The following is a 72,089-nucleotide window of genomic DNA, read 5'->3' on the forward strand; positions in this document are numbered from 1 at the left end:
TCACTATGTTTTCATAATGGATGACTTCGTAAAAACAAAATTAACATAGTTAATTACTTTCATGTAACAATTTACATCAGTTCAATGTATTCGTAAGGCGTAGCAAAAAATGTTGTTTTCACGGTATTCCTTAACTGCCATTATGATTTGCCTCTCAACCACCCTTTGTTTTCGTGTTTTTTATGACTATATCTTTTCGGTATGATTTTATGTCAGAAAATGATACAGTCGAAGCTCGTTGGCTCGAACTCGCTTGACTCGAATTCCTCGTTGGCTCGAACTCGCTTGACTCGAATTCCTCGTTGGCTCGATCTGGATTTTAAAGGACCGATTTATTTATAATGAATGAAAGCAATTCCGCTTGGCTCGAATTTTTCGAGGCTCGAAGTATTTTCGCCGGTCCCTGGGAGTTCGAGCCAACGAGTTTCGACTGTATCGAGAAACTAATATTAAACAAAAAATATCTTTAGAATATATACTCGACGTATTTTAAAAAAAAAACAGGCTTGGCTTGGCCATGATGATATTGTCAAGATTGGTTTTGAATATTCCATAGACACGACAGAAGTATTTCAATAAAGCTCTAATTTTTAAATTTGGTTTTAACTTTTAACGTTCACGAAAATAAACTTCGAGGCGCGACAAAGTATCATGGACCTACTCTGAGCATGAACTATTAAACACAATTACAATAAAATATTATTTCCCATAAATTGCTCTCGTTTGTTAAAGTGACACTTTTATTTAATATCAATACATATACACACGCATAACAAACATGACTTTTGAGTGATAGACCGTTAAATACTTACTAAATAATGCAATTATGGAACATATAAATTACTTATAACAAGGTTGTAACTGAGTATTTAATAGCTGAAAACGCAAAAATATTAAGTAATTGGTGAGTGTTTAAATATTTACTGTGATCTGCTATCGTCTCAAAAGGTAGAAATACCGTGTATTCTGCACCTTTCTTTCAAATTAATCTCGGTATCCTTCCAAAGAACCATTGTTTTGGACATGTATTCATTCTATTTGGAATATTAAACAATTGTATTAATTTTGGCAAATCTTATTTGGGAGTAAGAATGCATCTTAAAACCGTACAAACACTTACCACGTTGCACTTTTACTAATATTCTAATTTCAAGTTATATCAAACCCAAAACTTGATGTTGTTGTTGTTGTTGGTATTGTTGTGAAATCTTTTGCAATGTAAAGAATACACGAAGTGGAAATGTTGTCTATTAGTTTCTTATGGTAGCATTTTACTGCCGTAAGATAACCTGATAGCGTTCGCGAAGTGTTTCGTGTTAACCACTTAATTTTCGAAAAATAATCTAGCTATCTAGTTAATATTTGCGATACTTTTTTGGTTAGATAAATATCGTAAGACTAAAAACAGACTTGAAAGTGCCCAACACTACCACCATAGCTACAGCTCCCTTAAATCACTAGACTTTATCACTTTGATCGTGCAAAACCTACGAACAATCAACATATGCGTCCTAAAGGCTCACAACGGTTGAGGTCATTATTCAAATACAGTTTTCATTGGTTAGATTAGACTGCGAGAAAGAAAGCGTGCTTCGACGGAGTGCGCCGTTTCAATTCCGATCTACCTTCCCTATGTTTCGGACAGTGACACCAGAAACGAACAAATATTTTATATCGGCCTTATAGGGGAAAGCTTTAAGTCTTACATGAAAATAAAACATTCTCAATATGTTTTAGCATGGACTGTTTGTGTCTGCTTTGGGATTTATTTTGAAACTATTTCAAGGAAAGTTACAAGCAATTGCAACAGGCAGAAACAGCAACTTGAGGTTCGATATATCTTTACTCGAAAATAGACTTACTAGTTATCACTGCTAAAATTATAATAGGGTTATTAGTACTGTGTTTATACTACGGGGGATGTATTTAAATTTCTTCAAATTACGGAATTCGAGTGAAATCAAAGTCTGCAAATACACGAGAGTCGATCCGCGAAAAGTCCATTCCAGATCAAAATACAGTACATTTTACCCTTTTTTCATATACACTACTGGTTTTAATAAAAAAACATTGTTGTTACATAATAAATAATACTTTAATGTCGAAATGTTTCGTTTTATGACGTCAGATTGGAACACTGCCGTATAGAATTGGAGAGGAGTGGAATACGCACTTCTGTATATGTGTGTGGAATTAAGATGTGGTAATGATAAATGTATATGTATATATATATATATATATAGCTTCTGTCAATATTTCGGAATTAAAAAGCATCTTCAAACCTCAAGTTGAACTCAGAGAAATTCAAACCATCACTCATAACCGCTCAATTGCATGTACGTTTAATGGTTGTTTGAAGTTATCTCAACAAACAGCATTCGGTATGTCATGCTGAAACGAATTTGGACATTCGACATTAAAAAATGAATGACTTGCTTGACAATCGACATTAAAAGCATTCGAAAAAACAAGGGACATTTTAAACACTGAAAATTTGAATGTCTTGCTAGGACGAAATTTGAACATTGGACATTCATAAAATGAAAAAAAATGAATGTCTTGCTGGAATTGGATTGGCAAAACATTGGATATTCGACATTTAATATTATCTTTACTTCGTGCGAAATTCGATATCGAACATGCAAAAAATGAAAAACTTGAATGTCCTAATAGGACATTGAAAGCACAGTGCGGTGTTGTTATGGCATGACATTGATCATTTTTTGAATGACCGATATCACTAGTCGTACGTTAAGCCAGCCTCACACATCTGTTTAAATGATACCAGTTTACGTGAAAAGCGTAGAAATGATTGCATTTTCGATGATTACGAGATCCCGAACAATCATGATATAAGCGATTTTACTTTTACTCCCAATTAAGATTTACCACACTTTGTAAGTTTTTTTTAATCTATCGAAAAGGATGAATATATATCGACATCAATGGTTCTTATGAAGGATACCGTGTTAAATTTGAAAGAAAGGTGTAGACAACACGGTATTTCTACCTATTGAGACAATAGCTGATCACTGTAAATATTTTAGGACTCACCAGTCATTTAATATTTGTGCGTTTTCAGCTATTATATACACGGTTACAATCTTGTTATCAGTAATTCATATTTTTCATAACTGCATTATTTAGTAAAGAGTTAAAGATTTATCATTCAAAATTTATGTTTGTTATACAGGTGTATGTATTGATTTTAAATAAAAGTGCGCGCAGGTAGTCTTAAGACCGCAAACTCCAAAGAACTACTTCCATTCATGTCGTTTTAACCCATTTTTTGTCTCAATGCGCTCTATGTTTAGCAGAATGACGTCGAAACCATACACATAGATTGGTTGTATTGCACTCCGAGTATGAGTTTTTGCTTGTTCGGCTATTTCCGCGCTGAAATTCTGTATCCCGGCGTTTTATTTTTAGCAGGATATAACTATTTTTAGATCGCTATATTTATCAGATTAATGTGGGTCAAAATAGTGGAGGCACTTGTAGGAAGGTGACATACATAATGATATTCAATCTGAGTTTAGCCCATGATGTTCCAGAAATAATTACCGACCGCAAGTGTCCCATCGCTTGCTGGGTTTGTTATTATAACCAGACGTGACCCTGAAGCACGCTTATTTGTAATGGTGCATTTATATTTGACTTTTATGAGATAAGAAATGCTATAATATACCTGCTACACAATAACAAGATATTATTCATTCTATGATTTTAGGCGTTTATATATCTAATAAGATGTTTTCATTTTTTTTTTGCATAAAAGCTTCGTTCCGGTGTATTCTTGGCATAGTTTTAGAGATTAGGCTTTCAATTTATATAAGCACACATGCCCTAATACGACAGTGAGTCATGCATACGTTTGGTGAAGCAAAGTAGTTCGGATTAAACCTGTAAAACATCCAAAGAGTACGAAGCATTTATAACAGCACTAGTACTATTTCTATATAGCGACTTACATAAAACATAAACAAATTAAATTTATCAATACACTTTTAAAAGCACAATCATATTCTCATTCATAGAACAGACAAGTTCCGATACTCTAAAAATAGTTTCAACTTCATTAACTGACCGATATTCTAAACATAGTTTCTACATACATTAACTGACCACATGTTTGTCCTCACCGCGGGAAAACGACCATCTGATGAGCACTGCATTTTGAAAGTTGTTCGTAAAATAAAATCATTCCTTAAACAATTTAAACGTGTATGTTCCTAAAACTTGCCTGAGATTGTGTTTTGGGCAACCGAGAGTTATTATCATTGTTTACTTTTTATTTATTTTTTTATTGCTTTTGACAGGCACGTACATCATAATTGTATTCACTTCTAAGTCAAAGCGGCAAAGTCGAGCGCGCTGTCTAAAGACAGCTCTTGTTAAAGTTCTCGTGGTCTAGTGGATAAGGAGTTGGTTAACAGATTTTTTTCTTGTTTAACATGTGTTTGGTTGCACCCTAATGAACCAAAAACGTTTTGTATACTATAACTGTATTTTGTCTGTAATTTCGATGTCATAAATTAAAATAATAAACAAATCGCTGTTTTCAATGAGGGTTAAAACAACAAAAAGGTTACGAGAAGTCATTTGGATATACATACAAAATATAAATTTACATCACTAAAACAAAATGGAACTCTAACAGCTTTTTCAACCCAAAATGTACTTATGGTGTATATTTAATGCAATAATAATACTATGAACTCGGGTTGTTAACAATATAACGGGCCTTTTAAATGTTAACGTCCTCAAAAGGTGTAATTACCCTTTACAAATACATGCCCCGATTTCTCGAAACTTCTTAAGCGAAACAGGCTTAAGTCGCTTATTTCAATTAGCCAAAATACATACTGAAAATAGATTTTGATAAATGAAAAATGGTTTATTCTCATTGCGGAAAATGGTTGAATATGCGGGAATGTACTGACACCCGTACACCCAACGTGTACGGTAAGTGTACGGAATGTTGAATATACGGGTGTGTTCGGACCCGTATATTCATAAAACTCGCATATCTTGAGTATGCGGGATTCGATGTACGGGCGTGTACTAACCCGTACATCAGTGTTATAATAAAAGAAGAATTCTGTTATCAATTTAGGTTTTTGGGTGTTTAATTTGATAGCATACTTGATATGAACGACATTTATATCATTGACTTAAAAAATCAAAGTTACGTAAAAAAAGGATGGTGTCAGTAAAAATCACCTTTGTAGAAAATTGAATGCTTTAATGGGTTTCGACAGCTTTTGATGAAATTAAAAAGGGTCTGATTGATAACAAATAAATACTAGTAAATTGGACAATACTGAGTTGATTGACTAACGACTAGTACTTAAAGTATTTTGATGGATGTACGGCACCTTACATCTCCGTATATCTTGAGTGTACGGGCATGTACGGTCTCCGTACATGTTGAAAATACGGGAAATTATGTTCTACCGTATATTTATCGTGTACGGTATTATACCATTCCCGTACACGATGAATATACGGGCGTGTCCAATTCCCGTATATTATGGATGTATAATGGACGGAAATATATCAGTTCCCGTACACGCTGAGTGTACGGAAAAGTAACAATTACCGTACACTATGGATATACGGAAATGTACTGTTTCCCGTACATCCTTGTTATAAAATAGTTTTGAATTTTGTAATCAAGTAAGGTAATTTGGTGTTATTGAGAGCATATATGATATGAACAACATTTAAACCATTGACTTGTATACATTTTTCCGTGTAAAGTAGATAAACAGCAATGTGTTAGCAAGGTATGGCTTTTATGGTTTTAACAGCCTTTGATGAATTCAAAGCTACATGTTAATGATAAAAAATGAGATTCGGCAATGCTGGTAGGGTTGATTTACGGCTAGTACTAAAAATATTTTGATGAATGTACGGCACCGTACATCTCCGTATATCTTGAGCGGACGGACATGTATGGTCTCCGTACATGTTGAGTGTACGGGCATTCATGCTCTTCCGTACACTTTTGAGAGTACGAGATTATTCCATCCCCGTACACGATGGATATACGGGATTTTACATTTCCCGTATATTATGGATGTACGGAAATATACAAGTTCCCGTACACGCTGAGTGTACGGAAAAGTAACAATTCCCGTACACTATAGATATACGGAAATGTACTGTTTCACGTACACCCATGCTTTAAAATATTTTTTTAATGTTGTGATAACAATTAAAAAAGATGCTTTGATAACAGTACCACGTACAATATTTTACACTGCGATTCTTTAGAAATATGGTACTCTAAATGTGCTGAGGATCTACGTCTTCATTTCCTGATTATATATATGCCTTCAGTGCTGTAAAAAATATGGACTGGCGAAAGTGAAACACACGTTTCGAAATAAAATGTTACAGAATTAGAATAAAAACTTTATGATCAATCAAATTTGTTCTTCACTTTATAATACGCACATTAATCAAGTACAACAGACGTAAGAGTTATGAAACTTCAGTGTTCCAGATTAGCGTCTGACAATCCGTTATGCAAATCGATTTTGAAATGATTACGATTAATAATGTCGTAATATTTTTGGTATTTAACTTGACTTAATCAGAGCGTTTCAATAGATATCGTATACAAAGATCGTAAATTTCCAGGCATATTTTTGTTACTGCGTTTCAATAAAAATATCGTCAAGGTTTTATCGGATAGGTTTTGCCATTAACTTTACGTGTGTCCCCGGAAAATCATAAGAAGCGTACTGTACGACTAAGAAATACTATAAAATACAGGCTCTGCAGAATTCCTACGTAAAGGCACAAAGGTTATGGAACAACAGACACCAAACAAGAGACAAAAATACACAGCGCTACAACACGACCCACATTAAACAAAATACATTGCGCTACAACACGACCCACATTAAACAAAATACACTGCGCTATAAGACAACACACATGAAACAAAATACACTGCGCTACAAGACAACACACATTAAACAAAATACACTGCGCTACAAGACAACACACATGAAACAAAATACACTGCGCTACAAGACAACACACATTAAACAAAATACACTGCGCTACAAGACAACACACATTAAACAAAATACACTGCGCTACAAGACAACACACATTAAACAAAATACACTGCGCTACAAGACAACACACATTAAACAAAATACACTGCGCTACAAGACAACACACATTAAACAAAATACACTGCGCTACAAGACAACACACATTAAACAAAATACACTGCGCTACAAGACAACACACATTAAACAAAATACACTGCGCTACAAGACAACACACATTAAACAAAATACACTGCGCTACAAGACAACACACATTAAACAAAATACACTGCGCTATAAGACAACACACATTAAACAAAATACACTGCGCTACAAGACAACACACATTAAACAAAATACACTGCGCTACAAGACAACACACATTAAACAAAATACACTGCGCTACAAGACAACACACATTAAACAAAATACACTGCGCTACAAGACAACACACATTAAACAAATTACACTGCGCTACAAGACAACACACATTAAACAAAATACACTGCGCTACAACACGACCCACATTGAACAAAATACACTGCGCTATAAGACAACACACATGAAACAAAATACACTGCGCTACAAGACAACACACATTAAACAAAATACACTGCGCTACAAGACAACACACATTAAACAAAATACACTGCGCTACAAGACAACACACATTAAACAAATTACACTGCGCTACAAGACAACACACATTAAACAAATTACACTGCGGAACAAGACAACACACATTAAACAAAATACACTGCGCTACAAGACAACACACATTAAACAAAATACACTGCGCTACAAGACAACACACATTAAACAAAATACACTGCGCTACAAGACAACACACATTAAACAAATTACACTGCGCTACAAGACAACACACATTAAACAAAATACACTGCGCTACAAGACAACACACATTAAACAAAAAACACTGCGCTACAAGACAACACACATTAAACAAAATACACTGCGCTACAAGACAACACACATTAAACAAAATACACTGCGCTACAAGACAACACACATTAAACAAATTACACTGCGCTACAAGACAACACACATTAAACAAAATACACTGCGCTACAAGACAACACACATTAAACAAATTACACTGCGCTACAAGACAACACACATTAAACAAAATACACTGCGCTACAAGACAACACACATTAAACAAAATACTTTTCTCTACAAGACAGAAGCCATTAAACAAACAACACAGCGCTACAAGACAACACACGTTAAATAAAATACACTGTGCTACAAGACAACACACGTTAAATAAAATACACTGTGCTACAAAACAACACACGTTAAACAAAATGAACTGCGCTACAAGACGACCCACATTAAACGAAATACACAGCGCTACAAGACAACCCACATTAAACAAGAGATACAGCGCTGCAAGTCAATACACATGCAAAAAAATACACAGCGCTACAAGACAAATTACATTAAACAAGAGATAAAGCGCTGCAAGACAACCCACATTAAACAAGAGGCACAGCGCTACAAGACAACCCACATTAAACAAGAGACACAGCGCTACAAGACGACCCACATTAAACAAGAAACACAGCGCTACAACACGACTGATATTAAACAAGAAACACAGCGCTACAAGACAAAACACAGTTAAACAAGAAACCCAGCGCTACAAGACAACCCACATTAAACAAGAAACACAGCGCTGCAACACGACCCACATTAAACAAGAAACACAGCGCTACAACACGACCCACATTAAACAAGAAACACAGCGCTACAAGACAACCCACATTAAACAAGAAACACAGCGCTACAACACGACCCACATTAAACAAGAAACACAGCGCTACAAGACAACCCACATTAAACAAGAAACACAGCGCTACAAGACAACCCACATTAAACAAGAAACACAGCGCTACAAGACAACCCACATTAAACAAGAAACACAGCGCTACAAGACAAAACACAGTTAAACAAGAAACACAGCGCTACAAGACAACCCACATTAAACAAGGAACACAGCGCTACAAGACGACCCACAAGAAACACTGTAGCAGACAACCCACATTAAAAAAAATACACAGCACAACAAGACGACCCACATTAAACAAGAAACACAGCGCTACAAGACAACCCACATTAAACAAGAGACACAGCGCTACAAGACGACCCACATTAAACAATAGACACAGCGCTACAAGACAACCCACATTAAACAAGAGACAAAGCGCTACAAGACGACCCACTTAAAAAAAGAGACACAGCGCTTCAAGACGACCCACATTAAACAAGAAACACAGCGCTACAAGACAACCCACATTAAACAAGAAACACAGCGCTACAAGACATCCCACATTAAACAAGAAACACAGCGCTACAAGACATCCCACATTAAACAAGAAACACAGCGCTACAAGACGACCCATATTAAACAAGAAACACAGCGCTACAAGACATCCCACATTAAACAAGAAACACAGCGCTACAAGACAACCCACATTAAACAAGAAACACACCGCTACAAGACGACCCACATTAAACAAGAGACACAGCGCTACAAGACGACCCACATTAAACAAGAGTTTATATTTAAATTGTCTGGTTCCCTGCATAATTTACACCGGTTTAAACGTCGGCTACCGTTGTATGAGTTAAACGTTTGAAATATACAAGCCGATAATATAATTGTGATAGCTCTTCCCAGACCAACCAAACCTTAGAGAAAAAGCGCATCCACAATTGCGGGGTCGTCATTCGGGTAAAATAAGTAAGATTTCAAAGTCCATTCGAAGACAATGATGGATTAAGGGAATTTAAATAAAATGTTGACGTATGAAACTTGAAAACGACGTATTTACGTAAGAGAAACCACAGTATAACACATGAAAACAAATGAAAACCGCGATGCAGTGTTTGTTTTTTTGCACAATTGATTACGATTATTCATCACCATGTTTTCATAATGGATGACTTCGTAAAAACAAAATTAACATAGTTAATTACTTTCATGTAACAATTTACATCAGTTTAATGTATTCGTAAGGCGTAGCAAAAATTGTTGTTTTCACGGTATTCCTTAACTGCCATTATGATTTGCCTCTCAACCACCCTTTGTTTTTGTGTTTTTTATCACTATATCTTTTCGGTAAGATTTTATGTCAGAAAATGATACAGTCGAAGCTCGTTGGCTCGAACTCGCTTGACTCGAATTCCTCGTTGGCTCGAACTCGCTTGACTCGAATTCCTCGTTGGCTCGAACTCGCTTGACTCGAATTCCTCGTTGGCTCGATCTGGATTTTAAAGGACCGATTTATTTATAATGAATGAAAGCAATTCCGAGTTTCGACTGTATCGAGAAACTAATACTAAACAAAAAATATCTTTAGAATATATACTCGACGTATTTAAAAAAAAAAAAAAAACAAGCTTGGCTTGGCCATGATGATATTGTCAAGATTGGTTTTGAATATTCCATAGACACGACAGAAGTATTTCAAGAAAGCTCTAATTTTTAAATTTGGTTTTAACTTTTAACGTTCACGAAAATAAACTTCGAGGCGCGACAAAGTATCATGGACCTACTCTGAGCATGAACTATTAAACACAATTACAATAAAATATTATTTCCCATAAATTGCTCTCGTTTGTTAAAGTGACACTTTTATTTAATATCAATACATATACACACGCATAACAAACATGACTTTTGAGTGATAGACTGTTAAATACTTACTAAATAATGCAATTATGGAACATATAAATTACTTATAACAAGGTTGTAACTGAGTATTTAATAGCTGAAAACGCAAAAATATTAAGTGATTGGTGAGTGTTTAAAGATTTACTGTGATCTGCTATCGTCTCAAAAGGTAGAAATACCGTGTATTCTGCACCTTTCTTTCAAATAAATCTCGGTATCCTTCCAAAGAACCATTGTTTTGGACATGTATTCATTCTATTTGGAATATTAAACAATTGTATTAATTGTGGCAAATCTTATTTGGGAGTAAGAATGCATCTTTAAACCGTACAAACACTTACCACGTTGCACATTTACTAATATTATAATTTCAAGTTATATCAAACCCAAAACTTGATGTTGTTGTTGTTGTTGGTATTGTTGTGAAATCTTTTGCAATGTAAAGAATACACGAAGGGGAAATGTTGTCTATTAGTTTCTTATGGTAGCATATTACTGCCGTAACATAACCTGATAGCGTTCGCGAATTGTTTCGTGTTAACCACTTAATTTTCGAAAAATAATCTAGCTATCTAGTTAATATTTGCAATACTTTTTTTGGTTAGATAAATATCGTAATACTAAAAACAGACTTGAAAGTGCCCAACACTACCACCATAGCTACAGCTCCCTTAAATCACTAGACTTTATCACTTTGATCGTACAAAACCTACGAACAATCAACATATGCGTCCTAAAGGCTCACAACGGTTGAGGTCATTATTCAAATACAGTTTTCATTGGTTAGATTAGACTGCGAGAAAGAAAGCGTGCTTCGACGGAGTGCGCCGTTTCAATTCCGATCTACCTTCCCTATGTTTCGGACAGTGACACCAGAAACGAACAAATATTTTATATCGGCCTTATAGGGGAAAGCTCTAAGTTCTTACATGAAAATAAAACATTCTCAATATGTTTTAGCATGGACTGTTTGTGTCTGCTTTGGGATTTATTTTGAAACTATTTCAAGGAAAGTTACAAGCAATTGCAACAGGCAGAAACAGCAACTTGAGGTTCGATATATCTTTACTCGAAAATAGACTTACTAGTTATCACTGCTAAAATTATAATAGGGTTATAAGTACTGTGTTTAAATTGGGGAATGTATTTAAATTTCTTCAAATTACGGAATTCGAGTGAAATCAAAGTCTGCAAATACACGAGAGTCGATCCGCGAAAAGTCCATTCCAGATCAAAATACAGTAAATATTACCCTTTTTATATACACTACTGGTTTTAATAAAAAAAAACATTGTTATAACATAATAAATAATACTTTAATGTCGAAATGTTTCGTTTTATGACGTCAGATTGGAACACTGCCGTATAGAATTGGAGAGGAGTGGAATACGCACTTCTGTATATGCGTGTGGAATTAAGATGTGGTAATGATAAATGTAAATGTATATATATAGTTTCTGTTAATATTTCGGAATTAAAAAGCATCTTCAAACCTCAAGTTGAACTCAGAGAAATTCAAACCATCACTCATAACCGCTCAATTGCATGTACGTTTAATGGTTGTTTGAAGTTATCTCAACAAACAGCATTCGGTATGTCATGCTGAAACGAATTTGGACATTCGACATTAAAAAATGAATGACTTGCTTGACAATCGACATTAAAAGCATTCGAAAAAACAAGGGACATTTTAAATACTGAAAATTTGAATGTCTTGCTAGGACGAAATTTGAACATTGGACATTCATAAAATGAAAAAAATGAATGTCTTGCTGGAATTGGATTGGCAAAACATTGGATATTCGACATTTAATATTATCTTTACTTCGTGCGAAATTCGATATCGAACATGCAAAAAATGAAAAACTTGAATGTCCTAATAGGACATTAAAAGCACAGTACGGTGTTGTTATGGCATGACATTGATCATTTTTTGAATGACCGATATCACTAGTCGTACGTTAAGCCAGCCTCACACATCTGTTTAAATGATACCAGTTTACGTGAAAAGCGTAGAAATGGTTGCATTTTCGATGATTACGAGATCCCGAACAATCATGATATAAGCGATTAAATAATAGATTGCTTAAAGATACACTTTTACTCCCAATTAAGATTTACCACACTTTGTACGTTTTTTTAATCAATCGAAAAGGATGAATATATATCGACATCAATGGTTCTTATGAAGGATACCGTGTAAAATTTGAAAGAAAGGTGCAGACAACACGGTATTTCTACCTATTGAGACAATAGCTGATCACTGTAAATATTTTAGGACTCACCAGTCATTTAAAATTTGTGCGTTTTCAGCTATTATATACACGGTTACAATCTTGTTATCAGTAATTCATATTTTTCATAAATGCATTATTTAGTAAAGAGTTAAAGATTTATCATTCAAAATTTATGTTTGTTATACATGTGTATGTATTGATTTTAAATAAGAGTGCCATTTTTAGACTATCTACGCATGCGCGCAGGTAGTCTTAAGACCGCAAACTCCAAAGAACTACTTCTATTCATGTCGTTTTAACCCATTTTTTTGTCTCAATGCGCTCTATGTTTAGCAGAATGACGTCGAAACCATAAACATAGATTGGTTGTATTGCACTCCGAGTATGAGTTTTTGCTTGTTCGGCTATTTCCGCGCTGAAATTCTGTATCCCGGCGTTTTATTTTTAGCAGGATATAACTATTTTTAGATCGCTATATTTATCAGATTAATGTGGGTCAAAATAGTGGAGGTTCTGGTAGGAAGGTGACATACATAATGATATTCACTCTGAGTTTAGCCCATGATGTTCCAGAAATTATTACCGACCGCAAGTGTCCCATCGCCTGCTGGGTTTGTTATTATAACCAGACGTGACCCTGAAGCACGCTTATTTGTAATGGTGCATTTATATTTGACTTTTATGAGATAAGAAAAAAATAATAATTGTCTGAGTGTCAAAATAGTTGTATCTCAGGTTTCGCGTTGCTAATGCTTCAAATGCTATAATATACCTGCTACACCATAACAAGATATTATTCATTCTATGATTTTAGGCGTTTATATTTATAATGAGATGTTTTCATTTTTTTTTTTGCATAAAAGCTTCGTTCCGGTGTATTCTTGGCATAGTTTTAGACATTATGCTTTCAATTTATATAAGCACACATGCCCTAATACGACAGTGAGTCATGCACACGTTTGGTGAAGCAAAGTAGTTCGGATTAAACCTGTAAAACATCCAAAGAGTACGAAGCATTTATAACAGCACTAGTACTATTTCTATATAGGTACTTACATAAAACATAAACAACATTAAATTTATCAATAAACTTTTAAAAGCACAATCATATTCTCATTCATAGAACCGACAAGTTCCGATAATCTAAAAATAGTTTCAACTACATTAACTAATCGATATTCTAAACATAGTTTCTACATACATTAACTGACCACATGTTTGTCCTCACCGCGGGAAAACGACCATCTGATGAGCTCTGCATTTTGAAAGTTGTTCGTAAAATAAAATCATTCCTTAAACAATTAAAACGTGTATGTTCCTAAAACTTGCCTGAGATTGTGTTTTGGGCAACCGAGAGTTATTGTCATTGTTTACTTTTTATTTATTTTTTATTGCTTTTGACAGGCACATACATCATAATTATATTCACTTCTAAGTCAAAGCGGCAAAGTCGAGCGCGCTGTCTAAAGACAGCTCTTGTTAAAGTTCTCGTGGTCTAGTGGATTAGGTGTTGGTTAACGGATTTTTTCCTGTTTAACATGTGTTTGGTTGCACCCTAATGAACCAAAAACATATTGTATACTATAACTGTATTTTGTCTGTAATTTCGATGTCATAAATTAAAATAATAAACAAATCACTGTTTTCAGTGAGGGTTAAAACAACAAAAAGGTTACGAGAAATAATTTGGATATAAATACAAAAGATAAATTTACATCACTAAAACATAATGGGACTTTAACAGCTTTTTCAACCCAAAATGTACTTATGGTGTATATTTAATGCAATAATAATATTATGAACTCGGGCTGTTAACAATATAACGGGCCTTTTAAATGTTAACGTCCTCAAAAGGTGTATTTACCCTATACAAATACAGGCCCCGATTTCTCGAAACTTCCTAAGAGTAACAGGCTTAAGTCGCTTATTTCAATTAGCCAAAATACATACTGAAAATAGATTTTGATAAATGAAAAATGGTTAATTCTCACTGCGGAAAATGGTTGAATATACGGGAATGTACTGAAACCCGTACACCCAATGTGTACGGTAAGTGTACGGAATGTTGAATATACGGGTGTGTTCGGACCCGTATATTCATAAAACTCGCATATCTTGAGTATACGGGATTCGATGTACGGGCGTGTACTAACCCGTACATCAGTGTTATAATAAAACAATGAATTCTGTAATCAATTTAGGTTTTTGGGTGTTTAATTTGATAGCATACATGATATGAACGACATTTATATCATTGACTTAAAAAATCACAGTTACGTAAAAAAAGGATGGTGTCAGTAAAAATCACCTTTGTAGAAAATTGAATGCTTTAATGGGTTTCGACAGCTTTTGATGAAATTAAAAAGGGTCTGAATGATAACAAATAAATACTAGTAAATTGGACAATACTGAGTTGATTGACTAACGACTAGTACTTAAAGTATTTTGATGGATGTACGGCACCTTACATCTCTGTATATCTTGAGTGTACGGGCATGTACGGTCTCCGTACATGTTGAAAATACGGGAAATTATGTTCTTCCGTATATTCATCGTGTACGGGATTATACCATTCCCGTACACGATGAATATACGGGCGTGTCCAATTCCCGTATATTATGGATGTATAATGGACGGAAATATATCAGTTCCCGTACACGCTGAGTGTACGGAAAAGTAACAATTCCCGTACACTATGGATATACGGAAATGTACTGTTTCCCGTACATCCTTGTTATAAAATAGTTTTGAATTTTGTAATCAAGTAAGGTAATTTGGTGTTTTTGAGAGCATATATGATATGAACAACATTTAAACCATTGACTTGTATACATTTTTCCGTGTAAGTAGATAAACAGCAATGTGTTAGCAAGGTATGGCTTTTATGGTTTTAACAGCCTTTGATGAAATCAAAGCTACATGTTAATGATAAAAAATGAGATTCGGCAATGCTGGTAGGGTTGATTTACGGCTAGTACTAAAAATATTTTGATGAATGTACGGCACCGTACATCTCCGTATATCTTGAGCGGACGGACATGTATGGTCTCCGTACATGTTGAGTGTACGGGAATTCATGCTCTTCCGTACACTTTTGAGAGTACGAGATTATTCCACCCCCGTACACGATGGATATACGGGATTTTACATTTCCCGTATATTATGGATGTACGGAAATATACAAGTTCCCGTACACGCTGAGGGTACGGAAAAGTAACAATTCCCGTACACTATAGATATACGGAAAAGGCACAAAGGTTATGGAACAACAGACACCAAACAAGAGACAAAAATACACAGCGCTACAACACGACCCACATTAAACAAAAAACACTGCGCTACAACACGACCCACATTAAACAAAATACACTGCGCTATAAGACAACACACATTAAACAAATTACACTGCGCTACAAGACAACACACATTAAACAAGAAACACTGCGCTACAAGACAACACACATTAAACAAAATACACTGCGCTACAAGACAACACACATTAAACAAAATACACTGCGCTATAAGACAACACACATTAAACAAAATACACTGCGCTATAAGACAACACACATTAAACAAATTACACTGCGCTACAAGACAACACACATTAAACAAAATACACTGCGCTACAAGACAACACACATTAAACAAAATACACTGCGCTACAAGACAACACACATTAAACAAAATACACTGCGCTACAAGACAACACACATTAAACAAAATACACAGCGCTACAAGACAACACACGTTAAATAAAATACACTGTGCTACAAGACAACACACGTTAAATAAAATACACTGTGCTACAAAACAACACACGTTAAACAAAATGAACTGCGCTACAAGACGACCCACATTAAACAAAATACATAGCGCTACAAGACAAAATACATTAAACAAGAGATACAGCGCTGCAAGTCAATACACATGCAAAAAAATACACAGCGCTACAAGACAAATTACATTAAACAAGAGATAAAGCGCTGCAAGACAATACACATGCAAAAAAACCACTGCGTTACAAGACAAATTACATTAAACAAGTGATACAGAGCTGCAAGTCAACCCACATTAAACAAGAAACACAGCGCTACAAGACAACCCACATTAAACAAGAAACACACCACTACAAGACAACCCACATTAAACAAGAAACACAGCGCTACAAGACAACCCACATTAAACAAGAAACACAGCGCTACAAGACAACCCACATTAAACAAGAAACACAGCGCTACAAGACAACCCACATTAAACAAGAAACACAGCGCTACAAGACAACCACATTAAACAACCCACATTAAACAAGAAACACAGCGCTACAAGACAACCCACATTAAACAAGAAACACAGCGCTACAAGACAACCCACATTAAACAAGAAACACAGCGCTACAAGACAACCCACATTAAACAAGAAACACAGCGCTACAAGACGACCCACATTAAACAAGAAACACAGCGCTACAAGACGACCCACATTAAACAAGAAACACAGCGCTACAAGACGACCCACATTAAACAAGAAACACAGCGCTACAAGACGACCCACATTAAACAAGAAACACACCGCTACAAGACAACCCACATTAAACAAGAAACACACCGCTACAAGACGACCCACATTAAACAAGAAACACAGCGCTACAAGACGACCCACATTAAACAAGAAACACAGCGCTACAAGACGACCCACATTAAACAAGAAACACACCGCTACAAGACGACCCACATTAAACAAGAAACACACCGCTACAAGACGACCCACATTAAACAAGAAACACACCGCTACAACACGACCCACATTAAACAAGAAACACACCGCTACAACACGACCCGCACTAAACAAGAAACACAGCGCTACAAGACGACCCACATTAAACAAGAAACACAGCGCTACAAGACAACCCACATTAAACAAGAAACACAGCGCTACAAGACAACACACATTAAACAAGAAACACAGCGCTACAAGACAACCCACATTAAACAAGAAACACAGCGCTACAAGACAACCCACATTAAACAAGAAACACAGCGCTACAAGACAACACACATTAAACAAGAAACACAGCGCTACAAGACAACACACATTAAACAAGAAACACAGCGCTACAAGACAAAATATTCTCATTGGTAAAAGGTGGGTTATACTGGCTCGATCAATTCATTTCGAAGCTAAGTAATGACCCACCAGGGGCGGGGGTAATAAACCGGTTTCCGGGCGAATTATCTCACAGTTTTAATCATGTATTGTTTTTGTGCTGATATAGTTGGCTATATGCAACTGTATTTGTTTCAGTATGACCGAAATGTCTCGGAAAATGTTTAAACTGGCGATCACTCTACTGGCTCTTCTGCCAAGGACTGAATCAGGTAAACTATTCTACTCAGGGCCCACGTTCATTAACGTCTTAAATACGCGCTAGGTCTCAGAATTAAGCCCCAATTTCCCCAAACTTCTTAAATCTTTTATAACAGGGTAAGGCTTAGCTCCCTATTTTTTTCAATAATATGCGTAATATTTTCTTCTTTAAGACTGTTTGTACATTAAATAAGAATTATCTTTATGATTATCAAAATAAACAATTTTAAATATCAAAATTCAATTTAAGTATTATTTTGGCTCATTGAAATAAACTACTTAAGCCTGTGAAGTTTAAGAAGTTTCGAGAAATTTGGGCAAAGCTTTGAAATGCAACAGTAACATTTATTTGACTCTTTTTTTATAGAAATAGTAAATAGTAGCGAAACGAGTCATTGGATTAACATATACAGCATATTTCGTATGTAACACCGTTGTATTGTAAGAGTTGGTAGTTGTGGTTAGTAGTAATAGAAGTACTGGAAGCAGTAGCAGTAGCAGTAGCAGTAATAATATAATAACAATTTGCACATCTGCAGTTCGCACTCATGACGTCAATGAATTTTGCCCGAATAAACAAAATAATTTAACATTTTAACACCACTATTTAAATTACATGTTCTTACAGACGATAAACAACGTGTAAACAAAATTCATACCTATCAGCTAAGATGTTCTTTCCACCATATATTTAATGCATCAACTTTATAATTTCAGGTTTATTGTTCCAAATGGAAGGGTTTATTGATCTAAACCCACCCGACTTTGGTCAAGACCCTAACTTTCCCCCAGATCCTAACTTTCCTAACGATCCGAGTTTCCCTGGCGATCCGAGTTTCCCTGGCGATCCGAGCTTCCCTGGCGACACTAACTTAAATCTAGACCCCAATCTCCCTCAAGACACTCAAATCGATTCTGTATTCCCACCTGCTTTTCCGCCCGACAGCATCTTTTCACCAAATAAGCCGTCCGATTCTCAGAGCGGAAATATTGACAACACAAAACAATCAGCTTCTGAAGCTACCAACCCACTAGATGTAGCCAATGTGCTCAACGACCTATTCCCTCCCGGCTCACCTCTTACTACGGACCCACAAACCGGCAGTATGGGTGGCATTGGAGCACCGCTCATACCCTCCGGCCGACCAGAACAATCTTCCGTCCAAGAGGCACCGGTAGAGATCAAACCAAATGGTCCGTCACTTCCGATGAAACCGGAAACACCAGCTTTTGCCGGATCAGGAATGAATGAACTGGGTAGTATTTGTATTGTTGACCGTCCGTTAAGTATATCCGTTTCTGTTCAAATAACGCATTTCTCTGTTTAAAGCCATTACGTAACTATCTACCGATTTTTTCGGCACTTTCTGTATCAGCCCGTAAATCTAATTTTTTGGATAGCAAGGCGGAGTACGGAACGCTACCGGATGTTGCTAAGAGAATCTGGGCGGAAGAAAGGCGCACTCAAACACTAGAATGTACTTGAAAGTCTCTTTTGTTCTATTTCATTCCAAAATAAAAACGTTCCAGGTGCAGTCGAAACAGCGAACATGGTGGTCCCGGGGCAGGCAATTGCCAATGAAGGTATCTCGTTTGGAGGTGACACACAGGGTAATATGCCTGCACCGTGCATTGGCTGGCGTAAAAGACACGACATGTGTGAACCTGGTAGGTTTCGGGTGTAGTTTCCGATTTTATTCAGGAAGTAACTGTTTTGTGCAGCGTTAAAGATAAGCTTTACAGTAAATTGCCTATGAAACATTTTCCTTTAGTAAGCAATTTAAATTCCTCCTTTCATATGCATGATATACGTAGGATATTAAATATTCTTAAAGGTAACAAACTAACGCCGCGGGAACGGAAAAAGGCTCGTAAGCTGCGAAGATTGGAAAGGCGGCAAAGAAAAAAGGAAAAAAAGGCCGTCGGTGTGAGACAGCCAAAGAGTCCCAAAGTGAAAGTTATTAAAAAATTAAAACCTGTCGACATTAATACCGAGACCGGCGAAGTGATGGGTGGGCCTGGGGGCGGGGCAAAGGGCAAACGGAAGGGAAAAGTTCAGAGGAAAGGCGGTAAGGGCAAAAAAGGGAAGCAAGCTACTGAAACGACCACCATGGATACAACGAACATGGAGCTTATTGCCGGGTTCGGATATATTCAGTGGAAGAAGTAACGAATACACAGACGGATCAAAGCAACCCTAACTTGCATGAAAATTGAACGTGCCATGACTGAATGATAAACAGAGCTGTGGACGATGTTACATAACAGATATAAAACAATTATCATAATATACTATATGAACTGGACGTACATTTGTTATAAATGATATAATGGGTTTAATTAAACTGCTATTGTTTTTGTGAAAGGTATGTGAAATTGAATATAATTATTATTCGAACTAACTATACAACCGTTTATTCATAGAAAACAGTAATATTATTAAATTGCCTGGTGAAGGTTCTAAATTATATGATATAGTTTTTGTTCAAAATTGAAAAAAATAAGAAATATGATTTTAAAGAAAAATATTTGTAAGAAATTGCATTATATAATAAACATTCTCCCTTTCGTTTATGCAAAGTTTGTTTCTCTTCTACTTGACTGTGTAATTGAAATATTCCCGTTCTAACTAAATGTTTCTATGAAAATGTGCTTGTCCATTGTATTTATTATGTTTGTATACGGTATGTAAGTAAATTATATATAGTTAATATATAGTTCTGTAACCGAATACAAGATTGAACTCATATAACAGCTGTATTGTTAACAGACTAGGAACACAGGAATGCAAATACAAGATGGCTTTGCAGGCTATTCTTGCTTAATGGACATGCAGTTTTTACAGGGCCTGGCTTTCTGTTTTAACCACCCCGGGTAAAACGACTCACGTGCATGAACGCGTCATTTTAGAATACTTATTTTATGGATAATGATACTAAATTGATTTCTTATGAGATTAGAAGAGCGAGAGAGAGAGGGGGGGAGGGGGCATTCGCACACTCTAAAATCATTAAGTTTACTTTTAATTTCTATGAAGTAAAATGAAAAATGTACAATTTCGGACTAAAAAGTGCCATAAAAAATCTAGGGCAGTGTCCCCAAACCATCGTGCCATCACTAACAACCAAAGCAGTTTCGGTTATGCGACAGGTGCGCAAGTGAAAAGCTACACCCTTTTGCTGCGTCATCTATATTACAACTAAATTATACGAAAAACATTTTTATGTAGGTGGTAAAATCGTACAACAACAATTTGCCGCCTACGGCTTTATTTGATCAATACATTGTAATGATTCAAGCATATGAAAGGTGATCAATAAAACAAGCAGTTCATTGTTCTTGTGAGGTTAGCCATCTATCATGAACAAGGTATGGTGACCACGAACCAAACTCGGGCGCATGTGAGTTTGGTTCGTGGTCACCAAGCCGGACAAGTGGGTTTTCTCCGGGTTCTCCGGTTTCCCCCACAACACAAGACCACACTCTCGCGTAAAATCGTGCCAACGAGAGTGATTACTATAATTTTGTAATAACTTGTTTCACAATCGTTGTAAAATAAATATGTTTAAACTAAACTAAAAAAGATTACTGGGTATGTCTACCTCGTAGATTTCATTCGTTATGCGTGATTGGCTAGTCGATGTTATCACGTGATATTACCAAGTAAGGTTTATCTATCTATCTTGAACACACAAACAACTGCTACTGATAATGTTTCATTTTAAAGTTACAAAATGGTAGGTTTGAATATTTTCTTGATATTTTCTTTCCTCATCTTCATCAAGAGCTTTTTTTATATTTCAGAAACAATTCGATCAAATTGCTATTTAATTATAATTTTTCTTTGTTTTATTACCTCCATTTCATTTATCATAATAGAAGCGTTATTTATATGGTGTTATTCAAAAATATAATCCATGCAAAAACAATACAATTGTTAATTAATATAAATGAAACATAGAAATAATATCGATGTTAATATCTAAATGCACTAACAAATCCTTATAATGGACATTCTCGTACATCAGAGCGATGATGATATGCGTTAGATTTATCATTGTCAAACCTCTGATGAATGATGGCTTATCAGTAAAAAACAAGCACACCATGTTGCTTTAAAATTTATTGTTCTCATAACTATTGAAACATCATTGGAATATTTTTGTGATAACATCAATTATGTAAGTGGTAAGATATACAGTGAAGTTTCCAGGGTGAGTCGTTGTTAGCTTCCCTGGTTGTTGACTGTCGCTGATAAAATATTAAGATCAATGTCGTCATTATACCACAAACATGCTCAAAACATTTTAAGTAAGAAAGTCAAGAGACAATGTCATGATTGAACGCTGTGATGACTTTTTAGAGATTATTTACCTTTTGCAAACTAGATGTATGTGTAAAAAACTCCGAATTGCTCATTCAAATGTGAAAGCTATAAATAAAGGTTTGTTATTAAACAGGACGGGCGATGGTGGCAGAGTTCAATCTTAGTTTACGGGCATAGGACATTAGGCAATGGGCATATTGGAGAAGTGTCCGCCGCTCAGCTTGTCGAGGATGCCGGCCTTTTCCTGCAGCTTCCGGAACATCATGACAGCGGCGATAGTCGTAGCGACCAGGCCGCCCGTCATGATAATGATCAAGGCGATGAAAAGGCCCTGGTTCATACACAAATCGTCGTTAGCCTCCGGTGCTGAAATGTATGGGAAAGAACATATAATGTATATAGCCTAGAAAGGAAATACTTGTTGACGAATAACCAACGGAACTAAATCAAACTTGTCAATGTATAAATAAGAGCTGGAATGCGAAACACTCTGTGATCAATGTACGTGTATATTGTAGATGTTTAGGATGACATGTAGGATAACACGGGGAGGGTGAGTAAGCGGGGAAAGCGAGCATACAAAACGCACAAGTTAATTCCGCAAAAGAGTTTTAAACCCAACTGCAACATTAACATGTAGCTACACATTCAACTGCTCGAACTTGTGTCGCACCAGCTCTAATATGTCAGAAATAAGACACATATGGTTATATCTCTCTTGTAAAAATGCGTAGAACACTACAACTGAAACTTGACATAAAATAGTTTCCATCTAGCTGAAATACGCTGTACACGACATGACATGACATGATGACACCTACCTTCAATAACAACCTCCTCGGTGGTGATTTTGATGGACGAGCCAACGCTGATTTCGTCCACGTCGTTGTCCTGGTCTTCAGCCTGCCTCTTCTTTCTGCCGTAGCTGTTCTGACCGTCCGTGCATACAGTCTAGGTGCCAAAAGATGCATTTAGTTAACGGTTAATTTAATGGCTACATATACAATAAAACGACCGACAGCCAATTGAATACAACTGGTTTGTTGTTTGGTTAGGTTTACAATTATTAAAGGTAATGTTCTAACAGTTTCACATATATAAAGGCACAATTGAACCTAGACTGGTCGGCCTTGAGTAATAAATCATAAATAAAATGAACACATGAAAACGGCCTGCCAGGGGCGAGAGATGATAAAGTCTATGCATATGTACATTGGAGTTTATTAATAAATTCACGCACGGCGCTGCAGGATCCAAGGCAGACTTGGAGGGTGCAGGAGAAAGGCATGGAGACGGATCCGCCGGCGAGGGACGTGGTTCGAAAGGCTCCGAAGGATGCCGACAGTTGGCCCTGCGACACCTGGGACATGTGAGGAAACAACTCCGTGTCTGCTGCACAACTATAGAAGTAGATGAACATGTAGTATTATTGCTAAAAACTGTTTGAGGATTTGTTTTCCTCAAGATTTCATTTGTAAACAAACTGAATGAGAATTGAGAGTCAATCTACCTTTTCCACTTAATATGACTTTGTGGTTTTCAAATTACAATTGATTATGTTTATGGTTTTGTTAAAGGTCACTGTAGAGTAATCAATGTTTTATTTTTGTACAGATTTTGAGGCCAACTAATCTACGCGCGTATCGTATGATCGCTTTTCCAAATCAATATTTCAGAACTAAGATATATTGTCACCAACGATGAGTATGAAGTCGTGTTAAGAAATTTCGAGAGATGGTAACGCAATGGTATGCGCACATTGAGTGTTTTTTGTTAAAAAATGCAACATCTTTAACGCGCTGAAATATATTTTTCAACGATTTTGTATGAGTATGCTTACTAGCTAGTGATGACTTCGATGTTGTCAGCTGTGCAATCACGGGCCTTGATGTCAAAATCCTCTGAAACATAAACGTAACCATGTGAATTGTGATAATTAACTTTAAGTATTGTAGTCACGTATCTGAATACAATAATTGATATATGCATATAAGTTTTGAGATTATTCACGTTTTAGCTTATATGTACTGATGTATTGTCATAGACTTGATGCTGTCGTTTTAAAACTGTTTATAATTCAGAAAACTTTTCCCATACTCTCATGAAACTTACGTAGTAAACGTGATGTGAATGACAACATACACAATGGATGTTTAGGGTCATAACACCTCGCTGTTGACTATTGTTGTAAGAATATACAATTCATTATTCTTCTTCATCATCATCATCATCATCATCATCATCATCATCATCATCATCATCATCGTCATCATTTATTTACACACTGACTTGAGTTGTGTTATACGATTAATACTAAATGTTACCGTTAAAAACAGATGAAGTTAATTTATTTCTTATCACCATTTTATACAAAGGTAACTGCAAATTTGCTGTAGTCTTCGCTGACATTATTATATTAACACTGACATATACTGGGTAATAACTAGCAAATTCATTTATTTATTAATAGATCTCTAAGCAACAGATGAACTCACGGATGTAATCGGCATCAAGCTCTAGCAGCATGGTGATGGTGTCGGTCAGTTTCACGGTGGTGCCGGCCACGTCAACGCCGTTGCTGAATAGTTTCATCGTTGCTGTTGGTTTAACCGTCTTGTTCTGGCCGGCATCGTCATCTTTGTCCCTGTGGAAGGAATGAAAAACTTTTTTTCAGGACGAGAATGACAAACAGTTGAGATTGTGAAAGGCTCTTGTTTCGCCAATAGGATTGCAGGAAAGATTCTGATCACTTTAAAATATTCCAAAGAAAACGACCTCCAAAGTGTCACTTAATCCTTAATTGCATTTATGAAGTGGGTTATTCAGCGTTAAGCGCATGTCCAATAACTGTTATATAGAAATTCGCGCCGACCCCATGAAAGCTATTATTCACTTTCGCTTATTACCAAACGCATGAATCTGATTGGCTTATGCCGATTTAAGGGTTTAGTGAAGCAAAAAATTAGCAATAACTATAACATAGTCTATTGTCATTTTCCTGCCCGATGCCATAACCGAGCCGTCGCAAACCATAAATACGTAAGAGCGAAAGTCACAGTGGGCTTCGTTTAACTGTATGCATATTTTACCATTTGACTGCTGATAAGAGCATAAGTATTTTAATATATTGATTTCAATTGTGTGAGGTTACCTTAACATTAGACATTGGACATTTAAAAACAAAAGTCGTGCTGGCCTGACATTGGGCATTGGACTTTAAAAAACGGACAGTCGTGCTGGCACAGTATTGTACAATGGACATTCAAAAATGAAATTCGGCAGGCACAACATTGGACATCAGACATTCAATGCCGGCATTCATTTTTCAATGTTCAATGTCCATTCTTGTTCCAGCACGACTTTCGACATTTATTTCTTGATGTCTAATGTCCAATGTCGTGCCAGCACGAAATTCAATTTTGAATGTCCAAAGTCATATATATTTAGCTAATTCACACAACTGATTTCATATAAGAGTTTCAAATTTCGTTCTCTAATTCAGTCTGTGTTTCTTCACGTGTGAAACATTGGCCTCAGAAATGTTCAAATATTGATGCATGTACGTCTGTGTAAGAACTAGCACGTTCTACTTACGCGGCGGTGATGTTGTTGCTGACAGTCAGGTCCCCGAGATCTGCCACACACATAACAGGGATCTGCTTGTCCGCGCCGGTCTGGTACAGAGCCTTCTTTTGTATAATCACTTTAAACGACTCCTCCTGAAAAGGTCAAGGTCAATGTCATATGTTTTATATGGGCAATAAAACAAATGCAGCAGTACCATGCCTAACTCTTTAAAAAATACGTGTAGGACTCGTTTTTTGAGTTAAGTTGGTTGTTAACTTTCTACACTTGTCGAAGTAGCTACTGACTTGTCTCGAGTGGCTCATAACGTTATGAGCACGAGACGCTCGTGACGGTGGACGCATTTGCGAAGGACTTAGTACTGGAAATTTCATATGTAAATTTATGTACATACACAAAATAGAATTTTGGAAGGGAAGTACGCACCCACTGAATATTACACGAGGTAAAGTCAATTTCGTGTGAAGATGAAGTGCTGCTGGTGGTCTGACGACATGCGGCGTCCTGTCCCTGGATGTAGATAATACCCCCATCCTCGGCTCCCGTCACAGTCAACGAGAGCTTGCTCTTTGTGCAGCTGTCCACCGTCACTGAGACAGACATAATTCAATGTACGGGGCTGTTGGAATAGACTATCAGAGACTATCGGAACTATCAGAGTTTACGGAATTAGTAATGAATTGTTCCAAGATGCGTCTCTAGGATTTGACGTTAACGGGGGCCTGCCTTTCGGAGCCCCTTCTCCCCGGTAAAAACGGAACATTATAGACTTTAAACTTGTTTGAATGCTTTGGCGTAGGCCTAGACATGGTGTTTTTGCTTATATTGGTCTAAATAATTCATTTTTGTATTCTATGCATATTGTTTAACTATATGGTCAGCATACATGCCATATTTTCTGGAGACCATTCAGGGGGATTTGTTCAAAAGTCTGAAAATTCAGGGGGATTTTGACCGTCAGAAAATGTTGACACGACATGTTTACGGGGGTCCCCGGGGTAGGTAGGTGCCGGGCGCGCCAACACCTCCTTAAAACGCTAATGGTACGGGGATTCGCTGTTTTCAACTTGGATGATTTGAGCGATATCATGTGGATTTCACACAGTTTTAACATTTTTTTCGAAAGTAAACCCCTTTTATCATGAATAGCATTGGTTTAACAGCACAAAATAGTCGATATGTGCTTAATTTGAAACAATATGGAGGAGCATAAGGTCAACGCGTTAAAACGTCATTTAGTTATATGAGAATAATATAAGAAGAAAAATATTAGAAAATATGTGAACAAATAGTAGACAATTTCAGCACAATTGCTTATAAACAACAAAATACCATTGTTGGAGATATTAATAGGAAACCCCCTTAACCCTAAATGTTGCAATCTATTCTTATGCTGCAAACTGAATCACGTTAATTCTATAACATACAAGTTTGCGTTGCCGGTCGTGTTCCCTAACAAACCGACATTGCAACATTCTATAACTTACGGACGGGATCGAACGCGGTCTGTGCAGCGATCGTGGCCACCAGAACTGCCAAGGCGAGCATGGAACACCCGGTTCTCATTGTAAAGGCTTTCTGTAAACAAAATATTACTATAAGATATTCTATCCTTCAGCATGATGCATCGTGGGACAAAAAACAACAACAACAACATGAATTGTTTATTTCCGTATATTTAAGGTTGAGTTGTTTGGATGTCGTTTTAACAGTTAAAACTATCGCTTTCTCGTTTCAGTCCATGTTAACTAGAGCTGTCTATTAAGACAATACATTTTAGTCAACTTGCCGGTAGAACACACTACCACAATTATATATCGAAAGGAAAAAAATATAACTTTCAGAACCGTTTTGTCCGGTAGCAATATAAACATAAGGGTAACGGTAAAAGGGACATGCATTTGTCTGCAATTTTGGTATCAAAGTCTAAGATAGTAATACTATGAGTGTTTTCAGATGAATTACCAGTGAATAAAATGGTGCCAAATCATGAGCGAGTCCCTTTAAAACATTTGGGTCGGTCGGTAAACCGAAAAAACACACGGTCATAGCTAACACGTATCAGTTAGTAGTAGTAGTAGTAGTAGTAGTAGTAGTAGTAGTAGTAGTAGTAGTAGTAGTAGTAGTAGTAGTAGTAGTAGCAGCAGCAGCAGCAGCAGCAGCAGCAGCAGCAGCAGCAGCAGTAGCAGTAGTAGTAGTAGTAGTTTATTTCGCATAAAAAACTTACAAAGTTTATAGCGATAACAAACAGAATGATAGTAAAATTATAACATTTTCACAGGAATTAACATTTAGCATGTGTAAGATTAAATGCATTTTAGAAAGTAAAATAAACCTTAAGTTTGTAAAATAAACAAGTGATGTTCTTCTATTCATTGCAAAATATATGTATTTAGAAATACCGATTAGAACCGGTCTTGATATTAATGACATTTATTTTTCAAATTTGAGTAAAGAAGGCCATCTACAATAGTAAGACTCTATATGCTGGACATACTAATAAAAATGTTGAAAGTTGAAAGCGTTTAATTATACATGTTTGGTTTGTTGAATACTATAATTTAAGTAAAATATTGCCAAATAGATGTCTTGGCCAAAAAAGAGTGCACAGTCTAGTAAGATACAAAATATGTTGTTGTTTTTTCTTCTCTCAGATATTGAAGCCAATGCCTATATCCCCTTAAAGCTGCACTCTCACAGATATACCATTTTACAATTATTATTTTTTTTGTAAAGAGCAATTTTTTGCGTAAATAACTTCAAACCAATGAGATAAGATTGCTGACCAAAAATTAGATCGTAGTTTTTTCATATTTCCGTTCGAAAATTTATGTTTTATGGCTTAAACCGTTACTAACGGTTAAAGAAAAATGCATAAAACATCATTTTTTGAACATACATATAAAAGTCTGCGATCTATTTTTTGGTCAGCAGGTTTTTATAACTGGTTTCAATGGATTTTCGCAAACATTGGCTTGTTCTAAGACAAAATATAAAAAAGTTGTCAAAACCTTCAATCTGTGAGAGTGCAGCTTTAAGTGTCAGGGTGGTCTTAAATACGAAACGACAAAGTAAGAATGGAACAAGACAAAAACATTATTATCTGTTCCAAAAGAATGTGTGTGTTTATGTTTTCGATCGTAAAAGGTTTTCCTACTAACAACAAACAACTTGCATACAACAACAACAACAACAACAACAATAACAACAACAAATTTCACCTCTGTCATGAACGTTTTTGATTTCATTTTCTTAAGAGCAACTTAAATTACAATCAAATGAAAACACGCTTTTGCACTCAAGATAAATCTAAACAAATTATTTAAAAAAGAGTACTTACAGGTATTTCTGGTAGTCACAAAGCGACTGGGACAGCGCCAAGGTTTGTTGTGGCCTCACCCCTCAAAGCGTTCACATATATACCTGTTTATATTTATTAAATTAGCACAGTGACATATTTCTAGTAACATTTTGTGTCCTGTGCGACACCTATCTAAGTACAAAATTACTTTTTTGCAGTAAAACTCGACCCAGGTAAAACGTATCAAATATTCATGAAATTTATTCTAAACGTATTGGTCAAATGACATAACAATATCGGTCAACAAGTGTTCCAACCAGTATGTCATATAACTGACCATATACGCACGGCGCGAGTTTGGGTATAAAACAATAACTTAGTTATTTTCTTAATGGTAGTTGAATCCTAAAGCAAACCTAATTGGATTGTTACGAAAGTGTACTTTGCAACTTTTTCGCTTATATACGTGCGTGCGTGCGTGCGTGCGTGCGTGTGTGTGTGTGTGTTTTAAAGATATTTAGTGGTCAACATTTTCTTTTGAATTTGGATTACATGAAAGGCTCTTCATATTGGCAATGAAGATGACATACTTGTTTCTACTTCCGTTACGTGGGTTGTACGTTACGTCGTGCGAGCGGAACTACGGACAAGCGTTACTTCCTAATTCAAAATTCGTACGAATATGTCACAAGTACGTAGTCGTACCCCCTTTTTTCATCACCACGTTGTACCAATGAATTGTTCACACTTCGTTTATCGCTCGTTTATAAATTTTAGCTACAATGTATCCTCAATTAGAAGGTTCATCACTATCTAATTAACAGGTACGTCCTTATTTATCAGTGCAGTAATCAGAGGTGCACCTCAATTTTTAAATTTCAAAATAGAGGTGTACCTCTATATTATATAAAGGTGCGTCTTTATCTTTTAGTAACATAATTTTGATTAGATCTACCTCAAAATAAAGAGATGCACCTGAATAAAAGGACCTGCTCCTTTAAATATAGAGGTAAATTTATGATTTCAACATCGAGAGATAATGTTTTCTTAAAAATTGAAATCGTAAAATCTTGAAATTTTATTGAAATTGAAATGTCACCACCGGTCTTTCGTAGTATGCCATGTTATACAAATTTACTATTTGAGTTGGTTTAAACCTTGACTAGGTCGTCCATAGGTCATATTTTGTATAGTAATTATTGGGTAAACTTCGACCAAACCAAAGAATAAACCAGTTTTATACGATTAGTTTGTGTCCTTAAATGGTGATCTTGACCCTGAACTATTGCGCCTGGAACATCATTGCTGCATTTCGTCTTGATTCGTTGAGTATTTGACCAATGTTTGAGGAAAATCCTTCTAGTGGTTTAATACTTGTTTGGGGCAGAGACACAATCCAGTTATAGGGCCATTTCACCAAGGATTGTTTTGGTCCCGAGAGTACCGGATCTCTTTTTTAGTCGATCGGCCCTATTTTTGCAAAATAAGTCGGGAACCTACGTTCACTAACGTGCACTAACCTATACCTTCGGGGTAAGATCTGGCGCGATCGCATTAGTCCCCCGAGGGTCGGGTACATAAAAAGTGATCGGCTACTGTTTTTAAACAAGTTGAAAACCAGTAGCCGATCAAAACAGTCGGCCCGTGGTCGCCTTGGTCGCCCGAGGGTCCTCTGAAGGTCCACTAGTCTCGCCCGCCCTCTGGAGCCCTCTGGAGCCTTCTGGAGCTTTCGTTTAGCCTATGTCGCTCTCTTCCGAGGGTCGTGCGTAGTGTCGTCGGAGTGTAAGCACCCGACCATCACCAGAACATATAGAAATCCTTTTAAATGTCACAAATAATTAATTGTTGCTTAAAAGAACGGCAACGCATATATTTACTCAAAGTAATTATAAATAATAATAAATGTACAAATTAATACCAATGCCAGAGAACTATAAAATCTTTATAATAAAAAAATAAACTGCAAACTTTTCTCAGAACAGGTACTAACACAAAACACAGGTGAAAAACCTTTAACAATTCACAACAACTTACTTCTTTTTAGCATACTTTCAAGTCTTGTAACATTTTGCTGTGCTATAGCAGTACGAAGTTGTAAAGCTACAACAAGCCCCAGCACTGCTTGTTGGTCCATGACCTTCACTGGCTTGTCAGAAAATGGTGAAAGGCTGTTTTGTTTATTTGAGTTTATCAAGGTCTGCCCGCGCCCATTGGCTGCATTATGGCTTGACCCCGCCGTGACGCCCTCACGACTGAAATTGTGTTTAAATGCCATAAGTGACATGAGATAGAAGTGACAGCAATTCGCAGTCAAATCCAGGCATTGGAATACTTGAAGAAACAGAGTGAGATACAAGAAATCCGGGTGCGATACCCTAGCTCTTTGCGAAGAGACCTCTTGGTTCTTTAACGTGCTCGGTGTAAAGCACCGATACACGGGATACAACTTTCCTGGGTTGAACCAGTACTGAGTACACCACTTTCCCAAGCACTACCCTTTAAATGCCAAGCGCCAGGCAAGGGAGCTACTTGTACCAGCTTTTAACGTCTTTCGGTATGACGCGGCCTGGGATCGAACCCACGACCTCCCGCTCCGTAAGCGGACGCTTAACCACAAGGCCGCGGAGACGGTGAAAGGCTTCGATATGGCTCGATTTATATAGTCGGGCCACAAAAACACCGATCTCTCGCCGATCTGGGCAAATTTAGTCGGCCAAAGATCGTTTAAATCGTCCGAAGAACGTTTACTTTCGGGTTTCTGCGGCTACCTGCGTCAACATAAGCCTACATTCGGCCACTCTCGCGCGAAGAACGGCGTAAGAACGGCGGACATCGGCCGCAGAGCGGTCAAAGGCGTCCTCTATGGAGCCGGGATCGCCCATTTTCGGTCCCTCTCGGCCGAACAATGCGCGAACATCGCTCACTTGCCCACGAGATGCGGGTCTCTACCGGTCCTTTTTCTTGTACCTGCGGGTACTTGCGCGTACTTTCGCATACTTGCGCCCCTGAAACGTGTCGATCGCTCGAGGAACGTCCGTGAATCGTCCCTCGCCGTGGTTCATTGGTCGGGATTCAATCGGCTTAAAAATGGGGACGATTGGAGGCGATTCAAGACGACAATCTCGCCGATCAAAAAAAAATCATCGGGGATAATCTGGTACAGATCGGGCCTATTGGAAAAAAAACAATCCTTGGTGAAATGGGGGCATTACCTTGAACGGTGACCATGACCTTCGGCCGGAGATATAATTATGTGTGTTGCCCGGATGCGATGAACATTTACACTGTAGGGTATCAAAATTAGGTTATCATCTTAGAAATAATGAGTCTACACAAACGGCACCATCACAACACGTTACATAAAGAAAATGTCCACAAGTGCATTGTGACACTGTCGTTGAGACATGGTCCTGGGACTTCTCCGCCGCACATTGTCTTGATGTGCTTAAATCTTGTGGTAAATTATTTTAATCGGTCCATACATCATAATGAAATTGACCGGACATGAACTGCGACGGACAGCCGGGCGGAATCGAGCAATTCTATAGTCACTAAAGCAAAAACGATCATATATGCATAGATAACCATCATAATTTGCGTCAAACAGATATCAAGATGTTTAATGTTAAAGGATAACATGTTTATGACCCCTTGTGGCCTTGACCTTTGACCAAGTGACCCCTTACAGCAATATGGTATTTCTACTATACACATGAAGTATAGGTGTCGAAAGGTTATCAAAATATGGAGTGCTACATATTTTTTACAAAGTTTTACCAAGTATGAACTTGATTTTTGATACAATGGCCAAAAATTTATTCAATATGCATACTGCGAAAAAATAAGGGCTATATCAGACTTAGCTAAGATAAAAGCGAAAACAATAGGACCCCTGATCCATCTTCGTGGCATGGATTGTTTTTGGAATATGTGAACAATACATTTACAAATGCTTTTCTTTTCTTTTTAAATGTGACAAACGTTTTAGCTTTGAGGGGGTGGGGGTATTTGTTAAAGGGTCAACATAGGCATATTGCAACTATATAAACATTATTTTCCTTTGCAATTTTATAATTCAATTAACAGAAATCTGGGCTCATGATTACGAACAGTTCCATGTCCCAGTCTAGTCTCGGACTCAGCAAAGTACTTTTATGCAATTTTAAAGAATCGTCTTAATTCTATCCGTTTAACAAAAAAAAAAAATGTTAATTATTGTACAATGTCAAATAATTTATTAATATTTTTATTGACGTTTTGGCCTTAAGGACTTTTGAAGTTGGAAAATACTTCAAAATACCAACAAAGAAACTTTTTCAAATTTTGAGACTTAACATGGCAAATGTAATATATAGAATGACATCGTGTCAAATGGTTACACGAAAAATTAGCAACGCTAATCATCAATATTCAGCTAGAAAGAAAGTTACAATGAAATGAACTTTTTGCCACCCTTTAGTCTGAACTCAGATATAATACTGTTTACAATCTTAGTCTGAACTTAGATATAATACTGTTTACAATCTTAGTCTGAACTCAGATATAATACTGTTTACAATCTTAGTCTGAACTTAGATATAATACTGTTTACAATCTTAGTCTGAACTCAGATATAATACTGTTTACAATCTTAGTCTGAACTTAGATATAATACTGTTTACAATCTTAGTCTGAACTCAGATATAATACTGTTTACAATCTTAGTCTGAACTCAGATATAATACTGTTTACAATCTTAGTCTGAACTCAGATATAATACTGTTTACAATCTTAGTCTGAACTCAGATATAATACTGTTTACAATCATAGTCTGAACTCAGATATAATACTGTTTACAATCTTAGTCTGAACTCAGACATAATACTGTTTACAATCTTAGTCTGAACTCAGACATAATACTGTTTACAATCTTAGTCTGAACTCAGACATAATACTGTTTACAATCTTAGTCTGAACTCAGACATAATGCTGTTTACAATCACGGCCTAAACTTTTTTAAAGGAAAAAAATGATTACGTTATGAACATTGCCGCTGGTAGAAAGAAACGAAAATGCGTATTTTCCAACTGTAAGAGCGAATGTAACACACTGTTCAGCAATTATCACCACAATTACCCGATCGTGAGCGATTTTAACCAATGTGCGAAACAAATCAATTTTCCTTTCAATAAAGATGTTTCGTATTAGCGTATTTATAATATACATTGAAGGTAAGCCATTAATTAAGAATAAGTTAACCGTTACCGCACCCTTTATGCATTTACATTTCACATACTTTTAAAATGTTCAGTACCGACAGTGTTGGCATATTAATTGGATAAAGCAGAAATTTTGGTGGAAACCAGCTAAGTTGTATAAATTATTATATGCATGGTTACAATAATGTAGTGTGTTTCTGTAAGTTCTAGTGCTGCCCTTTTTTGGAGCCATATGCTTATAAGTAAAATAAAGTTGCAAACATTGTCAATTTTTATTGCAAAAAGCTTTTCTTGGCTCTTGTGATTCAAACCATTATAAAAACACGCGAATGCAAAAGATACACGATATATCGGTGGGCGTGTTATTTTAACTAAATTGTAATATGTTATTGCAGTGGTTATAACACAATAATGTCTGCGATATATAACTTTCGTGCTAACTAATACGATGATACGGTTGTCTTGATTTGGTAGCGCTTGTTCGGGTTTTCTTGTAAGTGGAATACCTCTGGTGCTCAACCTTGGTGGACACGCGCTCGACGCCTTCTAGAAATCTGAGCCGAATATTCTCAGAACTCTATGTGCAGGTAGCGACAGGGACCTCGGTGGCTTAGAGCGACTTTCATGAGCGGGGCTGCCTCCACAAGCGCTTATCAGATTTAGATCACAATGTTGTCGTGGTTGAGTATATAAAGATCAGGCGAAACATCAGTTAATCCATTTTTGTTTAGTTGGCAACTGCATTTTCGTAGATCGCCATGTTATTATTGTCGCATTTTAAGATTTTCGTTCTTGGATGTACTTAATTGCAATGAAAATAAAAAGAAGCGAGTATATGCTCATGAAACAAGGCTTAAATGATGAATCAGTTGTTCAAACTTTGGTTGAGTGCAACATTAGTTTCCAACTGAGTTTTCGTTCCCCGTACCGTTACATTTTATACTTTATGGAAGAGGAAACATTTCTCAAGAACAAACAAAAGCAATTTACATCTATTATACTGGATACTAAACGTGTTACTGGATGCTTGATTTTTTTCTATAAAAGTTGAATGCGGTTTCGTACTTGCCATCTGCAATTCGAGTCATTTTTCATCACCATTGACTTGTGTGCAAAGCCGGCCAACCAGGAATCGAACCCAAGACGGTTTCACATGATACAAGCACTCTTAACGCTAATCAACTAAGAAAATGTTGAATATAAAGTATTTATTAGCCTAGATATTTATAATGTATGGATATTACTCCAGGTTTTGTATTCTTTCCTTTCAGATGCCTGTATCAAGGTACGGAGATGTTTGTTGCTTAGGCGCATCAGAATAGTTATCCATGACGGAGAAGCCGGGTATAGATTACTTAAATGACAACTAAACTGGAATTCACAGAGCGTTGATTTGTATAGGGTAAGTGTTTTGAACCTTTAGTAGGTCACAGTTAAAATTCAATGCTAACGGATATCTGATAAGGATCCACAGAAAAATAAAATGGCTGTCATGTCTGGGCTTATCATAAAGCGCAGTTAAAGTTTCTTGGTTAGCTTCTGTGATCGATCGGTCGTTGTTCGTCGTTTTTCGGCTATTGTCAACATTTCTTAGCCTTATTTTCCTGTATCCTGATTTTTATGTACCCTTATTTCCATGTTATTTTTTTTCATGCCGTTTGATCACGTTTCTGCGAAAATAATGTTTGAATTTTAACTTTTTTTCAATTCTAGTGTAATGCTATAATGGTGATTCGAAATTGAAAATTAAACCATTTATAAACCTTCCAAACATAATAATCAAATCATTGCAAATATCTCACTAAGATGAAATCATCAGTAAAAGTATCATTACATGGTCAAATATGGATTAACTTGGTTATGCAAACAAGTCGATTTTTCTTTGTGACACGTACCCTTCCATGCTACATAAAACTAATTTAGAATGTGTGTAATTCAATTTTATGCCATGCCAAAAAAGCGTTTTTCACTAGGTCATTTATTGAGAAAGTACTTTCAACTCTTGAATCTTTATTTTTCTTTCTCTATTTCGCATAGCTTAGTGAACATGTCCGGTTCTTGTGGGCATTTTTAGGTTGAAATGTAGGTCCCACGTGAAACAGTAATATTTTATCGAGCCCTATATGTACCAAGTCAAACTTCCAATACCAATGACGTTCTGAAAATAACAATCAGACACGGATAAAGATTGTAAAAGTTATCAAAGTTGTGCTTTAGAATTGTTAACCTCTCATGAATAAACAACAAGGTTCCATATCCTAATGCTGAACAACTTTCGTTTACAATCAGGATGACAAATTTGTTGGTTTAATTATGTTACTCTATCACATATAGGTCAAGGTTGACTATGGGTCATGTCTGGGTAAACCAATGTAGGTCATTAGATCAAAAGTTCAATAACCTGCAGAAACATACTCAAGGTTATATGCTAGACCCAATACTGATACAAATATCATGTTTGTAAATACTATAAAGGCCAATTTTCGGAGAATGAAGGTAAACTATAAGGATTCTTAAAATGATTGAACCTTAAAGTCCTAGCATGACAGTGTAGAAAATAAAACATCCCTGACGGCAGTTGAAATAATCATAGGCGTTGGTCATCATTATTACCAGTTTGAGATATTCACATAAGACTTTAAAAACATAGTATCAGAAGCAAAACTTGTATATTAATGAGTCAAAGTGTGCACTAGAGAATGGTTGATGACCTTAAGGATCAATTGAAGGAAAAGGAAAGGAACGTTATAATGGTGTGTGGTTTTGTTTGTTTTGTTGTTTTGTTCATATACTAGTAGGCCATCATCACCCAAATGAACTGGCAAAAGTTACCGTCGATTAATTTGAATGTGACCACAATGCAATGTGTTCATTACTAAACTGTTCAATGTTGTTAGAATATGACTTAGGATAGTATAGATGAGATTGAGCTCACATAAGCTAAATATTGAAAGGGGCAGATACACACGAATACCAAGACAAGATAGAAAATGTGAACTATGTAACAGGAACGATATTGAAGATGAATATCATTTTATGATTGTATGTGATGTATATAGTGGCTTAAGGAGAGACTATATCCCTCCGTATTATACAAACAGGCCTAGCATGTTCAAATTTGTTAAACTACTAAATGTAAAGAGTAAACAGCTCCTGCATAAAATAGCTGTATATATTATTAAAGCCTCTAAATTAAGAGATACTATTATTAATATTGTGCAATAGAATATTGTATCATTTCCTTCTCTCGTGTAATTATATGAGATGAAATGCATGTTTTGGTAATGGTGTTGTATGCCATTCTTTGTGTATGTGTACATTTGTGATCTACTAACATGTAAATGATGATAAGCTGTATATGCTTAATTCTTAATAAAATTATGTTATGTTATGTTATGTTTTGTTATGTTATTATAAAGGACATCTTACTATAGGAGGAAAGGGTACATTGAAGCGGACTGTGAAGAACTTAAAAATCATGAGTTTGACAGAAAATGTTAGTAATTGTGTTTCTTCGAAGTAATATTAGGTTTCAACTGCCAACTATGTAAAGTGTGCATGTATGATGAGTTTTAAACAAAACAAAAATATATTTGAGAGTAATAAGCATTGTATTCATTGTAAACAGAAGGATACCCGTCCTGGTCTCCATGAGGGCAGAAGAGTGCTTCCAAAAGAGGACAGGGCGCAGCACCATTGAAATTGATTCTCTTCATTCCTAGTGTATTTACATTATTCGTACTACTTTCAATAAACGATGAATCAAGTGCCCTCTCACTAAACTATTGATTTCATTTTAGGTGATGCTGTGTCGGGAGCCATCGACAACCGCGACACTCAACTGGAAGTTGCGCGCAATCCGAGAGACCAGTCCGAACCTACTAGTAGGCGTTGCAAATCATCAGAATACACGGTACAAAACCGGACGTTGTGTGTTGTGAGCCAGTAGAACCCGTGACGCCAGACCGGATGCTGCGCATCATGATCCAGCGCACCCAGCATTTTTAACCGAGTGAGTTAATGGCACACACGTTACCCTAACAGACCAGAAATCATATTCAGTTATCAAGCAGAGACAACGAGACAAGACCGGAACCTTCGTATTGAGCTGACAACAAAATTGACTCCGTATTGAGATGGCACATCGCCTATATTTTCAAACCGGAAGTTCCGTATAGGGATAAAGCAGATGACCCTTTACATGAGCAGAAGTGCAGCACTATTTTATATATTATGATTGTGATTAACACTCCATTGTTGTTCCAGATTCACCATTTAACATTGATATCGTATGTGTTTGTCGTACGCGTGTCATTGCAGACACAAGGGGGTCGGTCATATTGTCCGGCGTCGACGTCCTTGTCTGCGAACTGGCTTATCCGGTCTGTTAATAGTATAAGTTACGGGGTCAGTAGGTGAGGGAGAAGCTCGAACCCGATTATAGTTTCCTGCGCCCCGTATATCCCATATCGGGTCACTTTCTAACCCCGTAACGTATATATCACGTCGACAGCCTGTTTACATGTTTAAATGTTTCAGTAATTCGTCGGAATCGGAACGCCATTTTGGTACGATATAAATTTGGTAACCCAATATGGAAAAATATGGGGTCACCGCGTGACCAGTCCTTAACCCTTGGCGTTGCTTTATTTATGTTGGAGGCGTGATATAAGATAAACTCATGAAATTTTTGCACTTAGAACTAAAGCCAGTTTAATCTTATCATACATACTTATTCAATTATTTACTCAAGCAATATCGCATTATCGACACCAGTGCATGTATTGAGTTAATATTACTAACTTTGACATACTTTCTATTCAAACTTTGATGAAGTCTGATATTTTTGCTAATACTTCCTTTCTGCCTTCAAACTTCAACAGGCGTCTATTGCATATTACAATAATTACACGAAAAGAATATGCTTAGCATCAAGTCGGCGCGATAAAAATTAAAATAAAAAAAACACGCATGAAGATTACCAAAAAGAAGTAGATAAGTTATTTAATTCAATGATAACATGTTAAGTTGTATTGTTTTTTTTTGAACACACTTTAATGTTATGAGTATATTGAACAGGGATAAAGAAAACTATACATTATGAGGGAAAAATCTGGAACTTACTCTTTTGAATGACATTTCCAAAAACAAACAATTAAGCAAAATTAAGCTGCTCGCCAAGGGAGATTACTGCGTAGTAGATTGAGAAACATGTAAGACATTGTTATAGTACCGTGTAACCTGCATCTATTTAGGGGATTAATTGGTATTTAAAATCAATATTTAAAAAAAATATTCAGGGCCGCTATAATTTAAGACACCGCTATCAATTTAAGTATAATTTTTTTAAACATATTTAGACCTTCTTCGTAGAGAATATCAAAAGCAGTCTTCTAGAAATTACTAACTGAAATTATGTCCCCGTCAGTTAAAGCTATTTTTTTTATATTATCTCATATAGTCGGTGAAAAGATGAACTTTATATTTCTGCCCCACCTTCACTTTTTTGCACACTGGTCAATGTTACTTATTGAAACTTCAGAATATTGCATACTGGCTTTAAAGCTTAGAGCAAGCTCATCGTAAATTAAGATTCCATTGGTAGCGATAGAGTTAAGTTCCTTAATTTGGTCAAACGGAATTGATTCAAACAAGTTATAAAACATGCATTTAAGTGAGCTTGTTTGCATGTCAAAAAATAAGCTGAAACAAACATTACATCTACATGTATTAAGTGGCCGATAAGTACACTCGCATTGGTGGTTTCTGCGTTCGGGACTTATTTCTAAGGATATACTATGACGTATATGTTTCATTTTCCTACCATCATATCTATAGGATTAAGATTATAAGTATCCTCCATGACCGCTCCCGAGAGTAGGATGTTGGATGAATCTATCTTACACGAGCGGCTATGGTAGATGCTTTTCGTCCCACCTCAGTTAAACAAAATAATATTAAATGCATGCTTTCACTGGAACTCTTTTCTGCGTAGTGCAAATAATTTGCGTAAAGATATGTGATAATTCGTGGTCATGGATCTGCGCGCAGTGATTCAGATTATGTAAAAACTCAAATCGTTTTTTTTTTAAATAATTATGAGAGCCCAGCATTATTCCTTGAATGCAGCGTGAAAACTTTTTAGGTGTCATTTGAAGCGAACAATAATTAATTTGGATTTTAGATATTACCATAAGACAAGGTTTCCATGATGCTACAGACGACACTGCTCGTGTAAGATAGGTTCATCCCAACACATGCGCAGGGTGTTCTATGGAAAATCGGTAAACGTCGTTTCCGCAAAACAACCTACAATCTCGACCATGGAACATACTTTTAATATGCAATTAACTTCCATACATCGTCTTACTTTATGTTTAGCGCCATCCCCAGTTGGAGTTTCGTCTATCGAAAACACAACACTAAATATTGAGCCAAAATAATCAGAAGTAAGGAGTTGATGAGGGGACGGACTGGGTCCATGATATGGAGGTGTTTATTAGGAAGAGTTTACTGGGAAGTGTTTACTATGACGTGTTTATTGGAAAAAATGCCCCCTTGTCAGCTATGGACATACGCATGTTAATGATTTCAACATAAATTCAGCTTTACGATTGTGCCTTTGATTGTTTTTCAAGAGCCGGATGGGTAGGTCTTATAATTGTATTTTTTTGCATTGGAACTTGCCGCTGAATCAATATGGTATGACCTTAAGATTTAGAAGACGAACCTAATCAAGATCAGATAACATGCATATATAAATATTTAAACAATTTATTTTGCATGTGAACGTGTTTAATATGAGAATTATTGCGCGCAATAACGATTTGAACTCCAACCAGATGATAAACGACTCTATTTATGTATTCAGTGCTCGTAGCTACTAAGGATAAGAAAAACGCAAATGAGTATCAGGCCATACAAGATTGATACCCTTTTTACTATAAGGCTCTGTTGAACAATTAGCGCAAAAAATCGGCCCATAAAATTAAAGCTTCGAATGTTGTAACCCTTCCCACTGTATGTTTACACGGATTACAGGCGACTATTCATAGCTCATTGAACAATAGTTATTAAAAGTTCAACCTCAAAATTCGTGATTATGGGTCGATATCTTATCCGAGCTATACAGTAACATAGTTACATAGGGTAACAAGGGTGTTTTTCAAAAGTTTGAAAAGTGTTTTCTCTATGCCAATTATCAGGTTACGCGGTTGCATAGGTTACAGCCGATTTGATCGGTTTCATCGAAAACATTCAAAGTTCAAAATCAAAATCCAAGCTTTTAGGTCGACATCTTATCAGAGTTATATTGTATTTTTTCTATGTAAAATATTGGATTACGCGGCTATATTGGCTACAATGATACATCCAAAATAGTCCAAGTTCAACCTTAAAAACCGAGTTTTCAGGCCGACATCTAATCAGAGTTATACGTTACAATAGTTACAATGAGTTACATGATTGCTTTCCAAAAGTTGTTTTTATGTTCAGTATCGGGTTACGCGGTAACATTAGTTACAACCGGTTACATCGGTTACGGGGAAACATTTCAAAGTTCAACCTCAAAAATCGAGTTTTAGGCCGACATCTGTTCAGAGTTATGCGGTTACAATAGTTAAAATGAGTAACAGCAGTTTTTTAAAAGTCTGAACTTTGAAAATTTTCGCTGTTACCGATGTTAGTAACCTGTTGTAATATCCCGTTAATATAGACCCAAATCCGTTTTATCATCCCGTATTTGAACTGAATATATAATTAACTTTGTATTTGCACTCATGTATACAGCTATACTTTTATAAACAACGTGCACATGGATGCTCATACGCTATTTTTTAACTGTCTATTCGCTTAAACCGCTAATCTAAATGGCTGTTATTCCATCAATATAGAATATCGTTTAAGGCAAAGATTGCTTGGTAATTTGCTATAAATGGTGCAAATTATTATAATTTGTGTGCATTAACTCGTATTTAGAAAGACATTATTTATGTAGGTGGTAAAATCGTGTGACAACAATTTTCCGTCTACAGCTGCATTCGATCCATACATTGTAACGATTCAAGCATATGAAGAGTGCTAAATTAGAAAAGTTGTTCATTGTTCTTTATAAAAAACAGAAGCAAACCATCTTGCTATAAACTTTATTTTTTTCAAACTAAACGAAATAATTATAACTAATAAAACATCATTGGGGAAAAATAAAACTCAAATATAACAGAACGGGGACAAGAAAAAACACGATGCGAAACAATCATCAATTTTAAATGTGGTAGGGGAAATACAGTGTAGTTTCCATTTCGAGTCCTTGTAGAGTTCCTTGGTCGTTGACTGTCGCTGATGAAATTTTAAAATCAATGGTTCATCAATATGTCACACACAAATGCTCAAAATCTTTTTCGAATGAAAGTCGAGAGACGACAACATGATCCAAATGCTGTGAAGAAATAGTTTATTTAACTTTGGTAAACCAGATTGTTTATGTAAGACACTTTTTCATTGCTTATTCAAGTCTATAGTGGCATGCATTAAATTCAAGGATTCTTCAATGTCCAAGTTTTTTTATTAAGACGCGACGGGCAATGGTTTGAGAGACAAATCCGAGTTAAAGCGATAGGAAATTAGGCCATGGGCATATGTGAGAGTTGTCCGCCACTCAGTTTGGAGAGGATGCCGGCCTTTTCCTGCAGCTTCCGGAACATCATGACAGCGGCGATAGTCGTAGCGACCAGGCCGCCCGTCATGATTATGATCAAGGCGATAAACAAACCCTGGTTCATACACAAATCGTCGTTAGCCTCCGGGGCTGAAATGAGGGGAAAATAAGATATACATGTAATTATATATAGCCCATAAAGGAAATAGCTGCCTACAAATAAAACATGTCAATATTGAGATGAAAGAGAGGTTTTTTCAAACACAAGTTATTCTGAAGACAGAATAAGTTCCATAACAGAAATACGCTGCATGCGACAAGGCTATCGGTGATTTGCAGACGACCAGAAACTGTGCTTTTAGGAAATTGTGAACTACGTGTTGTGTTTTCGCATGACACCCACCTTCAATGACGACCTCCTCGGTGGTGATTTTGATGGACGAGCCAACGCTGATTTCATCCACGTCGTTGTCCTGGTCTTCAGCCTGCCTCTTCTTTCTGCCGTAGCTGTTCTGACCGTCCGTGCATACAGTCTGTGTGCGTAAAGAATCATTTAGTTTACTTAATAATTCAATGTCTAATTATACAATACAACAATAGGCCGCCAATTGAATACAACTGGGAAGTTATTTGGTTATGTTTAAAATTGCCAAAGGTAACGTTCTTATGCACCAGTCAATTATAACTACGGCCCCCAGGACCGGGGAATAGCGGGGAATAGCGGGGACTTTGACTTTCGGTCAAGCCGGTCCCGGGTAAAATCCCCGCCCTGCGGTAACAGACTGCTGGTGAAATCCCCGCCAAATGCCCCCGCACCCCGGGAACGTCCTAGGTAAGGGCCATTCCCTGCTATTTTCGGCGCGAAAACAAAACCGCTGCATTCAATCGGCACTGCGGACCACTTGGAAGGTAAAAAAACACGGCCCATTTCCGCCGTTATCCCCGGTATATCCCCGGACCTGGGGGGGGGCGTGGTAAACAGCATAATAGGTTCAAGTATAGAGAGGCGAAATCTAGACTGGTCGGCTTTGGGTAATAACTAGAAATGAATATATTGGGTATATGAGAGCTGCATGAAACGGGCGAGAGGTGTAAAGCATATGCATTTGTACAATGGAGTTCATTAATAGATTTTACGTACGGCGCTGCAGGATCCAAGGCAGACTTGGAGGGTACAGGAGAAAGGCATGGAGACGGATCCGCCGGCGAGGGACGTGGTTCGAAAGGCTCCGAAGGATGCCGACAGTTGGCCCTGCGACACCTGGGACATGTGGGGAAACAGCTCCGTGTCTGCTGCACAACTATAGAAGTAGATGAACATGTACATTGTATTACAAAAATGCATGTTTGCAATTTTCAAAGTTTCTATGGATAAAATTTAGTTTTATAAGAAAAATGATTTCTCAATGAAAATAACACTTCTCATTCAACTTGTCATAACATTTGTAGTCAAGAACTGTGTTGATGCTTGTTAAATATCCAAAACGGCATATAACTTCTACCAAAACGGCAACATCTTGAACGCGCTGAAATATCTTTTCAACGATTGTGTACAAGTATGCTTACTAGCTGGTGATGACTTCGATGTTGTCAGCTGTGCAATCACGGGCCTTGATGTCAAAATCCTCTGCAACATAAGCGTAACCATGTGAATTAGGAAAGCAACTCTAAGTCTTATAATAAAACATCAGTTCTGTGATCATTCACCTGTTCGCTTGTATGTTTCGAGGTATTGTTATAGACTTGGTGTCGTCCTTGTCGGCGAAATTAAGCTAAATCGTTGTAAGACTGTTTGTCCATATCCCAGAAAGTGTTTAAAGCTGCACTCTCACAGATATAATATACCGTTTTTACAACTTGTTTTAGTTTTTGTCTTGGAAAGAGCTAATTTTTGCGTAAATATCTGTAAACCAATGGTAAAAGAACCATAACTTGACGTTCATTTAAGGAATGAATTGCGGGGTTGATGTCATTATCGGGGTATGAACGCAATTGGGTTGGTCAATGTGTGTGGAGTCCGAAGGACTTTGACCAACCCAATTGCGTTCATATCCCCGATAATGACATCAACCCCGCAATTCATTCCTTATATTTACACCAATAGTTCATTATTTCATTCAAGAATTGTTAAAAAAATAGTTCATTTCATTTAAGAAAACCTTTCAGTAATCCGTTCTGACCCATTCTGTAAATAGAACGACCCGACTATAACCGGAAACTTTTTTTCAAATGACGTCACAATAACGCGGGAAAAGATCAACCCATTGAAATCACTTTAAAACGTAAAATTGAAACACTTCTGGTACTAATATATTTAAAATATAATAAACTAACACTTTTAAAAATGTTGATCTATATTTTTACGGGACCTGCAGACACAATACAACCAATAACAAGATCAATAGCTTTCATGTATATTGTTATGCAATGAATTACGATCCGAACATATCCGAAGATGTTGCGTTCATCGATTGATGAACGCAATTGCCGAAAGGCAATTCATTTAAGGAATGGAAGTTGAGGTGCAAATATATATTGTATAACCCGCAAGGAGTTACGACGTCATTGTTTACTCCAATATTGCGTTCCGATTGGATTAGCATGACATCATTTAACCAATGATATAAGACGTTACAAAAACCAGGTTTTTTATTATACAAACGTATATTGTCGGTTACACTTATTTAAGAACAAATACCCAATTGATACTGCTTTTATTTAATAGTTATTTGAATTTTTTTTGTAAATGTAAATATAAGGATTGATCGCATTTTCTTGCGTTTATGCTGTATGAACGCAGTAGGACAAGCGAGTAAATGAATTTTCTCGCGTATCCTACTGCGTTCAATCCTTAATTGTTGGCTGCTGTTTTAAGAATATACGATTCATTACTTGCCGTATTCTTCTTCATCATAATCTCATTTATTTACACTCTGATCTTTGTGTTATGATCAATACTAAATGTCCCCCGTAAAAGACAAATTATGTTATTTCTAATTATATTATTACTATCGGTACAATAGTGGCTCCAGATTTTCTATGAACTAACCTGACATTATTAAATCAACACTGACATTAACTGAGTAATAATTAGCAAATTCATTTATTTATTTATTTATTAAAAGGTCTCAACGTAACAGGTGAACTTACGGATGTAATCGGCATCAAGCTCTAACAGCATGGTGATGGTGTCGGTCAGTTTCACGGTGGTACCGGCGACGTCAACGCCGTTGCTGAACAGTTTCATAGTTGCTGTTGGTTTGACCGTCTTGTTCTGGCCGGCATCGTCATCTTTGTCCCTGAAGAAGGGATGAAAAATGTTTGATAGCGCGAGGATGGCAAACAATTGAGAAGAGTTTGTCAAATTGTATATAGACTTAATCTTAAGCTCATGTTTGCGAATGGGATCGCCGGACAGACTTTTAATCACTTAGAAAGATTCCGACAAAAACGAGCTCCTGAAGTATTTTGAGTAATTGATTGGATTTAATAAGTAGATTATGCAACGGTTGAAGCTTGCCCACTTTCTAGTAGAGAGACATTCGCGCCAACATCATGAAAGTTATTAAGCAATTTTTGCTTAATATCAAGCAAATGAGTGTGATTGGCTTAAGCCGATTTAAAGGTTTAATGGTGCAAAAAAATAAATACCTATTATAAGTTGCAGTGTTACTGTATGTCATTTTCTGATTAAAATAGATTAATCTATTGATTTCCCACCAGCAGCCAATTGTATAAACAGATTTACCCAGCGTAATATTTTACCGGCGGTAATTTTTCTGGTAAATTGGCGGTAAGCAATTGTATAAAACAAAATTAATATTTTACCAAGCTATTTACCGCGGTAATATTTACCCTCCTCCTAGTTCTGGCTTCCATAACTTTAATGTTGATATTTATTTTTTTGATGTTTACAACACATTAAACACATCCAAAAAGGTAGTATATAACGTGTTCGCTGAAGTTCTTTAGCTACCCTCCTCCAAGAGGTGGGTAAATTGATTTACCGTTTCAGTTACCAGAATCAAGATGGCCGACCAGACATAAACAAACGCTCGATTCACAACTCATTTTGTCGATTTTAAAGACAAATTGAAACATCGTGAATAGAAAACTGTTCCATTACATCCATATCAATAGAAGAAAGGAATACAGAGGTAAGAAATCGCCAATAACAACTGTGTGAACAAATAACTGCATTAAAAATATTCCAAATCTGAAGTTAAAGAATGTATTTACCTTGATCGCGTTTAAATAATTTCAAAATCTTTCAAAATTCAATGCAATGGTTCGAGACCAACACTTGATTGCAGGTCTCGACCTTACTTTGTTGAAATGTACTGTATCCCACTTTGCACATATTTTGAGTATTTTGCACATAAATATTTACAATCAAATTGAACCGCCTGTTAACATTGAACAAATAATGACAGCTATGACGTCATTTTCTATGAAAAATACCTCAGTTTATAGTCTATTTCTACAGTTTTCTTTTATATAGAGGCACACATGTATATGAATGGGTGATTGCTAACCAAATACTACTGTAGAGTGCCCTGTTGATAATATAAAAGTTTACTGTATATTTGATAAAAACAACAACTGTGGTATGACAACATACCCAAGTATGATTTTTTTAGTTTGTAAAAATGTATATAAATTATACTGTGACATATAAAAGTTCTGAGATTAACACGTTTATGTTCAATTGTACACAACCATTTCATAATTGTGATAATGAATATAAATAATCATTTTAGGCTTTTCATCAGCGAAAGTCAGCAGAGCCAGTGTGATATTAGAACATATAACAGGCACATGATTAAAGACACCAAGAGCAGTGAGGTAATAATAAGATGGGGTTTTTTTTCTTCTGTAAATAATCAGTATACTTTCATTTGAGTGAAAGCAAAATATAAATAACTGGTTTAATTATTGTGAAAGCCATCATCTCTTACCGACGCTCTTGTTATGAAGCTGATTTTCACAGACAACATAAAATTTTAATGGTTACAAAATAAATTTACTTTTCTTTAGATTGCTACCAGTGGAGGACCAAGGTTATATTACAATTGTGCCGACAAGAAAACAGCACAAAATGAACTTCATGGAGCCGCTAGTGTATAATATGTTGTTTAACATTGCTGATTCTGGTTATTGGTATCTCCATAAGAATTGACTTTGATTTTGAATTTAAGACCGTTTATAATTTAATGAAAATACAAAATAAATGTTACACTCCTTTGTATATTAACTTTATGCTCCTGTAAAATGGAAATATAGTGACTTATAATAAGTCTTATTTATGAGTAAGTACTTCTAACACTTAAATTTGACATCCACAATGGGACAGCTTATTTTTTAAATAGTTAAAAAATATAATTAAATAGTGCTGACAATAACTGAAGAGATCTGTTTCATTCGATTTTAAACAGAAACAATGATGACATAAATAAGCAGACATTAAAAATAATTTCACGAGGTTAATTATACATGATTGCACTTTTAGTGCCAAGTTGAGGTTACTGCAAGCCTATGGGTAAGAACATAATTATACAAACAAATATATACATGTATGTTACAAACAAAATAACAAGATCAAAGAAAAAGATTCAAGAGAATTTGGTCATTAATAATACACATAACTGATATACTATAAAAATGTCGCATGTAGTTTAATAATCTTATTACTTAGCAAAGTGGTTGGATGCAGCATTCAAGAAATGAAATTTCACATAGGAAATATAGAAAAAGATCAAGTACACTTATAAAATGTGTCTGTTTTGACACTAAAAGAATCAGCAATAATTCAGTTTAAAATATAACAATGGACCCCCAGCATTAATTAACAAATACATGGAATACTGAAACAACGGTAAATATTAGATTAAAGATATGAATTATTGAACACTTTAATGAGAATCAATTCTATGAAACTCAGTGCATCATTTCTATGATAAGTTGAAACTGACTATAAATTCCTTCAATGTCAGCGTGAGAAAAATGGACGATGCCATTAAATTTTATTCAAAGATATTTTTTGTATTTTGTGTTAGCAAGTATAATTTCTTGTCAATTTAAACTTCTGTTTTTAAATTATTTAGATATATTGTGTCATTATGAATTGCATATCATTGCAATAATGTTCGCATTTTCCAGCGGTATTCGTTGACCGTTTTGTATGAAGTAAAGCGTAACACCCCTGAATTCAGAATAAACCGTCCCCTTGAAATGTTGCATGTGTTTTATTGATCAGCCACGGGAGTAGCTTATAAATACTTTGTACTGTTTTGTTGAATATTTACCATGTAACTTGTTGGACTGATTTAATGAATGTTGTCATAAACCTGCCTTTTAATAGGTGTTTTTTTTTATAAAAATGGAATGTGGACGTTCATTTTTTATAGAAAAAAAGATACCTCCAATCTGACAGCTGTGCGGGAAAATGACGTCACTCTATTGCATTATGGGACATTTTGGTAAAATTTACCCTAGTAAATTTACCGCCTTGGTAATTTCTTTTATACATCGTATTTACCGCCATGGTAATATTACCACGGAATTTACCGGTGGTTTTACATACCGAGGTAATTATTTACCATTGTTTATACAATTGGCTGCTGAGCTTTGAATTTCGTTCTCTAGTTTTGTCTATGTTGCTCCTCGTGTCAAGCATTGGCCTCAGAAATGTTCAAATATTGATGCATGTACGTCTGTGTAAGAACTAGCACGTTCTACTTACGCGGCGGTGATGTTGTTGCTGACAGTCAGGTCCCCGAGATCTGCCACACACATAACAGGGATCTGCTTGTCCGCGCCGGTCTGGTACAGAGCCTTCTTTTGTATAATCACCTTAAACGACTCCTCCTGTAAAGGTCAAGGTCAATGTCATATGTTTTATATGGGCAATAACACACATGCGACAATGGCATGTCCTACTGTTTGCAGCACAGGATTCTTAAAGTGAAGGTGCTTGTTAAATATCTACATTGTTTGAAATACCAAATGGATATTACGAATGGTAAAGCTACATCGTACCAACTATAGATAACGTTCAATAACTGAAGTTTTATCATGACGGTTACACGTCAAGGCACTCATTGTATGTTACACGATTTGAATCGCTGGTGGTGGTGGACTCCTTTGTGAAGGACTATGTGTTAGGAATGACATATGTTAACTTACGTTCATACAACGAAATTAATTGTAAAAGAGAGTACGTACCCATTGGAGGTTACACGACGTGAAGTCTATTTCGTGCGAAGATGAAGTGCTGCTGGTGGTCTGACGACATGCGGCGTCCTGTCCCTGGATGTAGATAATACCCCCATCCTCAGCCCCTGTCACTGTCAACACGAGCTTGCTCTTTGTGCAGCTGTCCACCGTCACTGGTACAGACATTAAATCATGTTAAGGGGAATATCATAATAGACCGCAGAATTATGGGAGACTATATCATTAATAATAATACCTAGATGCTTTTTCAGGATTGGACTTTAGCAGGGGCGTGACTTTGGCGAAACTTGAAATGGGCGCCTCTTTCCCCGGAACCTAGACTATAAGCTTTTGATATGATTTGGGTGTTGGCTCTCCCCCAAACACTTTTTTGGCTTATATTGGGTATATTTTAGGGTTTTTTATGCATGTTAATTTTACCATATTGACAAAAAGTTGCTGGAACAAGTTTGCGGGAAGGGTGCGCAATTACCCAGCTTAATCAGCTTGTGGTACCGGATTTTACGTATCCAATATAAGTATTTGAAAGGAATGTATAAAGTCTTACACTAGTTGTTGTTTGCTTATTTTTAAAGATATGGAAGAGCATAAGTCCTTTAGTTATAAGAGATAAATATAAGAACAATCAGTTTGAAAAACAGGAAAATCGTTTTAAATTATTGAACAAAAATGCTTGAAAAAAACATATCATGGTAGGATACATTGATTGGAAGACAAACAAATGATCCCAGAATGTGGCAATCTATTACTTTGATACAAACCCAAGGTATCAGAACCATGTTTATTAAACAATGTCCAAGTCTGCGTTGCCGATCGTGTTCTGTTCAACTGGTTATATACATCGTCTTATTTTCTTCAACAACGACTATTCGTTCCTTAACTAAGACACAACCATTACAACATTTTGAAACTTACGGACGGGATCAAACGCGGTCTGTGCAGCGGTCGTGGCCACCAGAACTGCCAAGGCGAGCATGGAACATCCGGTTCTCATTGTGAAGGCTTTCTGTAAACAAGAGATAACGTGAACATACCATAGCCATCAGTATGATCCCTTGTGATCTCTATAAACATAATCTGTTTGTTTCCAAATACATGCACTTACGGTATATTTTTAGTTGTTCGAATGCCATTTTATTTTTAAAACTGTCGCAAATTCGTCTGGGTCAATGATAACGGTCTGTCGCATATCATAAAGACGGTACTATGACGAGTTTTGCCGGTATAAGAAACTACCCAAAATAACATACCCAAAAGGAGAAGAAATAGCGGTCAGAAATTTAGCAATGCAATAATTGGGTTAAGAACACATCGGTCGGTCGGGAAACCGGATTTTTATATTTAATTTTGTTAAACCTAACACGTATTTGCTGAAAGCCTCTTATGTCTACAAAAATAATATATTTATGGCTGTCTTACGAAAAACATTGTCAACCTAAATAGATTTCACAATGATGTTACAAATTGTGTTTTTCGTTTCTCAAATTTGACAATTCAATGAGTTCATTCATTGCTATTAAAAATGAATCGATGAACGATAAAAGACAAAAACGTTTTTTATCTGTGAAAAAAATATGTGTGCGTTTATGTTTTCAATTGTAAAACGTGTTTCTTCTTTGAACAAACATAAATGAGCCGATTGTTCAGAACTTTGTTAAAGTTAACAACGTTATTAATATCATCGTTGTTAACATCATCGTTGTTAACATCATCGTTGTTAACATCATCGTTGTTAACATCATCGTTGTTAACATTCAAATCAATATTGCTCTAAGTTTCACAGATACACTTATGATGTGCAGTATTCCTAACAAGAGGTGAGACGACTGTTTCAACTGTACTTGTTTTATTTAAACAAACGAGCCGATCAGCAAATATTTCACCTTTAAAAGTTAACCACGAAGTTGTTAATCCCGTTATTAACTTTAACAAAGTTCTGAACAATCGGGCCATTGTATAATATGACAACAACATCAACGACAAAGTAACGTTTGACGCAACATGAGGTTTTTGTTTAATCTTTACTTTTGCTGATGTGTGGTATCAATTTACCGTCGAAACTCGCTATGTCAAACTCTGTTATCTCGATGCTTTGGTTATGTCGAACTTTCTTCGGATTTGTTGGGTTAAGTTATACACTTCGGTTAAATCGAATGTTCGTTATCTCAAAGTCATTCCCGAGGCCCCAATGACTTCGAGATAGCGAGTTTTGACTGTATCACCCCTATCATGAACGTGTTTGTGTTCAGAGCAACTGAAATTCCAATCAAAACTAAACACTTTCTTCTGCGCCAGGCATAAACCTTATCAAAATTGTAAAAGGAAAAAAGTACTTACAGGTATTTCTGGTCAGTCACAAAGCCACTGAGACAGCGTCAAAGTTTGTTATGCCTTCACCCCTCAAAGTGTTCATATATATACCGGTTAATTTTCATTGGATTAGCACCAGTGCCGCGATGTTTTATTACTTTCTTACATTTTATGTCCACTGCGACACGTGTATAATCACATTATGACTTTGTTATTATAAAACCCGAACCAGGTTAAAGGCGTCAAATATTAATGACTTTTTTCTGGAAACGTATTGGTCAAATGGCATAACAATGAAGGTCACCGACTATTTCGGTCAGTATGACATATAACTGACGTGAAACATTCGGCAGGATGGGAGTACAATAATAATAAAGTTTTCTTCTAGTTATATTATGTGTGTTATTCAGGAGCTGGTGCAGGCGCCCTTTGTAGGAATTTTACATTAAACTCTGAATAAGTTAGCAGTTAGTGTTGATCTTCTAAACGAGGAGTCGACGCCGGGCTGTGCTTGGGCCTCTTCCCAATAAAGTTCGCAATGCTTAACATCGTGAAAATCCAAGCGAAACTCCGTTTTTAGCGCAAATTTTCTTTGTATTGGCGAGCTGCTCATATTTATGATAATAAACATGGATAATGCAACAATTTATAAACTTCGAAATGGCAAATAACTAGTTTACTGAAGTAGCTGTCTAGATAGATTGGTAGTGTTCTCTGCTTGGTGCTTATCCTCATGGTTCTTTGAAGAACATGAGAACCATGTTCCTGAATATTTACATGCTTATGGAGCGTGAGTAAAGTTAGATAATTTAATGTATTTAAAAGTTGACAGGTTTCACCAGTGTTTTGTCACGCTATTTTTAGAAACGCGAAAGTAGTTCCGAGATTACACACGGTACTCGCATGATACGGAATCAGAAAACGACAGTATCATGATACGGGTTTTTCAATAAGCCATGCTGTATTTTCACTGTTGGATATGGAAAAGGAAATTGATAAGCATATAATAAAATAAAGATATTGTTAGGACATCTACCCATTTCATCAGTAACGTTTACGAAAATAAGCAGAGTAAGGCTTACGACTAAGATATCTGATTGAAACGGAGCAGCCATCATGTTTAAAGTGGCACACCTATTCAAAATCAATACATACACATGTATAACAAACATCAGTTTTGACTGGTAAACCTTTAACAACTTACTAAATAATTCATTTATGGAAACTATTAATTACTGATGACAAGAATGTAACCGTGTATTTAATAGCAGAAAGCGCAAAAATATTAAGTGATTGGTGAATGCTAAAAGATTTACTGTGGTATACTTTAGTCTCAAAAGGTAGAAATACTGTGTTTTAAGCTCATTTCTTTCAAATTCAACTCAGTATCCTTCACAAGAACCATTGTTTTCGACATTTATTTATCCTTTTTGGAATATTAAAACGATATTATTAAATGTGGTAAATCTTATATGGGAGTAAGAGTGCAAGACCAAAAATAAACACTAACTATCACATCTAAACCACGAAACGTTTTTTTTTATTTCAAGCACTTGAAAACATGTTAACACTTTAGAATATTTAAAAAGTTATGTGAAACTTTATGTACCGCCTCTGCTTGAAGTGCGAACTGCATGTATCCTTGTCCATCAATTTTTCAATAAATCAGAAGTTCCGGGTGACAAAGGCTTTTTACCATGCCTTTGAAGGTTCCAAATTGACCATATTTCCCAATCACATGCATTTCTTAAACGCATGTTTAAAATGAGACCATATTTAACGTCTTGAGTCTACAACCAATCAGAAGACAAAAAGGTATTTTGTGCTGATTAAATGCTTTCAAAGGAGCAAAGATGAATAGTATAAGTATCTTCTATGGCCGAGAGTGTAAGATAGGTTCATCCCGACCGGAGCGTATGGTGTTTTGCGGAAACGAGGTTTCATGAGGGTTGGGATGAACCTTTCTTACACGAGCGGCTATGGTAGATGCTTTTCCTTAGTTTAACAAAAATTAAGTTAAAATGTATTTTTTTCTGGAACTCTTTTGTTCGTAGTGAAAATAAATGCGTATGGATATGTGATAATTCGTGATTGTCATGGATATGCGCGCAGTGATTCAGATTGTGTTAATAGTCAAATCGGTCTTTAAATAGTTCTGGGGAGAGTAAAGCATTATTTCACGAAAGGTGAAAACCTTTTTATGGTGACAATTGAAGCGAGAAATAATTAATAAGCATTCTAAATATTGCCACAAGACAAGGTTTCGATGATGCTGCAGACGACCGTCTTCAACAAGGGAGGTAATTACAATGTGATGACCATTAAAAAGGACGTCCATACGGGTACTTGTGAGTTTAACATGTTTAAGTTAATAATACAATACGTGAAATAAAGCGTGAGGAAGGCATAACTAAAGCCTTTATATTTCTCCATAATATTTGTTTTCTTAAATATATAGCCTAAAAACTGCACTCTCACAGATATACCACTTTTACAAATTTTTTGTCTTGGAAAGAGCAAATTTTTGCATAAACATCTTCAAACCTATGATATGAGATTGCTGACAAAAAATCAGATATTTCCGTTCGAAAATTAATGGCATAAAACATCAATTTTTGATCTTAAATATAAAACTATGCGTTCTAATCATTTGTCGGCAGGCTTATATAACTGGTTTCCATGGATTTTCGCAAAATTCTCGTTCCAAGACAATAAAAAAGTTGTCAAAACGTTCAATCTGTGAGAGTGCAGCTTTAAATACATGTATCGCTATTTTTTCATGGATATTTTGATTAACGAATAATTCAACAAATGTTATCATATTTGTTCGTACATAATAAATCTTACCGATGTGTGTTTTGCTAATATCAGTAGTTTTACATTCAAGAAAAAAATGATACTTATCTTCGACCTCATTTCACATATTACATTGTCAGTATGTAAACAGAAGAGCTAGCTAGTTGTAATCTGTGTGCAGGTACTCTTATTCTCGACGAAGCAATTCTAAATTTAGCAAAATAAACAATTAAGTTTCTTGGAACGAGCCAAGTTTTGTGAAAATGCATGGAAACCAGTGTTATAAGACTGCTGACAAAAATCAGATCGCAGGTTTTCATATTTATTTTCAAAAATTATGTTTTATTCATTTTTCTTAAAGCGTTAGAAACGCTTTTAGCCATAAGTCATTAATCTTCGAACGTGAATATGAAACACTGCGGTCTGATCTTTTGTGTTTTATAGATATTTACGCAAAAATTGGCTCATTCCAAGACAAAAATATAAAAAAAAAGCTGTCAAAGCGGTAAATCTGTGAGAGTGCAGCTTTAACACATGTGTTCTAGCTTTACTATGTCATAAAGGTAAACGACTATGACCTGTAATGTTACAAGCCCCTGACACATATTCTGGAAAAAATGTTTAAAAAGAATATTGTTAAACCACGGTTCAAAATATTAACGATAACTTTCTCCATATCCTTATTGCTTGTGTTGCATCGATCGATGTAACATTCTTGTCATTTCCTTGCAAAAAACAACACCACAAAACAATTCACATATTGGCACCTTTTTCCATGCATTATCGGCTGATTTTCGGTCCGAAGTTTAGCGGTATTTAGCCCGATATTAGCACGTTCAAGCGACAATAACCGAAAATGACGAAACATTTTTTAACACATTGTCATATGGCCTTATATAAAGGGTAAACATATCAAGCACAGTATACAAGGGCAGTAATGTCAGGTGCGTCCATGCTTCCCGGTGCATTGTTTTTGGAGATAAACGTCCTCGATTCGGTGAGTATTACCACTGTTTTCTATATGTTACAACGATATTTTTTAGAAACGACCTTGTGCACCGAATGAAGAGCAATTGCTCGTTTATGAAGACGCTTGTTTTAGATCAAAATAATGTCTGTATTAAAATATCTCGTGAAAGCAATGCACGTTCTTACTAGGCTTCCCGACTCACTCAATACATTTTTTGATTCAAAACAACTATTTAATACCGTTCTCTTGCGTACAAACCCCACCCGATGCTTTGTTCTGGGCAATAACAGTATTGCTATTGTTTTCCGAATGCAGACAGCCAATTTTGGAGTTAAATCGGCTCATTTACGAAAATGCTTGCTGGTTCATTCTGTACATTTTAGAACCTAGGTTCATCCCAAATCTGGAAGATCTATGGCACACTATATTTACCCGAATAACCGGTCGTTTTGTTTTAGTTTTTCAAAAATATTAATTTTGTTAATTATTTAATTAAATAAGAGGGTGTACAGATATATAATTTATATATTCAAGGAATAAAAGATGAAACGAAAGAAGAGATCAAACCTGAATCTAAATAGACAAAAAACAAAACGTTTTAAGGTAGTCCATATAAACGACATAATAAATGAACTCTGCATACTTGATGATAAAATAAAAATAGAGGTTCTTTATATATATATTAAGGCACTATACACCAGATTGGCACCAAAAAAGGTTTTCTTTTTGTAAAGAAATTCAGGACAAGTATTTAAGGAAATGTTTTACTCTTTCATATCATTAATGTAGAAAAAAAATCGAGTTGGAGACCAGGTTGGAACCGGTGTCGCCAAAATTGCAGTCCAGTGTGGTATCCACTGTGCTACGAAGGCTTACCCTTAACGGGTGGAATATTTGAGTTATATACCTAACTTGGTTATATCACGTGATGACATCGACTAGCGAATCACGCATTACGGGAATGAATTCCACTAGGAAGACATACCTAGTATTTTTTTTTAATTGAAAAAAATACGAAAAAAACAGCGAAAAATATATTAATTTTGAACTATGTGGTACTTCGGTTAGTAAGTTTCATTGCATTGTACAAATCGATACGAAGTTTATGTCAGGTTTCGATAATTTTCTCTCTTTTTCGTTATTTCATCATACGGAGTACAGCCCCTTTAAAAATTGCTAATGTAATAATGTAAGGTAAAATTGTGGAATATTTAAAACTAACTTTTCAGGAAATAGCGATGAAAAGGAAGTAAGAATTTACCTTAAAGAGTGTGCTATATGTTTTCTCTGGAAATCGAAATAAAAAAGGAGACAACCTGCAGGAAACAGTCAACAATATGAGGTCTTAAAACTGTTTTATGTAAAGACATAACTGTCTTGACGTACTATATAACCTCCAAAAATAATGTCAGTTCTACTTTAAGTAGAGAGCCCTGTCAGAGTGTGTATACCACGTGATAAATAATGTCATAAACGCTACGTCCGAAAACAAAATTTTGCTTCGAATGAAGACTTTAAACAAAGATAACTTTCCTATTTCTTCACCATTTTAAATAAAATAAAGCGCAGTCTACGCCGCTAACGGAGCCCCGCCTTGGGTCGTTTACCAGTGTTTGATTGAGAGTTTAGTTTCTTAAAACACTTCGACAAAACTTCACAATACGGCCGTCTGACGGAGCACTGTCAAAACATTATTTTGGAAACAGGTTTGTCGAAGTGTTTGTTGAAACTAATTGCATTATCAAACTCCGGTAAAACAACGAAGGCGGGACTCCTTAGGTTGCATAGACTGTCCTTTGTTTCATTTAAAATGGTGTTGTGATTGAAAAGTTATCTTCGATTTAAGTCTTCATTTTAAGCAGAAAGATGCCTTCCGACGTAGCATATAATTATGACGTAATTTATCACGAGGTATACACACACTGCCTGAACAAAATTACCCTTCTTAGACGTGCTTTAGAACATATACATGAATTTAAAAAAAATCGTTATTTTAATGTGCCATAGATCTTCCAGATTTGGGATGAACCTAGGTTCTAAAAATGTTCAGAATGAACCAGCAAGCATTTTCGTAAATGAGCCGTTTTAACTCCAAAATTGGCTGTCTGCATTCAAAAAACAATAGCAATACTATTATTGTCCAAAACAAAGCATCGGGTGGGGTTTGTTTGCAAGAGAACGGTATTAAATAGTTGTTTTGAAGCAAAATATGCATTGAGTGAGTCGGGAAGCCTAGTAAGAACGTGCATTGTTTTCACGAGATATTTTAATACAGACATTAATTTGATCTAAAACAAGCGTCTTCGTAAACGAGCAATTGCTTATCATTCGGTGCACAAGGTCGTTTCTAAAAATTATCGTTGAAACATATAGAAAACAGTGGTAATACTTACCGAATCGAGGACGTTTTTCACTCAAAATAATGAACCGGGAAGAATGGACGCACCTGACATTACTGCCCTTGGTATAGCGTAAAATTCAAACAGTAAACCTCGTGCATATATATGAGGAGGTTAATACGTGAATTTATAACTAATGGTGAAAAATAACAATGGTAAATCATTTCAAATGGACTCATGTATTTAAGCAATATTTAGATCTAGAAATTTAAAACAATTATGAAATATCTAAAACCTCCATACAAATGGATATAGTGAAATTATTCAAGTGTGAGAAGAATAATTGATTTAGGACAAAAATATGAGACTCTTCATATTAGTAACGGAGATGACTTACTTGTTTCTACTTTCGATACGTGCGTTTTACGTTACGTCGTGCGAGCGAAACTAGGGGCAAGCGTCACTTCCGTCTGTCACCGTGAAGGTATAAATGTACATTTGGAAAACTAAAAAGGTTTGGCTGTATTTCATTTGGAAATAACTCTATTCTAGTTAATGTTTACTTATTTTCGAAGTATTTATTACAATACTTCTTGTATCGTAGGTGACTAAAACATTAAGACCAAATTTAAATCGTACGAGGGTATCACCACTTTCCCTCTTGGTAACAGTATTACCATTTAATTTTGAAACGGATTTCCGCTTAATTTTGAACTGCAATCCGGAATACCGTTGTTGGTGGCTGTTGTTTGTTTATTCCTCAAGCAAGAACGGATATTGGCTGTTTTAAGTATACGTTAATGCTTATTTTGGAGTTTTTATGTGAAATAAATTATCCACCATAACGTTTTTTTTATAATACTTACACATGAATGATAATATTAAATAATGGATGAGATTGTTTCTGTTTACGAACAAGGTACGGCCCTTCGACATTTACAAGCAGTGTTATATAAACGACGATCGAACGAAGCCCGCAGAAATAAAATTTGCATCCGACCAAAAGTGATGCATGTCACAACCTAACATAAAGGGCGTTTTTGATGGAATCTATACCGGTTCCACGAGGTGTGATCTTGTCGTAACAGTTTCAAACAAACTATCGAATGAAATTGAATATATTCAAAATTAATGGCAATATGCTAAAGCCCCGCAATGTTTTGATACCGACCACAAAACCATGCTTTTTTGGAACTTCAACGAAAACCTTCGAAACAGTTCTCCTTAACTGCCGAAACCCTTGAAACTAAAACTGAAACTAGCCTTTGGTATCAACAAAAGCGCCTATAGTGTTTCGTACAGAATGCCGTTAGGGCCATCGCCTATGAATGTGTTGATCTAAAACGCGATACTCGAAAGTACGATGATGAAAACGCGAAATCACGACACTACGATGGTGAAAACACGACAGTACGGTGATGAAAACACGACATAACGATAACGAAAACGCGATAATACGACAGTACGATGATGATAATGCGATAAACAATCGTGTTTTCACCATCGTACCGTCGCGTTTTCACCATCGTAGTTTCGTGATTTAGCGTGTTCAACATCGTAGTATCGTACTGTCGTGTTTTCTTCATCGTTCTGTCGCGTTTACATCATCGTATTATCGCATTTTCATCATCGTACTGTAGTGTTTTCATCATCGTACTATCGCGTTTTCAGCATCGTACTGTCGTGATTTCATCATCGTATTGTCGTGTTTTCATCATCGTACTATCGTCTTCCGGTGCGCATGCGCAAAGAAGAATTGACCATCCATGTAATATAATGTCGGTTTCAGGGGTGCTTGTATTAAGTCATTGAATCATGTCTTCATCTGAAACTTTTATCACGCATTTTACATTGAACTGAAATACTGTTCATTAAAAGCTAAAACAACGATTGACACAAAAAAGATTAAATAATGAATTGTCTTTATACAATAATACCAACCAGTCAAAACAGGATCTTCGAACAGTTTTCCAAATGCAATACTTCTGAGTAGTAGTAGTAGTAGTAGTAGTAGTAGTAGTAGTAGATGTCGTAGTAGTGGTGAATTGTAGTAGTGGTAGTGGTAGTCGCGGAAGAAGTAGTAGTAGTGGTGAATGGTAGTAGTGGTAGTTGTGATAGTGGTAGTGGTAGCAGAAGCAGTAGTCGCAGTAGAATCATCATTCAAAAAAGGTGCTCCTATCAGGTGTATATGAGGTGGCGTCATTTTACCTTAGGATGTGTCATTCGCTTGAACGTTGCGTTATTGTTAGTGGTTTTCTAAATGACTGGAGAGTTTACGAGACGTTTCTTAAACGCCTTTGTAATTGTCATTAAATTGGTCGTTATTATGAGCGTACATTTACGATAATGGCAGATCGTAAAATGCTATGAAGCACACCCCTGCATTCGACATTTTGAAACATGGAGGGTAAATTATTCTATGCGCATGCGCACCGGAAGGCGATAGAACGATGATGAAAACAAGATAGTACGATAATGAAAACGCGATAGTACGATGATGAAAACACGACAGTACGATGATGAAAACGCGATAATACGATGATGAAAACACGCCAGTACAATGATGAAAACGCTCTAGTACGATAATGAAAATGCGACAGTACGCTGATGAAGACGCGATAGTACGATGGTGAAAACGCGATAGTACGATGATGAAAACACGACAGTACGATAGTACGATGATGAAACGCACAATCACGAAACTACGATGTTGAAAACGCGACAGTACGATAATAAAAACACGACACTACGATAGTACGATGATGAAAACGCGATAATACGATGGTGAGAACGCGATAGTTTAATCATCATTGCACTGTCGTTTTATCGCGTTTTCGTTATCGTACTGTCGCGTTTTCGTTATCGTACTGTCGCGTTTTCACCATCGTACTGTCGTCGCGTTTTCACCATCGTACTGTCGCGTTTTCACCATCGTATTGTCGCGTTTTCACCATCGTACTGTCGTGATTTCGCGTTTTCATTATCGTACTATTGAGTATCGCGTTTCAGATCAACACATTCAACGGCATTCCGTAGATAGTTCATATTATTAATTATGGAGATATCTGTTTATATTTCAATGAACAAATGTTTTACATATGCATTCAGGCGATCAATAATACACAATTGATATTTTATCTGATACCATACGATTTCTCTTTTTAACATACGGCAATTAAAATAATTTCCCTACACATTCCCCACATAACGATTTATATCGTTGACTACATTTCATTTGATAAAAAAACGACATAGATTTGTCAGCTCCTCAGTTTTATTCAGGAACTATGCCCATGTGGGCATCAGTTTTATTACAAATATGAACAAAAAATCAACACAAAGATGACACTAAAAAAGCATACATGTATCAGAAATAAGAACACACATATTAGCATACATTTTGTTAAAACTGTGCTATTTATATAATTATACGAGTCGGATAGGAGAAGTTGTTTAATAACTACTGAACAAGGAAGGTTGACAGCAACGATATATTAAAATATTGCATTTTTTTCTCACAAAGCAGGCATTTTATGTCAATGCTTTGAAAGAGTTTTTGAAAATTAAGAATATGTCCTCTCCGTTGGGAATTTGGACGCATTTTTATATCATCATTACATGGGTACATTCGTCGATGTATTGAACTTCATCACCTGAATCATTTTTAATACACAAGTGACATATTCTTTCGTTACGTTCAATATTATTAAATTTACCTTTTTCAATAGGAAATTATGACTGCAACATCCAAAATGACAAATAGTCATAGCCAAATTCCTTGGTAAGATTTTAAACATGCAGCATTTAAAGTTAAAATATTTTTAAGAATTATAAACTACAGAAACAAATCCAGTAGTGGAACGTTTAAGAAATAAACCCCGTTTAACGGTACAGTGTCAACGCAAAAGACAAAGAACACAAAAACAAACACTCACAAACCAGGCACGTTGAAGAACAACACAAAACTCCACAAACAACACAATGCATGTATTATATATAAAACAAGGGGTGTTTATCAAGGATTGTTAGGTACCGCCTTGGAACGGTCAGTAAAATGAAAATTTACTGGGTAAAACTAATCATTTCCTTAAAGCCCTAGTTTAATCCTCCTATTATTGTCCCCCCCATTTATATGGTACACAACCTCTATGTAGTGATTGATCTTAATCTAATTGCCTAATTGTCTTATCAGATCTCTGTTTCGAGTAACATGCAGTGCAGTTTTGGAGGTTTTATTATAGAGATGGACCCTAAATGGCCCTGAGCAAATAAACAAATAAACAGGAAATTGGCCCCTACTGTTGACATCAGTGCAATTAGGAGGAGATGCACAGCAGGGGATTTTCATGCCGAACATTCCTTAAACTAGGCCTTTAAAGAATTTACTGATCCGTTCAGCATTTGAATATATTGATCCCTTGTTCTATAGATTACAATATTTTGAAAATATGCGGAGACGGAACAAATTGGTTCATCCAAAATTTTACAAATGTTACCAATGAACAATGATATGTTTTACATGTATTTCTATGAAGTTCCAGCATAATCTTTAAATAACTAAGTATTCTTATCTTTAAAAAAAAAAAACTCTGCTATTTATCAGCTGATGAATACACCTAAGTCACCAAATACCATAATATTTGGTTATGACTTTTAAACATTCATATTTGTTTTAATAATTCAGTTGAAATTAAACAACCATACTAGTATCATCAAAATCCCATACATCAGAGCTATACACAAATATAGATGTGATCATATCATCAAATAATTTAAGTTGTAGATCAATATCAAGAAACAATTACTTTGACTTTATTTAAGAATAGATTACATATCTTTGTAAGCTTGGTCACTTTTGTTTTTGTTTTACTTAACTTGGTGTTATGATTGAAACAGACACACAGGTAGATGAAGATGTCAACTAAGTCCGCTATGTTATTATTATTATAAAAATCTTGTAGATCACTACACTATCCTTTAGACAATATAAAAAAAATGGTTTTATTAGAATTGACTTCTCATTTCCACTGGTTATACACTAACAATACATGGAATTTAGAGCACACTGTAAAACAGAGGCATTACAGTGTCATCAGCTTACCACAACAGATACAGTTTGATTAGACTTTCACTGTGCTTAAAATTGAATAGACTCGTAAGCATCTTCAAGGTCATTATGATGCTTGCTCAGCCATATGTGCCACAAGTCAATTAAGAAAATGGAAAATAAGATCTGAGATAAGTTTTTTCCTTGATGCACCCCAGATGAACTTACAAAGAAATAGCCCAGCATTACTTTCAATGCAAGACGTTGCATGTTCATAAATTTAGTATACAACTTAAAAGAAAATTACTGTTTATATCATTACTATGTATTTTATTCCAGAGGGACATACGACTTACTGAGTCAAATGCCTTACGGTTCAACACATGCACTATAAGTTTTTTTATCCTTTTACAAATAGAAATCCAAAAATAATACTAATAAAGAGTAAAAACATGATCACCAGCCCGTTCCTTGAACAAGTGTTCGGATTTTCTATAGGTATGTTTAGCCTTCAGGGGCGTAGTTAGCCTTATATTCATATGAATTCATAATTGTGGTAGGGGGGTTGGAGGGCAACTTTTTGAAAACAATTGTGCAATCTGTGCGTTCTGAGGTGCTTAATTGAGTACTCAAAAATTGGACAGTTTTAGGATCATATATCAACAAATAAACCCTAAACTCGACAGATGGCTGATTGTTTTTGTCAGAATCATCTGGTTTCAGCCGCGTACTCGCGTATATGCAGCTACGCGCCTGGCTTTCTGTTTCAAATACTTGTATATTTTTCCAAAACAGCTTAACATGGTTACACCTCTGTAATTATCAGGATACTTCAAGCCCCCTTTCTATTTGGGAAGTATGGAAGTATGGAAGTATGGAAGTATGGAAGTATTATTCCTTTACATCATTCTTCGGAAATAAGACTGTTATCCAAGATAAGATTGAACAAGTTATTTATAACTTTTAGCATACTATGATTCGAGTGTTAAATATATTCATTTGAAAACATCGTCAACCATTGAATATGTCAAAAGAAACTATGTAGTTTACGTGAATAAAAATCTATTCTGTTCATGACTTATTTTAATGGATGATTGCAATAGAAGATATGAACTCATTCTCAGAGTTGAGCATATTGAGTGCTTGTCATACTGTGAACCATTGTTATAATCAAACTTATTTGATTTCTCAGTAGTTTCGTTAATTAGACTAAAATTTCCAAAAAAGAATTCAAAAGATATTTTGGAAACTGCTTTGCTTTTCTCACCAGAATATGTATTTAACATGTCACAAAATCGTAAAAATACTTCCTGACCAATCAACAGTCTATGTCTGCTCGAAGATGCATTGATCGAGTTTAGTTTAAGTGCATCATAAGGGAACAATCAGGTCAACAAACATTCGTATATGCGTCCAATAGACCATAATTGGTCGTTTTATTTATGCATTTATATGTATTAGTAGTTCTAGACTTAGGAGACCTACATTTATAGCAGAAGAATGTTGCATCTAGGTTATGATCTGCTTGTCAAGATGTCGCATAGGCAACAAGCCTAGCGGTTGAGGTCGAGTTGTACTAGGTCAACGTTTTATTGGGTTCCAATGAAAAACAACAGTTCTGGTTTCTGTCAAGCTGGTTCACAAGCAACTCAATATGAATTATTAGTAAACAAAATTGTCGCAACCTGTTTCATGGGCTAGCCTAAGGCCAGGTGATCAAACTTAAACAATACAAGACAAATGTAACGTCAATAACAAAACGAATGCACTCGTCCAGTGTTCAGTTTAACAACCTTTGTTAAGGGAACATGCGTCATAACAATAATTTAAACATCTATAGAATCATTGATTTGTCGAATGTAAACTGATAAATAACAGAACATAATTTTAAAGCAGCCTAATAAGACCTAGTTTTCATCCCCTTCATACGATCGATCAAACAGTGTCCAGATTTCACATCCATCTTTATCATAAACCAAGCTGAGATCAGTCTTGTTATACATTCCGCAGTTCGAAGAATCGTCATAGGTAAATGTGACGCAATCGCGGTACGACCTACACGCGCTGTCGCACTCGGCGAGTGACGTCAGGTTATGCTTGATTTCTATTGGTGGAAATTCGTAGCCTTTGTCACGATATAGGAGACTGTAGTGACTGCACACAAACACGGGTGGGTATTGTAACAGTCCCTCAACAACTGCAAATTAAAAAAAAACATATTGTTAACCAATACATTATATGTGTGTTAATAATATGTTTGAGGGTCAATTGTATTGGATTTTTATATTCATCTCATTAACTCATTTTGGATGTAACATATGTGCATGTAGAAAATGATAAATATTCTAACAAACCGGGTAGTCACTAATAAAAAATAAACGTATTTATCAATTAACTATAATATATTACTCAATTTGATTTGTGTTTATGACAATATCAACGTTTTCAACTTACGTGCACCATACACGGCATAAATTCTGACAATGAGGACTCCTTCCTGGGCCGCCTGACTATTGAGGCCCTGACCAAAATTCACGGGAATGCAGACGCTTGCTCCTGAGTCGTCATTTGGCCGCCACATTCGGATCATATTCTGACTAATTTGAATATCAATATCTATAGTATGATTCCAGTTCGGATAGAAAAAGGCACGCATAAAATCTTGTTAAGAGGCTTGTCGAGTTACTTGCCACGGAGGGTTCCCTACGGTCGGATTTTTCGATTTAAACCGGAACACATGACTAATCCTTTCGCTTGCATAGCTTAAATTAGTCATTTGTATACACATTCACAGAAAATATTCATTGTAATAATGTTATTTTCATGAACCATACAGTAAAAACAAAATAAGAAATTGGGCTATGATCAGCGTGACTCAGCTGGCATGAGGCGGGCGTGCGGTAGCCAATGGTATTTACAGCACAGGTTTCCAAGAATATACGTGTTGTAAGATAAACATTTCCGATGTAATAACATATTAAAATAATCATTGATTAAGAAAAAAAGGTTTTTATTGACCGTAATATTTAACCATACATACAGTCTGAAATGCTTATATGAGCGATAGAATTGTTCTACAGTCCTACTTTTAAAAGGATGAAACTTAAGGACATTTCACGTTCAAGATGATTTGATCAAATTGTTAAGAATGACGTCAATGTGCTGATGTCATACCTGTAGGCCACAATAAGGCCGCCATACGCACAGGGCATGCCCGGGTTTAGGGTGTTGGTCATTGCACTTCCAACCACGTCAAACAGGTAACCTCTGTTCGGGTTGTCATTGACCTTTACCTGCCATACGATTATAAAAAAAACTACATTAGTTATTTATCAAATGGAACTATTGCATAAATTACATCGCAATCAATTGCAGCATCTGGAATGAAATACGACAGAATGGCTGTCACGTTCAATGGAACACCTATCACACATGGTTTTGACCACAGGCGGCAGTTGCGTTTACATGACCCACCATATGGCCACACACCACCCTTAAAAAATCTGCCGTTTTTTTTCAAGACCAAAATCATTTGGAACATGATCATCTATCAAAAAACCCTAAATTTCAACCAAACATTCCAAGAAAAAAAAATCCCCAATAAATACTAATATTCTTATTAAAGCTGCACTCTCACAGATTTACCGTTTTGACAACTTCTTGCTCTTTTGTCTTGGAATGAGCAAATTTGTGCGTAAATATCTGCAAACCAGTGATAAAAGACTGCTGACAAAAGATCAGATCGCAGATTTTCATATTTCTGTTCGAAAATTAATGTTTCATGGCTAAAACCGTTACTAACGGTTTAAGAAATACCATAAAACATCAATTTTTGAACTTAAATATAAAAATCTGCGGTCCAATTTTTTGTCAGCAGTCTTATATAACTGGTTTCCATGGATGTTCGCAAAAATTGGCTCGTTCCAAGACAAAAAATAAAAAAAGTTGTCAAAAAGTTCAATCTGTGAGAGTGCATCTTTTAAGGTTGACATGTTGAGACCCTAGTACGAATGGTGGTGCTTTCTTAAAGCTCGTAACTAACTTATTTTAAACCAATTGTCTCTAAACAACTTGCATTCTCTCAGAATATAATAAGTTTCAGAAAATGTACAACTTCGATACATTTCCATCAACAAAATGGATATTTTAAGATCCAAACTCCGAAAAACCCTCTCGTTGGTTTAGTTTGACGAAACGAGAGAATATTTGTAGATTCCGATGTTGATTAGGAATTGTCTACCTAGGGTGTGGCCATAACGTGGGTTATGTCAACGCAACTGCCGCCTGTGGTCCTGACTCCAAACACAAAGAAAAGGAAAACACTAATGCAGCCAACGAACCCGTAGCACGATTAAAATAAGTCGTCGTAAACGTCGTTTAACAAAAAAAGCACCGCTCACCAGTAGTTGTATGTACATGTCGTCAAGGAACGGAGTTCCGGGCGGAAGTGGTACCTCCAGTTGCTCCTCGGGAATCCCTGGACCAAAATCAACCTGCCGCAGAACCAAGCAATATGCAAATGTTTAGAAGACCGCACGTCACTAAGTACGTCTATACGCTACAAGATACCCCTCAGTCCATGTTGATGATTGAATACAATGCATGTACCGTTAGCAAATAAGAAAACTTCTAAAAAATACAAAATCATTGACCCGCACCGCAATGCTACTAAACAGTTTCAATCACCCACCTGTGCACTGTAAGACAATGGAGCGTTAACGTCGCACCAGACGGCGACGTCTACCACCCCGGTCGTCATCTCACCCATTTCTCGACCCCATCCGTCAGTTGCCGTGAACAGACGTCCAACTAGGATATCAAGATATATGTCACGTCCAACTAGGATATCAAGATATATGTCACGTCCAACTAGGATATCAAGATATATGTAATAACGTATATATTTTAGGTACAGTTTTACTAAATAAACTGATTTTTTTATTGTAAAAACGTCGGAAGATTCTAATGCAATACTGGTATCCGAATACGGAATCCGGATATGCTGATACTCGTTCAAGTCCTATTTTTAGCCAACTGTGATGATATTTGTTAATATTTTTGCGCGTTATAGTTAGGTATAATAGGCTATAAATAAGTTTTATTTACAACAAACATTTAATTTGTGCAGGTTAATACCAAAGGTGTCTATAGACTTCGGTGTCATTTAATACAATCTGGCATTCATCCCACAAATTATGAAGCATTGCCAGGACCACATCTATGGAAAACTACACTTACTTCTTTTGAAAACAACCAGAAACCCTCTCTCAAGTGATTTATTCTACATTTATGATGAGAACTGATACGTTAAGTTGGTAAACCCTAATTCATGTAGGTGAATTTCATGTTGATTGTTAAAAACTGTTTCGCTACCGCGGATCATTCATTTTTATCATTGGAACATATACTTACACTTCTGTCTTGAGGACGTCCATATCCGGATTGTGGCGTCGTTGTAGCCGAACTTCAGACCGCCCGTCTTCCACCAATTCCCCTCCACTCCAAAATTGATCACCGACGAACCTGAATGGTGAAATTAATAATTGCTTTCCGCGTGTTTGTTTTTCCACTTTGAAAGGATTTATTATCAATCTATAATTATAATATAATGACTTATTCGACAGCGAAGCATATCAGTCTTGCATGTACATTTTGGATATGGAGTTAGACAAATTCAGATGGTTATTAATTGTGAATATAATTATCACAACGCCATCTTTTACAATGTTGGCTTTATTTTTTAATATACATATATAAGTTGTTGATTTACGCCTTATATAGTCCATATACCGTTTATCATAACACATACAAACTACATGTAAATGGAGGAAGGCATAATATATTATATCAGTTGCTGAAATCAACACACTCAGAAATCACCGTCCTTCAATACTTTTATTCCTTTGACTTCTTCATATATTCTATTTAATACTGGTCTTTTTGTTGCTTCACCCGGAGGAAAGGTTTAACTGTTTTCGTAATACTTTTAGATTATTTCTTTTCTTGCTTCTGCTGTTTTAAAGCTGCACTCTCACAGATTTACTGTTTTGACAACTTTTTTTTTTTGTTTTTTGTCTTGGAATTAGATTTTTTTTGTAAATATCTGCAAACCAATGATGAAAGACAGCTGACAAAAGATCAGATCGCAGATTTTCATATTTCCATTCCAAATTTAATGTTTTATGGCTTAAACCGTTACTAACGGGTTAAGAAAAATGCATTAAACATCATTTTTGGGACGAAAATATGAAAAGCTGCGATCTGATCTTTTGTCAGCAGTCTTTTATCACTGGTTTGCAGATACTTACGCAAAAAATTGCTCGTTCCAAGATAAAAAATAAAAAAAGTTGTCAAAACGTTTAAACTGTGAGAGGGCAGCTTTAAACTACATACATCTACATTCGAAAACATATAAGACTTACTTACATAGTTAGAATTAACTGTGTAAGTAAGTCATTAGTTTCACCCATTTTAAATTGTGGGTAATAACAGAACAGAACAGAGTACACAGTTTATTAAGCCGTATACAATAGAACAATGTTTAAATACGTACATATATGTATGTATAAGTACATTCCTGTCCATTGTCTAAAATTCATAATTTATATAAATAAAAGCAATGTTCTAAAGCTACTAACATTAAATAACACAATTATTATAATGGTTTTATTAACGGGTCAGGCGGGGAAGTAAACATTACGTTGTTACATTAAGTTGCATCATTAATAATTGAATTACCTATCCAAAACAAAAACAAATATTCCCACGATAAAGTAATGTTATTGAATACAGATATACTATCACAGAGTTAATGTGTGATATTTTTAATAGCGGAATATAACATCAATAACTAAATTTGAAATGATATACATCTCCTTTGTCATTATCATTACAACATGAACACTAAATTTCATTACAAGAAATATTACTAATTTATAAGTTGTGCATTGCATATCGTCCTGTTTGTAATCTCAATGTGTGAAAAGAACCCCTCAGTTTAACAATTTACATTTGTAAGATCTTACGACCTAAATAACGTTTATATTCAAAAGTTGTTTAAAGTCTAGTTAAATCTATTATTTTTCACTTAACTTCGCTTATAAATGCATTAACATGTTCATATAGTATTCATTACAAAATTGGGGATATAAAATACAATAATCACTTAACAGCTTCTTTAACATTATTAACCCAGTTAACCTTTATAACAGTCATAAAAGACCTGGTTACATAGATTCTTACATGTATACCCGCTAAAACAGGGATGCGATAACAGGCAGTGGATCGAAGCATTCGATACGAACGAAGCGACTTCAGCAGTGACAATTGAACTATTGCAAACGACAGTTGCTGGCATATTACATATGTAGCAAATGTCCATTTCAATTGTTCAATTGTCACTGCTGAAGTCGCTTTGTTTGCATCAAATGCTTGGAACCACTTGAAATGGGAATTGATTATGACCAAAAGCATGTTTAAATATCGATATTTCAAAACAAATATATGTTTACATTGTGTCCTGTGCGCCAAATAAACCGATGTAATGCGTTTGAAACTTGATAATTATTTCTCATTAAATGCCTAGTTGCATTGATATGGAAAAAATAAGTCCGTTATTTTTCCTGTATGCGGTCTACATGATCAAACTCAATTGCGCTACTGTAATTTTGTTTTAATTAAGCTCGCTTGTGATTATATTCCATAAATTCAAAATGTGAACGATAAGTAATACATTAAACACCTAATATATACAGTTAAAACCCAATGAAATATGTCAATCTCCTGGAAGTTTCCTATGACATAACATGGTTTTGTGTTGCTTTTCACAAGCATTTCTTGTTATTTTGGGCAAAAATATAAGTAGCCATCGCCCCAAAATCAAAACACCTATTTTAAAAAAATAGGTGAGGTAAATCCATTGAACGACACAGGAATTTTATGTGATCTTAC

The 72,089-nt window shown here is 35.9% G+C and overlaps 3 protein-coding genes across 4 annotated transcripts; 1 reads left to right on the forward strand and 2 right to left on the reverse strand.

Annotated features, from left to right (window-relative positions):
* The first annotated feature begins 11,642 nt into the window (after window positions 1-11,642).
* Window positions 11,643-20,948, forward strand: LOC128220203 (sporozoite surface protein 2-like). 2 transcript variants are annotated; one of them, XM_052928487.1, is made up of 5 exons: window positions 11,643-11,822; window positions 18,312-18,385; window positions 19,092-19,631; window positions 19,905-20,042; window positions 20,210-20,948. In XM_052928487.1, exons 2-5 carry the CDS (start codon window positions 18,313-18,315, stop codon window positions 20,542-20,544), a joined length of 1,086 nt encoding a protein of 361 aa, XP_052784447.1. In that variant the 5' UTR covers window positions 11,643-11,822; window position 18,312; the 3' UTR covers window positions 20,545-20,948. The 2 variants fall into 2 exon arrangements, with proteins under 2 accessions (XP_052784447.1, XP_052784448.1); XM_052928488.1 differs by lacking the exon at window positions 11,643-11,822 and adding an exon at window positions 11,869-12,011.
* A 1,693-nt stretch (window positions 20,949-22,641) lies between these two features.
* Window positions 22,642-32,469, reverse strand: LOC128219440 (uncharacterized). The gene is made up of 9 exons (XM_052927250.1): window positions 32,356-32,469; window positions 27,774-27,864; window positions 26,713-26,876; window positions 26,296-26,420; window positions 25,197-25,345; window positions 24,542-24,602; window positions 23,942-24,101; window positions 23,523-23,652; window positions 22,642-23,067 (listed from the first exon to the last, which is right to left on the reverse strand). The coding sequence occupies exons 1-9, from the start codon at window positions 32,467-32,469 to the stop codon at window positions 22,883-22,885; spliced, it is 1,179 nt and encodes a 392-aa protein (XP_052783210.1). The 3' UTR covers window positions 22,642-22,882.
* Window positions 32,470-43,406: 10,937 nt separating this feature from the next.
* Window positions 43,407-51,671, reverse strand: LOC128219441 (uncharacterized). The gene is made up of 8 exons (XM_052927251.1): window positions 51,593-51,671; window positions 50,666-50,829; window positions 50,184-50,308; window positions 46,592-46,740; window positions 45,008-45,068; window positions 44,583-44,742; window positions 43,845-43,974; window positions 43,407-43,591 (listed from the first exon to the last, which is right to left on the reverse strand). Exons 1-8 carry the CDS (start codon window positions 51,669-51,671, stop codon window positions 43,407-43,409), a joined length of 1,053 nt encoding a protein of 350 aa, XP_052783211.1.
* Window positions 51,672-72,089: the final 20,418 nt, after the last annotated feature.

This window comes from Mya arenaria, chromosome 15 (assembly GCF_026914265.1).
Source record: "Mya arenaria isolate MELC-2E11 chromosome 15, ASM2691426v1".
NCBI classification, from domain to species: Eukaryota; Metazoa; Mollusca; class Bivalvia; order Myida; family Myidae; genus Mya; species Mya arenaria.

What these genes read in the sequence shown, in the direction of transcription:
- LOC128220203 (XM_052928487.1), top strand. Translation starts at nt 18,313, where the DNA reads ATGACCGAAATGTCTCGGAAAATGTTTAAACTGGCGATCACTCTACTG. An exon ending in TCTGCCAAGGACTGAATCAG is followed by an intron (nt 18,386 to 19,091) that starts GTAAACTATTCT and finishes TTATAATTTCAG; the next exon opens with GTTTATTGTTCCAAATGGAA. An exon ending in ACACGACATGTGTGAACCTG is followed by an intron (nt 20,043 to 20,209) that starts GTAGGTTTCGGG and finishes ATATTCTTAAAG; the next exon opens with GTAACAAACTAACGCCGCGG.
- LOC128219440 (XM_052927250.1), bottom strand. Translation starts at nt 32,469, where the DNA reads ATGGGCGATCCCGGCTCCATAGAGGACGCCTTTGACCGCTCTGCGGCC. An exon ending in AGCAACAACATCACCGCCGC is followed by an intron (nt 25,346 to 26,295) that starts GTAAGTAGAACG and finishes TTCCTTCCACAG; the next exon opens with GGACAAAGATGACGATGCCG. An exon ending in GCCTTGGATCCTGCAGCGCC is followed by an intron (nt 23,653 to 23,941) that starts GTGCGTGAATTT and finishes TTTGGCACCTAG; the next exon opens with ACTGTATGCACGGACGGTCA.
- LOC128219441 (XM_052927251.1), bottom strand. Translation starts at nt 51,671, where the DNA reads ATGAGAACCGGATGTTCCATGCTCGCCTTGGCAGTTCTGGTGGCCACG. An exon ending in AGCAACAACATCACCGCCGC is followed by an intron (nt 46,741 to 50,183) that starts GTAAGTAGAACG and finishes TCCCTTCTTCAG; the next exon opens with GGACAAAGATGACGATGCCG. An exon ending in ATCGAAGTCATCACCAGCTA is followed by an intron (nt 44,743 to 45,007) that starts GTAAGCATACTT and finishes CTACTTCTATAG; the next exon opens with TTGTGCAGCAGACACGGAGC.